Source organism: Silene latifolia, chromosome Y (genome assembly GCF_048544455.1).
Source record: "Silene latifolia isolate original U9 population chromosome Y, ASM4854445v1, whole genome shotgun sequence".
NCBI classification, from domain to species: Eukaryota; Viridiplantae; Streptophyta; class Magnoliopsida; order Caryophyllales; family Caryophyllaceae; genus Silene; species Silene latifolia.
This window is the reverse complement of record NC_133538.1, coordinates 402,216,305-402,288,393: the sequence shown is the minus strand read 5'-3', so window position 1 is coordinate 402,288,393 and position 72,089 is coordinate 402,216,305. Positions and strand designations below refer to the sequence as shown.

The following is a 72,089-nucleotide window of genomic DNA, read 5'->3' as shown; positions in this document are numbered from 1 at the left end:
GAAAGGTTTGTGTATAAATCCTTGGGAGAGATCCTACACTTGGGTCTTAGTTCATCCAAAAGGGAAAGCTCAAGAACAAGAGAGAAAGGTGATCTCTCTTGTGCCCATTAAACCAAAAATCACAATGTAAGTACAATGTTTCTTCCTTATTTTGTTTTAATGTTTGCATGCATAAGAACAATCATTAATTTTATGACAAATTAAATTATAACATATATGAATATGTAAGTATATAGATCTACTTTTCCTTCAATCGGTATCAGAGCCAAGGTTATTTGCATGCAAATCGGTTAAAAGTTTTTCCGAGTTATAAAGATTAACATATAAAAATTGTAAAATTTGTGTTATTATGATATATCACGAAATTAATTCTTGCATGTTAAAATTTCTGGTCCTAAAATGTTTTAGGATATTTTGGATAATTTACGGATTTTTATTGTTCATATTATACAATAATGGCATTTAAATATGATTTTATGAGTAAAAATGTCATTTTCGGTCTAAAATTAGCTATACTTCGGATTTTCCAGTGAGTTTTGGTTATGTTGTCACATATATTATTTTGAGATAACCTGTAAATTTTCATAATTTTTGGACTTGTTATGCTCGAAAAATGGATTTTTCATTATTAAATTCGGATTTAGGTGAAAAATAGGTTAATATGAGATAAATTTCGAATTTGGTCATAAAAATTTAGTATGTTGTCACATGCAATTTTACAAGATGTGTGTAAAATAATGGGCTATAGTGAAGTCTTTTTGCATGATTTATGGATTTTTGAAGAAAAATGGCATGAATAGTGACTTAATTAATGAAAAAAAAAATTAATAAAACATACTCTATTACTAAAGAAAAACATCATATGTTGCATTTTATTATCTTTTTCAGATCTAAAATTGAAAAGTTAATGTATATAATTTTTCACATGTTTTTATGATTATTTTGGTTAAAACCGATAAACCGCAACATTGTTTTTCCGGATAAATTTCGAAATTTTTAACCTAAGTTTTTTTTGACATTATGAGTGTCATGGTATTTTTTCAGAATGTTCATGAGTTTAAATTTCAAATTTCAAATTTATTTGAAATTTTGTGATTTATTTGAAGTTTATAGCATATTTTTGAAATTTTTAGTCCATTAATGAACAAATTTAGAAATATGAGTTAATTATGGTCAAATTATTAGCGAAGACTAAATTTTGAGTCCTAAGTGGTTAGGGTAATTAACTTATGCATAAATATGAATTTATGTAATTTTTGTGATTATAAAATGTTGAAATCACGCAAATCCGTAAAAACCGAGTAATATACGATATTGGCTAATTAAAGGCGATTTAGCATAAAATTGGGCATGTTCATACATATTATAATGCTTCATTTTTCCTTTATGATTGTCATAATTTTATTTATGTAATTTTGAATTATGTAATTTTACTTAGTATGGCCTTAGTTTTAATTGGTATTTCCCGAAATGTATGGGAATATCGATTCGGTTGTAATTTTATTGTGATCTCGTATCACCGTTTTGTAATTTAATAGATTTATTTTATTTATTTTAGTTACAAATGTATAATAGGAAATTATGTAATTTGTTATGTAATTTAATTTATCTCGGAGTTCCCAAAGACGGATTTCTTCAAGATGGCGATACATAAAGACGATGTTACCTCGAGATGCGTGCCACAACCGAAGTTCAAGGGACCAATGGAGTTGGTTTCCGAATATGTAATAGTTAAATAGTTTTTCTATTTTAGGAAAGGCCATACTAGGATTTATTTATTTTATGCTTGCATTTTATTTATATGTCACATGCATCGCTAAATCGCCATAACTAAAACATGCATCTTCTTTCATCGAGTTTAATCGACCGTGTCAATTAGAATTATCGTAGTTCACCGCTTTAGGTCACTTAAAACGTGATAGATAATAAATTGACATGACCTCTCGCTAAAACAATTAATTGAGACATAGCCTTACCAAATAGTAGAAACCATGAAAACCTATATCGCAAGGGAGTGCACTCGGCCCTACCGGGGTACAAAACTTGTTACGTAGGGGAAGTGGGTGATAAATGTCTATCCACCGAATTCATGTTGATAAGGGATGAATCGGCCCTACCGTGCCCGAGTTGATGTGGATTTGGATCATGGACACATTTATTCGAAATTTGGATTGAACTCAACAAAAGTTTTTCGATAAGGGTTTCATCGGCCATACCGTGCCCTTGTCGGATGTGTTTTGGGCTATAGATAATTATTAGAGTAATTTTATCGACCAAGAGTTCTAAAAGTAGAATCGATTAAACGTTAATCCACCGAGTTATATTGATAAAGGATGAATTGGCCCTACCGTGCCTAAGTCGATATGAATTTGGGTCTTGGAATCATTTATCTAGTTGGGTAGAGGTTACTAGAAAAATGCACAAAACTTGTTTAAATTAAAATTTTTACGAGTATTATTATTAAAACGACATTTGTTTTACTCCTTTGTTTTGTAGACCACTTTTTCCTCATAACAAATGGCAACACCAACCCCTATTGCAACGCCTCTCGCTAGTTCATCATGGCTCCGATCCTTCATGGATCGATGTAAACTTGAAAAGAATGGGTCAAATTTCTCCGATTGGGATGCCCAACTCAAACTAGCCGCCCAAGGTGACGACAAGCTTCGTTACCTTACCGAGGCATCTCCACCCGAACCTACTACTAGGTCGACCGCCGCCACTAGGGAAGCATATGAGGCTTACCAAAAGGAGTCCGCCGCAATGAAAAATGTCTTGATATTTGCGATGGAGGCGGACCTCCAAAGGAGAGCCTTTAAAATGGGCAATGCTAATGAGATTTACTCCAAGCTTGTGACAATGTTTTCACAACCTCCGCGGATCGTCCAATATGAGGCGGTCGCGGCATCCTTTGATCTCGACTTTAAAGAGGGCCAAAATTTTAGCCCTCATGTGCTCAAACTCATGGAGCTTGTCGAGACCTTGAAAATTCAAAAGGTTGAAATCCCCAAAGAACTCATTGTAGATAGGATTCTACACTCCTTGTCCAAAGTCAAAGCGTATGTTCAATTCCGGGTGAATTTTAACATGCAAGACAAGGATGTGTCTCTTGAAGAATTGCACAAGTTACTTGTGCAAGCCGAGATGGACATGGGGTTAAATGTGAATCCTCCAAAAGATGTGCTTAACATAAGCACTAAGAGTAAGGGGAAGTTCAAGAAGAATGGGAGGAAGGGTAAGAAGCAAACTCCCACATTCACCAAAGCTAAGACTTGTGAAGCTAGCACTTCAAAAATCAAGAAGGGTCCTCTTGATAAATGCCATTATTGTAATGGTATGGGACATTGGAAAAGAAATTGTTCCAAATACCTTGGTGATATTAAGGCTGGAAAGATTACTCCAGTAGGTAAATGACTATCCTTCTTTTATGTTTCTAATTCAACTATGGTATTATTATGCAAAGTTGTGATAATGTATCTCCCTTTTTATTGTAAATAGGGCCTCCACCAAGCAAAGACAAGGGAATGGAAAAGCAAGCATGAGAAACCATCAAGAAGCTAGGGATAGCTTTCATGGAGCTTTGCTTTTCATTGTCTTATTTTAAATTATGTTTTTGATTTTAGAACCTTAAGTTTCCGTGTTCGACATGGAAAGGTATTTTGGATAATGGGTTGTATTTTGGATAATGGTGACTTGGTTTGCAACCCAAGTCACCCGTTTTATCATTTTATCCTTTTGTTCTAAAATTCATGTTTAAATGCTTGTTCTTAGAAACATATAACTTAAAGTGATCTAATAGACAAATATAATGACGGGTTTCATTATATGTCCACATGCTTAAGGCTTGTGTATGATCATTTATAAAGCGATTTTGAGTCTATGAACTCTCTTAAAGGAATGTCAATCACCAAGTACACTTACGAAATCTATAACTATTAGTCAATCTATGAGATAGTTCTCCTTATACTTCAAATCATTATTTGTGTCTCATATGCTATCTTTGAATCTATAGTGTATTTATTCTAAAGATAGAGTGGGAGAAAAATGAGGACACAACACACGAGACAAGATAAAAAGTAGATCTATTGTGTAAATGAAGATCTACGCAATAAAGAATGATTTGAATGAAGGTATATCTATTTACATAGTATACCAAATAGATGAGATCTATGGTCTCAAGTAAGTTCTATATGACAAAAGAGACCAAGTGAAGTAATCGAAAGAACATATTCTTATGATAACTACACGAGGAGACCAAAAGAAAGTTTTGGAACAAAATGACTAATGTAAAGTCTTAACAAGTTTTTGACTAAGTTTATGATAAATTTTGACCAATAGTTTCAACCTTGAGATTTACTTAAGAGCCTAAATGAATCAATGTAACATCCTAGTAATAAGCGATATTTATCACTAGAAGTTACAAGGATTGATATACCGATATATCCAATAGCCAAAGTTTTAAACCACGCAGATGTCATTACTTAACCTCATTATGAAAATGGATTGGTTAAACATCCTTCTAAAAGGGATATTTTGAAGGATGTGTATTAGATATTACTTATATTTAATAAATGACATTGCCACACATCATTATGACATGAGTGTGTTAGAGATTTAAAATCTCTTTCCCGTAAGGTTAAAATGAGACCTCTTCGAAATAGGTATTTTGAAGGGATATGATGGGAACATATATGGTTTTATCTTAATAACTTGGCAATGCAATTTATACTTAAATTCTTGAAAACTTTCGATTGAGAAGTCAATTTCGAAATATGTGGAATTGAGTGGGAGTTAGGAAATTATCATGTGAAGACATGGAATTTAGTGGGAGCTATCATCCTTTGAATGTTTACAACTCACCACTCATTAAAGAATGACGAGCTAACACCTTCCTTCATAGAGGAAGTTTTGAGTTTTCAATTCTGGATGAAAATGGGCTATGATGAATCCAATTACATCAAGGGATGTTGGATAAGTATTGGGAGATACACATCGGATCAACAGAAACATAGGTTATTCATCTAAATGAAATGGAATTGCCATTAGCTTGATCATGGTCGTTCCTTGAACCTAAATATAGTTGATGACATGATTATAAGTTACTAATGTTTCCGCCATTAGAATGATCATGCACATGTCCAATGGTGAATCATATGCATAAGAGCATGATGATTCATTGGTAAGCCACAATAGAAACGTCATGAATTCTGAAGTAGAATCCGATGAGCGATTTCGGTGTTTGTCAGAATGCTCTTATATGTGTCAAAAGGTTGCGCATATTAATGAAAATCCGAGCACATGTAAGGATTTATGAGAATCCTAAATCTTTCAAGCCTAGAAAGAGAAATAAGAAGTTTTGGAAAGATACTTAGTTGAATAAGAAGTTACTCAAAACTAATCTTTCCTAACTATGCTAGGACTTGTGAGAAGTGCTAGGCTAATCATCTTGTCAAATTGTTGCAAGATTCTGCAAAACATATACCTAGTGTATTGTGTGTGGATGGAGTACTTAATCATTACAAGTTATATCATTCACCACAAATTCGTTCGTTATCTGATAATCGATAAGGAAGTTCTTTCAAGATAAAGAACCAAAACTGAGGTCGGGAACCTTGATGTGTACTTGGTAAGATTCGTGCTATGAGAGAGAACATGAATGTAAAGGAAAATGCGATTATAAGAAGTTTGAACACATGGACACATGGCATGTTAAACTTCTATTGCAATCAATAAGTGTTTAAACTTACGATTTGCATCACAAGGTTGTAATATGGTATTGACTACCCGAGTGTGATGTGGACATTTGTCGTTTGAGTTATTATTAACTCACCTTGTACATTGTTATATCGAAACAGGTTGTGGAGACAATTGAACCCCGTTAAAGTGAACATGGATTAACATTGTATTTGCCCATAGTTACTTACATGAGGTGACGTCTCGAAGTGACAAGAGTGTGATGCGATTGATGGCAAGTTCAAGTGCCATAGAGTCATGTAAGATGACTGGTCGATCACATAGGCAGACTGTTAGGAACATTTTGTCGGGCCTAATGACCGCTTATAGAGTTCTGGCAAATTTATATAGCCTGGTCGTGGCGAGAGCTACTATAGTATTCGAAAGAGTCGATTCTTTTGACTAAAGACTATTCGCCTAAGATGGCACAGTTTCAGATTAACTTTGATTTGTGTTACTACGACCTTCTTAAATGGGGTCAAATGGGCATATTTTGGGTTATGATGGCTGTGGCTAGTCGAAGGGAATTAGTGCGATAGGAATTGTCCATCCCTAGTCAGGGTTATAACAATATCTCAGGGCCACTCGAGGAGTAATGAATAGGAAATGCGTGGCCACTATTTGGGAAGGTATCTATGATAGATAAATCCGGTCAATCGGTTATTCTCCAGATCAAGGAAACCACTCTCGATATGATCACTTGCAAGTACGATAGGAAAGATACCTTGCATTGAGTGGGAGATAGTAATAGGACAAGAGAATTGGTGGCGCACACTTGTCAAGGACAAGTGGGAGATTGTTGGAGTAAGTGTCCCCGACAATAATGCGATCACGATCACATCGTTGATCATGATGATCATATGTTTAAGTCTCATTATAAAGAATACAATTGGGAAGTAATATTTTTCTTGTCAACGATCAACATATATTGGTAATGATTGGTGACTAGAGTTTGATATTACGTAGTGCGGCGGTGGTGATCGGTTGATCCCCTAGGTCATACCTATAGGGCAACACTCTTAATTGATCATTTAATTAATCGTATAACGTTACGAGTTAATTAAATTACTTGAAAATTGACGGACGATTTTGGAAGTAAAATTTACGTATCACATTGAAATTGATTAAAATGAGATACGGTCTGAGTATTTGAATTGTATCGTTACTCAGATGAAATTATTGTTTAAAGAAACAATTAAAATTGAATGAATTATTATAAATACAATTTATTGTGATTTGTAAATTGGTAAAATATTTTGGTACAAGTAATTATGAATTACTAAGTCGATTTTTGTATATGACGTATTTTTATTAATACGTTGATTTTTAATATGTTAAAAATATATAACTAATTTATGTAACATATGACATGTGACATAAGACAAAATTGATAAAAATAAAATGGATTCCATTTTATGTATGTACCGAAATTAAGGGGAGGTTTTGGCTAAAATTGTGTTGTTTAAATTACTAGAAAACATAATCATTCACTAATAGCCTAGCCATGCAACCCTAGTTTGCATTGTGAAGGCAAACAAGAGCATGCATTGGGTCTCCTTTCTTCCCTCCTCTTCCCTCCTACCCGGTTTTACCAAAGAAAAGGCAAAGGGTTTTTATCTTATATTTTTTTGATATACACTACATGCATGAGTGTGCATTATTCATTCATTCTAACTTATCAAAAATTAAGAATTTAGAAAGAGAAAATACTTCCTCTCCTATTCTCTCCCAACCGGTTTTTGGGAGATTAAAAACCACATTGTTTTGGGTCATTTTTCTACAAGATTAATATTGTACTAGTATCTATAATATTAATTTTAATTAAGAGAAAGCTTTGGGTATAAATCCTTGAGAGAGATCCTACACTTGGGTCTTAGTTCATCCAAAAGGGAAAGCTCAAGAACAAGAGAGAAAGGTGATCTCTCTTGTGCCCATTAAACCAAAAATCACAATGTAAGTACAATGTTTCTTCCTTATTTTGTTTTAATGTTTGCATGCATAAGATCAATCATTAATTTTATGACAAATTAAATTATAACATATATGAATATGTAAGTATATAGATCTACTTTTCCTTCAGCGAGCGGATCCTTAAGGCCCCTACAATTCCAAGCCAACCCTTTCACGAAGAACTAGAAGATTGAGACCACCGCATCCGGGCCAACCAACAACGTAGCCAGGCCCGACTTCACCCTACCAGGCACACCTCGTACAGAAAAGACCCCATCAACCATAGCCACCACCAGCAACCATCCAAGACACCACACACAGAGCAAGAACCACTACACCCAGCCACTCCAAATACAAAAGAAAGGGTCAGGACACGACACCACACACAGAGGACCAACATAGAACCCGACAACCATCAACAATCACTAATACCAAACCTGCCCAACAACAAAAAGCCACGAAGGCTTGAACCCCAACTGACTAAGAAATCACTGTAACACCCAAACACGCACTAAGGGTCAGAAAAAGGACCCAAACAAGACACCAAACGAGACACCCGTTTTAACAACTGATACCTCCCAGGACCACCGTCCTACAAACAACCAAAGCAAGCGAAGGGACAACACTAAAAGACACTATTGAGAGAGGAAATGGGACTGGTAGGTGGGGAAAATGGGGGGATCAGCATATCGGGCCCATACCGGAAGAGCTGTACTCATCGACACCGACGGACAACTGCAAAAACAGAAAAATCAAAACCCGGGCCGGTGAGGCAAAAGTCTTCACCGCCACCACCCAAAACTACGAAAAAGCCAACCAGAAATCGAGCAGCGACAATCACCATAAGTCAGGCGGAAGAAAAAGAAAAAACAGACAGATGAAACTCAGACGGACAGAACCGTCGACAAGACGGACAAAGGGGCCTCTAATCGGTCGGACCAAACAGAAGAACCCAATCAAAGAAGAGATGAGAAGCTGAGGTAACAAAATCCTTAAATCAGGTCACCACCGGAGGTCGGCCAGGACGGCCACAACCGCGGAAACAAAAAAGGCGACGAAAGAACAGTGGGTGGATGTGTAGATACCCAGTATCTGCACCTTCCAAAAACCACCCGATGATGATCGGACTGTAACGTGTTTTTGATATGCGTGCTTGGATTGGCTGTACATGAGACGGTTTAATGCACTACTCGAATATGAAAAATGATTTCAAAAAGTTTTCTAACTTCATTTGCATTAAAATAACACTATTTAGAATTAAAACCGTCTTCGGACCCAAAACCGACTCAGAAACCCTTAACTCGAGTCAACCTGAGTCAACCCGAGTTAACCCAAATCTCGAATGTCAAAAATAATGCCTTGAATGTTTTCATCATGTCATTTCCATTAAAATGACCCAAATTAGAGTCAAAACCGTCTTCGGACCCAAAACCGACTCAGAAACCCGCAACTCGAGTCAACCTGAGTCAACCCAAGTCAAGCCAAATCTCGAATGTCAAAAATAATGCCATGAATGTCTTCATCATGTCATTTCCATTAAAATGACCGTATTTAGAGTCTAAACCGACACCGAGCCAAAAAACGACTCGAAATTCAAATCCCGACTCACACGGGTCAAACCCGAGTCAAAGAAAAAAATACCTACCCCAAATATAACCCAAGAGGCAGCTTACACGGCTAAGAAAACCTCAAAGACCACAAATAACAACCAATAAAACATTGGTTAGAACAAATGCAAAATCCAAATTTGCGAAAGGGACAGCACACCCCATTGAGTCACGGGGTGGCTCGCGGCTCAATGGGGTGTCTCCTTAGCCTCCAAGCAAAATCGACCGACCTACCATCCCACATTTCTCTATAAATACCCACCATCACACACCATAATATTCACGCGAGCGTCCGCCCCCTCACATCTCCCTTAAACTTCTATACTTGACTTCCTAAGTCACAAAATCGACACGTGTCTACGACCTACCGATCGTGAACACAAGCCTTACACATATTGTTTGGTACCGGCGCCGTGCATTTGACCGACCCACTCGACCAACTCAACTAATCAATCAACATGTTTTAATTAACATATTTTCAAATCATTTTTAAAACAAAATCCTTTTTTATGGCACTCTTTTTAAACTTCTTGATCGTGAGTAGTCGCTACGAGAAAACTTGTCTGTAAAGTCGTCTATGTCGCAAACATCATACACGTAAGTTTGAGTGTGTAAACAACTCAGTTTATTTCATGTATTTACTTGTTTTATGAGTCTATAAGCATGAACAATGCATAACACGATTCAAATATAGGTTAGACGAGACAAAATCGAGTTTTGGACCGAGCTAGAAGCCCTTTGCTGTGCAAAGTGGCTCGCGCCTCTTATGGGTCTCGGGTCAGACTCATCCGTGATTGTTCTCGTCTTTCCTCCTTATTTCATTTCTTATTTGTACTAGGTTTTTACCATTTCACATGTTTCAAATCATTTTTATGATAAACCTTTTTAACCATAAATCAAAATCACCCTTGGTTCCATATACCATGACGGTTAAATCCGTGACTCGGTGATATTAATTGGTTAATTACATTTTAGAGGAATTTCTATTCTTTTATTTACCATTTTAATTCATTTTTATGATGAACATATTTTGACCATTATAAAAATCATCCTTGGTTCTTTATACCATGGCGGTTTATTCCGTGACTCGGTGATATATTTCGTTAATTACATTTTAATGGGTATTTTAACACCCTTTTATTTTATTTACCATTTTTCTCATTTATTTACATTTGTAGATATATTAGTCATAATTCATAATCATCGTTGGTTCTTTATACCATGTTGGTTTAATCCGAGTACGATGACAAACTTGACTAATTACAAATAATTCAACTTAACATAATTAGTTCAAATCAAACATTTTCCTTTTACACATTTTATTATGCTTTTCAAACATGCAAATCCGACAACGAATATTACTAACATAATAGTAATTATTCCGAGTCATGGAAATCATATTTGCAAATCTTTCATCATAAATACGGTTTTAAACAACCTTTTAAAAAACCAGGAGACGCCCCCTTGGGTCGGCTCATGGCTCGCGCCCAAGGGAGCGCCTGTTTTCACATTTCAAAACCAGGGCAGAGCCCCTTCAATCGCCAATAGGCTCGCGCCCCAATGGGGCTGCCTGGCGCTGTTCTGCCTCGTTGTTAGCACTTGTCTAGGACGATCCCGATTACGGTTAATCCGAATGCATGACGGATCAGATTGACGAGCTTACTTTTTTTACACTTTGTCGTTTGACATCCTTTTCCAAATAAATGGATCGTGTTAAGCATCATAATCCGAACTTGGTAAATGGATGCTTAATTTCCGTTTTCACCTGCAAATCAATCTAAATCCAACTTTAACATCTTATACTTGATACTTGGATAAACAGACCGACTTAGAAAGCTCACATGTTAGGTTAAACTCTTGGATGCGCATTCATGCATTTTAACCGTTCTATCAACTTTTGCACTTAAACAACCACGATCGATCAGTAGAGGCCGCTAACGCGGGCGGGATTGGGTGTCCGATTAAAGGGCTTCCCAATACGTACCCTCACCCCTTACTCAGAACCTTTGGATAGTGGATGGCCTAATCCAGGGCGCACGAGAGTCATTTTAGGCGTAGAATGCTAAAAGGGGGACGACTCCTTATCTTTAGTATCTATGTCAAACACCGCTTTTTGCCTTGGTTGACCTAGGTATAAAGTGGATTCGAACGGGTTCCAAGCATCCCACAAATGCTTGGTGGCGACTCCGAACATCTCTACATCGTTTCGTGGCCCTTGCCGAGAAGATACCGACCGATCTAAAGCGATCCGGTCGAAAGCATTTTTACACCGCCGAGCGTGGCTTTCAAAGAGACCTCTGCACGTCCACATATTGGCCTGGCGTGCAGGTGGCCCGCGACCGCGGACCGGCTTGCGGGTCAAATCCGCAGACCGAGACGTGGCCCATGTCCACAGTTTGGCGACTCCGCTGGAGATAACTGGGACACTTGTGTTTTTGTGATCCTTAGAGGTGAAACTCGAACGAGGTCGTGGTTAAAGTGCATTAATTGATATGACGGTCATAAGTCGGGTTCCTTGTCCGGGCCCTCAACCTAACCCTTTTCGACCAATTGGCTCGTCTCGTCGGCGTGAGTTTTACTCATCCCCGCGTTTCGAATCCCGATTGAGTCAAGCATACCATTGACGTTACACATTCCTGTTTCGTCAAAGAGCTTTCATCACTTTCGAGCACGAGGCTAGGGCACCCTCCTTACACATTTTGTTTGGATTGGTATACCTTTCGCAAATCGGGGTTTGATTGCTTGGTGTGTAACCCACCCTTCTAAGCCAAAACCCGTGTCAACATTATGCATAATATAATGAACTGTGAGTGCTTATGTGTTATGTGATCATAAGTCCTTCCGTGTCATTTTCAAACTTTCAAATACACATTTTGTGCCGTTATAATGGCCGTTTCAAACCTCGGTCTTTCGCCGACCGTTGCATTTTCAAAAACACCTTTTTTTGCGCCGTTATAATAACCATTTCGAACCTCGGTCTTTTGCCGACCGTTCCATTTCAACACGCCTTTCTAGGGCGTCGTAATGACGATTTTCAAAACTCGGTTTTCTACGACCATTTCAACACGCCTTTCTAGGCCGTCATAATGACGATTTTCAATCCCGGTTTTTATAACCATTTCAACACGCCTTTCTAGGCCGTCATAATGACGATTTTTAAACCCGATTTTTATAACCATTTCAACACGCCTTTCTAGGCCGTCGTAATGACGATTTTCAATCCCGGTTTTTATAACAATTTCAACACGCCTTTCTAGTCCGTCGTAATGACGATTTTCAAACCCAATTTTTATAACCATTTCAACACACCTTTCTAGGCCGTCGTAATGACGATTTTCAAACCCGGTTTTTATAACCATTTCAGCACACCTTTCTAGGCCGTCGTAATGACGATTTTCAAACCCGGTTTTCTACAACCGTTTCAAAGAACCTTTTCATGCCGTTATAATGGCCATTTCAAAACACGGTTTTAATAACCATTTCAAATGCACCTTTTTATGCTCTTATAATGGCCATTTCGAACCCGATTTTTATAACCATTTCAAAGCACCTTTTTATGACCGTTATAATGGCCATTTCAAAACCCGGTTTTTATAACCAATTTCAAATGCACCTTTTTATACCGTTTAATGACGATTTCAAAACTCGGTTTTCACAAACCATTTCAAAATACCCTTTTACGTCGTCATAATGGCCATTTCAAACATCGGTCTGTCACCGACCGTTGCATTCTCAAAGCGCCTTTTACGCCATCATAATGACGAGTTCTAGCCTCGAATTTTCAAAATTCAAAATCAATTTTTAAACAGAAACGTTTTTCAAACCGTCGTAATGACGATTTTAACTCGTGCAACTTTCCAAAATTTCAAATGTCGTAATGACGATTTCAATTCTCACAATTTTCGGTTTGCATACCGTCTTTCAAAGGTTAAAACGGTTTTCTAACCCGTCGTAATGACGAATTCAATCCTCACAACTTCCAATTTCAAATCTTTGAGAACAAATTTAACCGTTTTCAAATTTCAAATCCAATTTCAAATCATTTGAAAACAAATTTAACTGTTTTCAAATTTCAATTCAAAATCAAATATTTGAAAATTAATTTAACCGTTTTCAAATTTCAATTCAAAATCAAATCTTTGAAAACTAATTTAACTATTTTCAAATTTCAAATCCTATTTCAAATTTTTTGAAAACAAATTTAACCGTTTTCAAATTTTAATTCAAACTCAAATCTTTGAAAACAAATATGACCGTTTTCAAATTTCAAATCTAATTTCAAATCATTTGAAAACAAATTTAACCGTTTTCAAATTTTAATTCAAAATCAAATATTTCAAAACTAATTTAACCGTTTTCAAATTTCAATTCAAACTCAAATATTTGAAAACAAATCTGATCGTTTTCAAATTTCAAATCCAACTTCAAATCATTTGAAATCAAATTTAATGGTTTTCAAATTTTAAATCAAAGTCAAATCTTTGAAAATGAATTTGACCGTTTTCAAATTTCAAATCAAAACTCAATCTTTGAAAACAAATTTAACCGTTTTCAGATTTCAATCAAATTTCAAATATTTGAAAACAAATCTAATCGTTTTCAAATTTCAATTCAAAATCAAATCTTTGAAAACAAATCTAACCGTTTTCAAATTTCATTTCAAAATCAAATAGTGAAAACAACTTTAACCGTTTTCAAAATCCAAATCAAAATTCAAATATTTGAAAACAAATCTAACCGTTTTCAAATTTCAAATCCAACTTCAAATCTTTGAAAACAAATCTAACCGTTTTCTAATTTCAAATTCAAAATCAAATCTTTGAAAACAAATTTAACCGTTTTCAAATTTCAATCCGATTCCAAACTGTTTGAAAACAAATCTAACCGTTTTCAAATTTTCAACCCAATTTTAAATCCTTTGAAAACAAACTTAACCGTTTTCATGGCCATTGTGATGACGAGTCCAAATTCTTCAATTCTCGATTTTCTAATCCGTGATTCGGAATTTCAAAAACCTTATTCGGAAACAACACATTGTTTTCAGAGCCGTCAAAATTTCAACTCAAACCGTCTTTTGAAAACAAACTTAAGACAACTCTTCAACTGATCGACTTTCGTAGATCCCTATTCTTCGGAAGCCGTCCATAAAACGACAAATAAATCTTTTTGAAAATTTCTATTTTCGAAAATTTCAGTCCACCTTTCCGATTCAGCCTCGAGTCGATTTCAAGTCAAGTCGTCTAGATAACGTCGAATCTCCGCCGAAGTTAGTACCTACCTTCTGGTCTAGGTCGTGTCGCCTAACTGTCGAGACATCTTCAGTGGCGTTAGCTGAGTCAAAACCTCTTGGGTTTTAAACACGTCTTTCCCCTTCATTACGGGTCAAAGGTCAAGTTTGTGTACATGTCTTGTCCAGTGGTGTCACGCCATCGACAAACTTCCAAATCTCGTCAGAAGTCGTCCGTCTAGGCATCACTATGCCAAAGTTGACACTCGAGTCTAAGTTCAAAGTCTTGCACTCTGACTTGATACACAAGAGGTCATTCACGATCTTTATGAACTCGTAACCTAGTCACACCGTCACGTCTTCACGACAAAACTACCTTTTATACATTTGTGTCGCACTTGCCTTTGTTTGTGCAATACCTTGCCAAGACAGATTATAACGCCTATCGTTATGTCAATAGGAATCCCTTGGGTGCCATCGATCGTCGATAAGAAACTCAAGAAGCCGATCAATCTGCATCCGTCATGACTTCTGCTGAAACCAACAACGTGGTCCTTCGACTCCTAGCTACCGTGGAAAACTTGAGCACTCGTCTCTCCCAAGTTAAGGACAAAATGATAACCGGGAATTTTCCCTCTTCCGATATTGAACAAAGGGTTAAGCTCCTTGATAGCCGGCTACTGGCCAACGACCAAACCAAAACCAGACGACCTCATCGGTCCTTCCCTGATTTGGGTATGCCTTATGCCACAGCCTTGGAAAGGCTAACCTCCAAAGGAAAACTTCAACCAATTGGTCCAACTCCGGACCCTCAACCGAACAAGCGAGGTCGAAGATGGGATAGAAACCTGTTTTGTTAATAGCACCAAGGTCGCGGACACGATACAGAAATGTGTCTTCCCCTAAAAGGCGTTATCCTTGACAAGATTGAAAAGGGTGAGTTACCATTACCTCCCTCGGTAAATAACAAAAAAAACCCTCCAGAAAACCCTATTGGACACAGTCAGGAACCTTCCTTAGACTGCTCTCATTTCATCTCTCTTGACGATGAGAAAGTTCATGCAATTGACGAAGATGGCCTACAAAGCGCTATAATGATGCTCTCCGTCTCCATCAACAACATATTCTCAAAGCTTCAAGTTGCTATCGATGACTTGAATATCCGGGTAGCTAATTTGGAGAAAAGGTTGGGTAGTACTGAAAATGAACCTAACCACCAAAGAGAGAACCAACCCTGTATTCACCAACCAACAGCTATTGAAAACGAGGAGTCATCCTATGGTTCCCATATCCACGAACCTACCAACAAAGAACATGAAATTGCCTCACCAAAATACCCTTCAAAATATCAAGGGACATCCCAAAAACTCCCCATTGACAACAACCCAATCCTGCTTCCGCCCAGGATTGACAAAAATAAAAACAAAACTCACAAAAACATCCCAAAAAACACCAATGTTGGAACCACGGGAAAACATCAAAGGGTATTCACAGATCTGGGAATAACATTTGGCACCGCTCTGGAGATACTTGCTTCAGAAGGAATGCTCCAACCCATTGGTCCGACTCCGGGCAAAACCCGAACACAAAAGAGCCCGATCCTGGGATGGTAATGCCTATTGCCAATACCATCAAGGCAAAGGCCGTGACACTGAAACCTGTTTCAAACTCAAGCATGTCATTCAAGATATGATCGAGGCTGGCAAAATCATAATTGCACCTCTCAGTCAGAACGATCCTCCTGAATGTCTCATGTCAAACAGCAAGGTTGAACGTTCTCAAAGGACATTCACTAGACTCAACACAACCTATACCGTAACTCTTCAAAAGCTCATGGCTGAAGGGAAGCTCCAACCAATCGGGCCCACCCTGGACCCGTCTGAATGCAAGAAAAGCCGTTTCTGGGACGACAATTCCTATTGCTAATATCATCAATGAAAAGGTCATGATACTGAAACATGCTTCAAACTGAAACATGCTATTCAAAATATGGTCGACAACAATGAACTGGTAGCTTCATCCCTATGCCAACCAAGGGATGAAGACAACCCTAATGAACATCTCTTTCTGCAAGGAGATAAAAGCCTCATCGACTATTGTCCTCATATCATCCCCAACAACGAGAGTGAAGTACTCAAGTGAGTCAATGCTCAAGACCAGACATTCAAGCTGTCGGATGCTGCGAAGGAGACCTTCAAGGAGGAACATGATAATTAGGAGTTCGTATCTACGATTGAGTTTGAGTCCGAGTCCGAGTCTTAGGCTTTCTCATATCTATCCTAGCGTCTGTCCTTTTATTCCTTAGTGGCAAACTGGGGGCTGTCCCCATAAGTCACAGGTATTCATCGAGTCTGTGCTAACCTCTTATTTATCTAAATAAAAGCACAATTTCCAGCTATCATATATTCTCCTCTTTACCATTTCCCGTTGACAACGAGAATTGATTTGAGAATTGATTTAAAACGAACAATATGTTCCAATTCAATGTGAGTACACTCGAGTGACGTTCCGTACCGAGTAAGCAGAGGACTCAAAACTGCGTGTCCATTTCTTTACCTATTCCATGTCTGGCAATAGAAACCTTTCATTAGCACCCAATTTAGAACGAGCTTCTATCAAGGGGATCCTACGACGAACCCAGATAACAAACCAGAACATCTCCTTGTTCATGATTAATGACGGAAGGCAAGCCCATTCCCCACAAAAACGTCCCATTGCCAAATTTCAACCTCCCACCAACAGGTACATCCCCGTCTGCCCCTTTACCTGCCTCGAACGAAGGATGGCAAAGAACCAATAATTCAAAAGCCAAAGCGAAAGGCCAACATCAAAAGCCCTAGCCCATAAGCCATTCAGCCAAAAACAATTCACCCAAAGCCAAAGCTCAAGGCCAAAGCAAAAACCAAAGGCAAAAACAATTCAACCAAAGCCAAAGCAAAAGCCAAGGCTAAAGTCAAATCACAAACACAAATAGTGAAATTCGAAATCGCTATTTTCACGAATTTCAAACGACGGAATCAAACACCGTCATTCTCAAACCACAAAAAAAAAAACAGAATAGTGAAATTCAAATTCGCTATCTCTCACAAATTTCAAACGATGGAATCAAAACTGTCTTTTCCCAAACAAAAAAAGAAATGGCGAAATTCAAATTCGTTATTTTCTCTCAATTCCAAACGACGGAAATTAAAGCCGTCATTTTCAAATCAAAAAACAAAATAGTGGAATTCAAATTCGCTATTTTCACAAATTTCAAGCGACGGAAATAAAACCGTCAATTTCAAATCAAAAACAAGATAGTGAAATTCAAATTCACTATTTTCATAATTCCAAACAACGGAATTAAAAACCATCCCATTCAAAAACGAAATAGTGAAATTCAAATTCACTATTTTCCCACAATTTCAACTGACGAAGTTCAAAACCATCACTTTTCAAAAAAATGAAATAGCGAAATTCAAATTCGTTATTTTCCCACAATTTCAAATAACGAAATTAAACCGTCACTTTTCAAACTTCGGACCAACAAGTCCGACACAAACATCTAAAGTCCAAGACCAACAAGTCCAAAGCCTAAGACCCATGAGTCCAAAACACCCAGTCCAGGACCAACAAGTCCAAAGCCCAGGAACCATGAGTCCAAAATAGCAAGTCCAGGAGAAACAAGTCCAAAGCCTAGCACCCCTAAGTCCTTCTGCAGACTACTACAAGGAAACCTAACTAGGATCCTGGGGATTCCCCTCAAGGTCATAACCAAAACTGTTTCACCCCTAAGTTCTTCTAGAGACTATTGCAGGGAGACCTATCTAGGCTTCTGAGGATTCCCCATCAAGCTCGTAATATCACACCTTAACCTTTAAGGTCCCGATATGGAAATCTGATCCCATGTTATTTACCAATCATTTTGTGCTCAGGCCACATCAAGCCGGAGACCCCATTCCACACCACACTACAAGTTGTTACCCTTCGGCCTAAACACCACAAAATTCTTGCTCCAGATTTTTATCTGTTAAGCAAACCCATTATTACCAAGCTCCACATTCCCTAATGTTGAAGCCATTTTTCAGCACAATCCCCACGGAGTCCTCGAATTCTTTGCTATCGAGAACGGGACATACCTAATCTACCCTTAGAGTCCACTTTTTAGTGTGCTCAACTGATAAGGAACATTTTCACAAATTACACCTCTTCGATTCATGATCAAGAGGTATTTATCTCCAATCAACCTTCGAATCACCAAACGGAATTTTCCGTCGTGACGCTCAACTCCAGATTTTTATCTGTCAAACAAACCATTATTACCAAGCTCCGCATTCCATAATGTCGAAGCCATTTTCACCACAATCCCCACGGAGTCCTCGAATGCTTTGCTACCGAGAAACGGGACATACTCAATCTACCCTTAGGGTCCACTTTTTAGTGTGCTCACATGAAAAGGAATATTTTCAAAAATTACACCTCTTCGATTCATGATCAAGGAGGAATTATCTCAAACGAATTTTTCGAGTCACCAAACGGCCTTTACCGTCGTGACCCACACACTTAAAGGTCCTAACATCTCGCTTAGGCACACAAACATATTCAGAACTACGATCTGGTTTGATTTCACATCACGTGAATACGTAGGCAGTCCTTCAAGGACACAACCATACACCTCAAAATCACTTCAAGGTCCTAACAACTCGCTTACGCACACACAGTCAGAACTACGATCTGGTTTGATTTCGCAAACACGCGAATACGTAGGCAATCGTATTACGAGGACACAACGACACTCCCACACACATTCAATTTTCAAACCTTCAATCTGCAATCCATTGCACACACAGCTCAGAACTACGATCTGGTTTGATTTCGCAAACACGCGAATATGTAGGCAGTCCTATTACAAGGGCACAACCGCATGCTACTTTCACAACATTTCCAATTTTCAATCCTCAAAAGCAACCCACCCAACTGCCAAAATTAATCTTATACCTCTTTACTGGGGGCTTCTTCCTTAAGACGTCACCCATTCCTTACTTTGTCAAAATCCCACCTTCTCACTCGGGGGCTTCTCTTTCAAGATGCCACCCATCCTTTATCCTCAAACATCTTTTGAGTCTTAACTACAGTCCAAAATAAAACCGCCCATAGCCTAATGCTCGGTTTGGACGATGACAAGGTCTTGGTTCCGCTCTCCGAATCATCATACCTCGAGAAGGGATCTCAAACAAGCAAACAGAGGCAAAGGTGTCTGGCGAAGATAATCAATTCTTATTCCCCAGCCGAGCGGATCTTCTACTCCGATGATCTGATGCGCATTGACACCCTTTCTTGGCTAGGAGTTGCACTTACATGTGCAAGGTCTCTCAGAGTTACCCCCGCGTCGTGTCAATACTGAGTTAGCATCACGTTCACGACTGCCCATTTGTCAGTCTGTCAGTATGCATCTGTGTGAGTACGTGTCCCAACGGCCACGTGTCTCCAATCTATTAAATCACAGATCTATGAGTAACAAGACTTGTCTTTAAGCTTCACAACTTTCAAAACTCATATCTCCTCTCACACGAGATATTACGTGCTAATTGCTTACATGCTTATGTGATCATATGCTTATATTCTTACATGATAGTTGCTTATATGCTAAATGCTCACATGCTTACACGCTTATGTGCTTATATGCTTGCATTCAACGTGCTTGTCTATGCGACTGCGGATTTGTGTGGTCACTAACCATACAGATAATCTTGAGAAGACAAACTCACTCCAATTGAGTGCTGGGTTCTTCCCAAAAAACGGTGACCCATCAAGTCCAAGAGCTTTAACCCCGTCGATTACATGGCATACGCTACCTCCCAGTGACAAAGAACTCATATCCGGCGAGTCCCGAGAAGTTTCTAACTCCCGGTGAGTGCCGATTTTCAAATGGATGTCACACATGCTATTTCCCACAGTCGATCTTTCGACCACCTTGGCTGGCGAGCCTTTGTTCGCAAAAAAGATACAACTCAAGGACGTATCCCGAAGATGCCTCGAGTACGACTCATTTTCATAAGATGGCAAGCCTTTGTCCGCAAACAAGATACAAGTCAAGTACGTATCCCGAAGATGCCTCAGGTACGACTCCTTTTCACAAGCTGGCGAGCCTTTGTCCACAAACAAGATGCAACTCAAGGACGTATCCCGAAGATGCCTCGGGTACGACTCCTTATCACAGCTGGCGAGCCTTTGCACGCACACAAGATACGACTCAATGACATATCCCAAAGATGCCTCAGGTATGACTCCTTCCTATGGCTGGCGAGCCTCAAAACGCACCACCTTCAACACCGGCTGGCGAGCCTTTGTCCCCAAATACTCAAGGACACATCCCGAAGATGCCTCAGGTATGATTCCTTCCTATGGCTGGCGAGCCTTTATACGTAGTCTAATGGACTTTAAACGACCCGAATCGGAAGTCGACAGACTCTAAAATGTTCCCGACGGCAGGTCCTTGACTCGAATCCTCGAGTCGCCTCGACGACGCCCTTCCCGACGGCAGGTCCTTGGCTCAAACCTTTTTGAGTCGCCTCGACATCGCAATGGTCTTCAGGTTGTAATCTTCGATTGACCTGGAGATCATACTTTGACTTTCGCCCTGTCCAAGCCTCAGTCAAAGTGGGGGCTCAGTAGATACCCGATGATCGCACCTTCCAAAAACCACCCGATGATGATCGGACTGTAACGTGTTTTTGATATGCGTGCTTGGATTGGCTATACATGAGACGGTTTAATGCACTACTCGAATATGAAAAATGATTTCGAAAAGTTTTCTAACTTCATTTGCATTAAAATAACACTATTTAGAGTTAAAACCGTCTTCGGACCCAAAACCGACTTAGAAACCCACAACTCGAGTCAACCTGAGTCAGCCTGAGTCAACCCGAGTCAACCCAAATCTCGAATATCAAAAATAATGCCATGAATGTTTTCATCATGCCATTTCCATTAAAATGACCCTAATTAGAGTCAAAACCGTTTTCGGACCCAAAACCGACTCAGAAACCCGCAACTCGAGTCAACCTGAGTTAACCCGAGTCAACCCAAATCTCGAATTTCAAAAATAATGCCATGAATGTCTTCATCATGTCATTTCCATTAAAATGACCCTATTTAGAGTCTAAACCGACACCGAGCCAAAAACCGACTCGAAATTCAAATCCCGACTCACACTGGTCAAACCCGAGTCAAAGACACAAAATACCTACCCCAAATATCACCCAAGAGGAAGCTTCAACGGCTAAGCAACCCTCAAAGACCACAAATCATAACCAACAAAACATTGGTTAGAATAAATGCAAAATCCAAATTTGCGAAAGGGACAGCACATCCCATTGAGTCACGGGGTGGCTCGCGCCTCAATGGGGTGTCTCCTTAGCCTCCATGGAAAATCGACCGACCTACCATCCCACATTTCTCTATAAATACCCACTATCACACACCATAATATTCACGCGAGCGTCCGCCCCCTCACATCTCCCTTAAACTTCTATACTCGACTTCCTAAGTCACAAAATCGACACGTGTCTACGACCTACCGATCGTGAACACAAGCCTTACACATATTGTTTGGTACCGTCGTCGTGCATTCGACCGACCCACTCGACCAACTCAACTAATCAATCATCATGTTTTAATTAACATATTTTCAACTCATTTTTAAAACAAAATCCTTTTTTAAGGCACTCTTTTTAAATTTCTTGATCGTGAATAATCGCTACGAGAAAACTTGTCTCTAAAGTCGTCTATGTCGCAAACATCATACACGTAAGTTTGAGGGTGTAAACAACTCACTTTATTTCATGTATTTACTGTTTTTATGAGTCTATAAGCATGAACAATGCATAACACGATTCAAATATAGGTTAGACGAGCCAAAATAGAGTTTTGGACCGAGACAGAAGCCCTTTGCTGTGCAAAGTGGCTCGCGCCTCTTGTGGGTCTCGGGTCAGACTCATCCGTGATTGTTCTCAACTTTCCTCTTTATTTCATTTCTTATTTGTATTCGGTTTTTACCATTTCACATGTTTCAAATCATTTTTATGATAAACCTTTTTAACCATAAATCATAATCACCCTTGGTTCCATAAACCATGACGGTTAAATCCGTGACTCGGTGATAATAATTGGTTAATTACATTTTAAAGGAATTTCTATTGTTTTATTTACCATTTTAATTCATTTTTATGATGAACATATTTTGACCATTATAAAAATCATCCTTCGTTCTTTATACCATGGCGGTTTATTCCGTGACTCGGTGATATATTTGGTTAATTACATTTTAATGGGTATTTTAACACCCTTTTATTTTATTTACCATTTTTCTCATTTATTAACATTTGTAGATATATTAGTCATAATTCATAATCATCCTTGGTTCTTTATACCATGTCGGTTTAATCCGTGTACGATGACAAACTTGACTAATTACAAATAATTCAACTTAACATAATTAGTTCAAATCAAACATTTTCCTTTTACACATTTTATTATGCTTTTCAAACATGCAAATCCGACAACGAATATTACTAACATAATAGTAATTATTCTGAGTCATGGAAATCATATTTGCAAATCTTTCATCATAAATACGGTTTTAAACAACCTTTTCAAAAACTAGGAGACGGCCCATTGGGTCGGCTCATGGCTCGCGCCCATGGGACCGCCTGTTTTCACATTTCAAAACCAGGGCAGAGCCCCTTCCATCGCCAATAGGCTCGCGCCCCAATGGGGCTTCCTGGCGCTGTTCTGCCTCGTTGTTAGCACTTGTCTAGGACGATCCCGATTACGGTTAATCCGAATGCATGACGGATCAGATTGACGAGCTTACGTTTTTTTTACACTTTGTCGTTTGACATCCTTTTCCAAATAAATGGATCGTGTTAAGCATCATAACCCAAACTTGGTAAATGGATGCTTAATTTCCGTTTTCACATGCAAATCAATCTAAATCCAACTTTAACATCTTATACTTGATACTTGGATAAACAAACCAACTTAGAAAGCTCACATGTTAGGTTAAACTCTTGGATGCGCATTCATGCATTTTAACCGTTCTGTCAACTTTTGCACTTAAACAACCACGATCGATCAGTAGAGGCCGCTAACGCGGGCTGGATTGGGTGTCCGATTAAAGGGCTTCCCAATACGTACCCTCACCCCTTACTCAGAACCTTTGGATAGTGGATGGCCTTATCCAGGGCGCACGAGAGTCATTTTAGGCGTAGAATGCTAAAAGGAGGACGACTCCTTATCTTTAGTATCTATGTCAAACACCGCTTTTTGCCTTGGTTGACCTAGGTATAAAGTGGATTCGAACGGGTTCCAAGCATCCCACAAATGCTTGGTGGCGACTCCGAACATCTCTACATCGTTTCTCGGCCCTTTCCGAGACGATACCGACCGATCTAAAGCGATCCGGTCGAAAGCATTTTTACGCCGCCGAGCGTGGCTTTCAAAGAGACCTATGCGCGTCCACCGATTGGCCTGGCATGCAGGTGGCCATGACCGCGGACCGGCTTGCGGCCCAAATCCGCAGACCGAGACGTGGCCCATATCCACAGGATGGGAAGCGCGACGGAATTCGGTTGATTTTTGGGGGAAAAAACTAAAAATGAGGTATGTCGAATCGCCGGAGACAAGACAAGGGAGTGACCCATCTCGGGCGATTAGGTAGGGTGAGAAGAAGGGGGGCTAGTGTGGAGGACGGAGACGGCGGAGCAGGGGATCAGTGGTTGGTGGTTTTCCGATTTATAATTGGGGATTTACGATTATCGCTGCTTTCTCTCACTTGGTTTCAACTTTTTTTTTTTTTTTAGATTTAGAAGATCTAGTGCATGCAATGTATAAATAAATGAAATAAGGAGAAAACAGATTTATCCTTACTAAATGGTAGACCAATTTATTTGGGCACAAGATAGGACACCTTTTTAACCTTGTTCTTGAGCTTAATAACATTGGGATGATCCTCCAAGATCTTCAAGTTTCAAGTATAGAAACACTCCTCTTAGTTGTACCCAAGAATTACCCTTAACACTAATAATATTATTAACTAGATAATATTACTAGTAACCTTAAATTTATTCTAATAAAATTATTATTACTACACTAGTAATGTTTTTGAGATATTAGAATTTTTAGAACAAATTCAAGTATAAAACTATTTTATGTGAGAAGGTCCGTTTTTAGAGAGAGAAGCATAAAAGAGATAAGAGTAATAAAATGAGAACATCACATTCTCATAAAAGGGTATGGGAGACCGGTTTTTCATGCCTTGGTTAGGATGGGTGGTTTGCTTTTTGTCTTACCCAAGAACTAGGGTAGCTTTTTAGGTCATAGGTCTTATGATTTTGTTTTTACAATTTAAAACAATCAACCACCAAAAACCCTACCAAAAACCGGTTTCCTACACTAAAATGGATCTCCATTTTATCTTTATAATTTGTCATTTGTAATATGTTGTGACATGTGACATATAACATGTCATTAGACATATTAATACATATTTAGCAAATTAAATATCATTTTGGAACAAATAAATTACATTTAACATATTAACAAGTAATTCACAATTACATGTATATAAAATGGGTCACATTAAGTTTAGCTCATATAATCTACAACATTTGTAATTATGATTAAATAATTATTCTTATCCCAATTGTTTCATAAACATTAATCAATTTTAGTAATATAACATATTAATTACTAAATTGAATCTTATTTAATCACATTAAAATAAGATATATAATTCTCACTCACAAATGAAATTTGTTCAATTTAAGGAATTAATTAATCTGTATCGTCATACAATCAATTAACTTATCAGTTAAGGGAATTGTCCTATAGGTGTGACCTTAAGGGATCAACTGATCACCACCTTCAAATGACAATAACGTCAAACTCTAGTCAGCCAATCGTTACCGATTAATGTTGATCAGTTGACTACATATTGAATCATTCCTTGTGTATTCTTAATATGAGATTTAAAAATGTGATCGCACTATTGTTGAGGACACATACTCCAACAGAAGCTTCCCCCAAGCTATCTTGAAAACGGGGGCAAGGTCCAATTTATGCACCAAGATACCTGCAAAGAACAAGCTACTACAAGACTTAACATAGCTAAAAGTTTTATAGTCTAAGCTATTACATCAAAACCATATTTTCCAAAAACGGTAAATTGTTTCAATAGCAATATATTATTCAAAAGCTACAATTAAAACACGGGTTGCCTCTCGAGAAGCACAAGTTAAAGTCTTGCTAGACATCCACTTCTTCAATGATCAACCTTTGTCCTTGAGCTCATTATCATCTCATCTCTTCTTCATAGCATCTCTCACATTCTCCATCAACTTCAAGCTTTTCCAAGAATATCCCCTCCTAGAAGTTTTAGCATTTGTCCCATTAGCATTCTCATCTGCAAAACAATCAAAACCACATTCTGCCTCCAGCAGATTCATCAGTAAGGATCGAGGTATAGAAGAAGCAATAAAAGAATCCACATTCTTAAGTAAATAACAAGACTCTTGTAACATTGGGCTCCTAATGGTATTTTTTTCTAAAGGTAACCCGGTCATTGCCCACCTCTAAGGTCAACTTCCCATTATTTAGATCAATTACTGCACCTGCGGTGTGCAAAAATGGCCTACCTAAAATAATTGGGATTTGAGAGTCCTCGCCATATCAAGAATAAAGAAGTCAACGGGTATGAAAAACTTACCAACTTTAACGGGCACATCTTCTAAAACACCTAAAGGTTGATTTATAGAATGGTCCACTATTTGCAAAGTAATATTAGTGCATTTCAAAGCACCCATGTTAAGTTATTCACAAATAGAAAGACGCATGACACTTACACTAGCACCTAGGTCGCAAAGGGCCTTATCAATGGTATATGTGCCTATAGTTCAAGGTATAGAATACCTACCGAGGTCCGTACGTTTTGGAGGAGACTTATTTTGCAAGATTTCACTACAATCTTCGGTGGAAGCTACGGTCTTAACCTCATTGACGGATCGCTTCTTGGCGAGGATTTTTTTCAGAAATTTTGAGTAAGAAGGGACTTGGGAAAGCAGTTCAAAGAATTTCACAATAACTTGTAAATTCTTAAAAACATCCAAGAACTTACCAAACTTACTCTCATCCTTATTCTTTGCTAGGCGGTGGGGAAAGGGCACTTGAATCTTAAAGGGAGTCTTGAGCTCCTTCACCTTTAGAATGGGGATTTCCTCTTCAATATCTTTTACAATAGTCTCTTCACTAGCCTTCTTCTTGGCACCTCCCCGAAGCTTAAAATCTTTCTGTACCACCTCATCGTCCAAAGTCATGGATGGGTAATCATAGCTCTTCCCACTCCTCAAATGAATGGCATTAAGGGTGCCATTAAGAAGCTTCGCACCTTTGGGTGGTTGTTGGCCTTGATGTCTCTGACCACTAGAAGTTGCAAGTTGAGCCAATTCAGTCTCCTAAATCTGGATAGCGGCATCTTTGGCTTGATCACTCTTTTGCATTTGGATTTGCATTTGCTTGAACATGATCTCTTGTGCCGTAACCATTTGCATCACTATAGCCTCGAGTTTACCCACACCTTGGTTATTTTGTTAGTAAATGGAAGATTGACCCTGGAATTGTTGTTGGAATTGGGGTTGGAGAACTTGTTGTTGGATAATTGGAGCCTTTGTGCTTGGAAACCCGGTGTGTTTATAGGTATTTGGTGAGGCCAAACTGTTGATGATGAGGAGGAGCAAGCACATTTGAGTTCTTGTATAAGATGAAATTTAGAGCTTGGAAAACATTAGCTTGTTGTAAAGCATTTCCATAATATTGGGCAGCATGCCCCACACATCTCCAAACCTCACAAGAAGAGCTAAATTGGCTTAAAATATCATTCACATGGTGAGTGGAACTAGAGCCTTGAGGGCTCTCAAGTTGTCGGGTAAGGAAAGTCACTTGAGCTTGTAATAGTGCCACATTTGGATCCTCTTGCTTAGCCTTCAATGGATTTGCACTTCGGCAATTGACATATTAGGAATCATGGATAGCCATAGACTCAATGGTAGCATGTGCAGTATCCGTATCGATTTGATCAAATCTCCCATTGTTGGCGGAGTCAAGGATGCGGCGAGACTTAGAATAATATGTAGAAGGTGATAGCCAAAAACCAAGGGTCCAACCCATGATGAAGGCACTCTCTTTGCAATTCCTTATAACTCTCCCATGGTTCAAATACACTCATCACCCACTTGTCGGAAACCGGTGATTTGGCATCTCAAAAGGGCGGTCTTTTATGTAGAAAAGTACTTTTGGTATAATGCAAGAGCCAAGCTACTCTAATAGGTGATGCTTATGGAAACCTTTGTCAAGGCTATTGATCTATAGCTTAGCCTTGTCCCTGAAAGAGAACGGGAATAGCATCTCCTGTATTTGATCTTGTATGACACCCGATTGCCTTATCATGGAGCAATAATCACAAAAGTTTTGGATGTGCATGTTGGGATCTTCAAGAGGGCCTCCACCAAATTGGCGCTTCTAAACTAGGCTAATAAAAGCCGGTTTGATTTAAGAATTTGCCGCTTCAATATTGGTGGTAGCAATTCCTCTAGGAAGCATAACCGCGGTGGGCTTAGAATGGTCGGACAAGCGCACCATTTTATTTAGAATTGGTGGTGGAGATTGATACCGTCGTTTTAGTATCAAAAATAATATTTATAATTCCGAGCTAAACTAACAGAAGCTAGTGGTAGCACGAGTCGAACCACAGGGAGGAAGGGAATTTCAGTTGTCTAAATCTGGTCTAAGGTAACAGTGGTGGGGGTTTAATTGATTTGTTCTATAGCTAAGAGTAATAAAATACAATAAAATAAATAACGGATTAAACAGATAAAGAAAGGTACTAGGAGGGTCGGTTCACTATAGTTTCGGCGGCAGCATACTAAACAGGTCTAAATCAAAACACATGAGGCGGGAAATAAAGAGGTCCTCTCGGTCCACTCTTAACAAATAGCATCTTTCGATCTCGCTATAAGTCCCTAATATCACTAATACGACTCTCGTCCTGAAAAGTGACTAATCATCTAAACTTTACCTATCTTTCGATCTCAGCATAGTTTAGTCATTTTAATTGGTGATCTAACAACTGTCCCTATCTCTCGATCTAATGGGTCAGTCAAATCCTAAACATTCAACTAGTCGTGTGCACTCGATTCGTCGAATTAAGAATTAAAACAATTAAAACGAAGGTAAACCTCACGTGGTCAGTCGATCGACCATGTATGGCGGTCGATCGACTGACATGCGAATTCAGTCCGTGTTCATTATTTTGCCGCCTACACTATAATTCCCCTACCTCCTAGCACAATTAATTTAGCTACTCATAACGGGAATGATAACAACAATAATATTAAGGAAATAAACAGAAGAATTCATGCTTGGATTAATGGAATAAACAATTAACATAAATGAGAATTGCGGTTTCGGGAAAACTAACTAGCAATTTCTATACTATTAATGCAATAAAGATGAACTGAAATAAGAATAAGGGAATACCGAATTTGCAGAAGAATTGTAACGGAATGATTAAAGACCATAAACGAAAATCCAATGCGAAACAATATCCCGAACCCTAATTATTTGATATTCTAAACTGAATGAAAACTAGATGTAAAAACTTGATAAATTTCTGAATGTTCATGCTGCGTTTTATAGGAAAAGTACGCAGCTATTATTCCTAAACCTAATAACTCATGGGCTTGATAAATCTCGATCTTTTAATTCTCGTATCAGCTCGTGGAGTGGTCGATCGACCATGTGGCTCAGTCGATCGACCAACCTATACTGAACAGTAGCTTCTGATCCCGTGCTCTGGTCGATCGACCACAAGCATCAGTCGATCGACCAAGGTTTTGTCAAAGAGTGCATTCGACGAATTCTGCAGCGCGCACCGATCTTAAAACAGCTGCCATTTCTTCGTTCCTTGGTCAAATCAGGCGTTCTACACGGCGTTGGAAAGCTAAGAGGATAATGTTTCACCTCCAATTGGAATCACTCGATTAGCAGCTCTAGAACTCGAGATATTGCCATCTGAAGCAGGCTGCAATATTGTGAAGTGCTTCTTCGCTTGTTAAACTCGTACGCACCCATGCTTTTGCTATCTTTAGGCCTTTAAACGCGCACCAAGCTCATTCCTCGAGTCAATACTTCATGTCAAATGCAATGTTAATTACTTAGGGACGGATTTGGCTCGATTTCCGCTCAATTCTTCATATTTCTGCAATAATAGACAAAAACACAAAAGTAGAGGAAAATAGGGAAATAACGGCATATATTGCACATTTGAGCTCTGAAATGCGTGTAGAATAAAGTGTGAAACATCATATTTTAGACACGCATCAAATCTCCCCAAACCAAACCTTGCTTGTCCCCAAGCAAGAACTAGACTCGATCTAAAGGAACGAGTTCAAACTCAGAGCGAAATGCAATATGTAAAGCCTAAACCAATTTAATGCACAACCAACAATCAATTAGTAATGTGAATCATGCAAACGAATTATGAAGCCGTTAAAAGCTCTTTGAACCGTCAACCATAGAGACTTATCAAATTGGACTCTCACGGGTCGCTCAAATCACTCAAATAAGAACAAGGTGAATATATAAGAGGATAGAAAGAATTTATTTTGTAAAGACTCTCACCTAACTACGACCTATGAAGACATGCCAGCAATAAAATATGAAAATGATCTCTATGACCGTACATATGCATTCCAACCAACAAATGACCATGACACATGCCGAGGTATATATGGATATGTGAGGTAAAGGGTAAGAAGGGGCTAAAATGAATTTGGATATGAGGAGTAATAAGCCAAGCTAGTACTACAATCCAAACTATAAACGAATCCCAACTTCAAGCTCAATGTAAATGATACAATACGGTGCCAATTCAAGGCACAAAACTCACAATCTCCACAAAATTTGACTCCCCAAAGAATACAAATGATAATATGGGAGTGGAAATCACCAAATCATAACAATTGCAACATGTGATTTTTTCGAACTTTTCTTTCTCTCGGGATGCAGTCGATCGACCAATATGGTCAGTCGATCGACCGGATTCTACAGCACTCGTCTCTTTTTTCTCTTCTTTTTCGAGTCATTTTTCTTCCTTTTTTTTTCTTTTCAATTCTATTCTTTTCTTTTTTTCTTTCCTTCCACCATTTCACCCAACATCTCGAAATGAGCATATAACCAAACCGCAAATAAACACATTCCCAAAACTAATACTACTAGCTTGACAAAGGCAGGCTAAATATAGGATGTAGTTAAGGGACAAAAAGGCTATTTTTGGCTATGAGGGGTTCATGGGTAAAATGAATAAAGGGAAACCTCTACCACATGTGTCAACAAACCACAAACCGAATGCATACAGGTATTAAGTAGATCAAGTTCATAATTATGCAGATTAAGGAAACATGTCTCATAGGGAGTACTACTCACATTCCTAGATGAAATCGGTCATGAATGTCACCGATTTATAAGGCTCTAATTTCTTAGAAAGATTTTGTAGTTTGCCAAAATTTTCAAGTCAAGCCTCAAGTTCAGCAAGAATGTAACGAAAACTCGTAGATATGCATTTATGATTCTACTAATAACATGTAAGTCAAGCAAGGCTCAGGCAAAACAGATGCAATTGCAAAATCATCCTTGAAATACTCTTGTTCGACTGGACCTAAATAAATGCTAAAATAAACGTGCATTTTATGGAAATTTTTGAAAGTTTTATAATTTTTTTTTTTTTTTTGAATTTTGTATATATATGAAATGAAATAAACAATGCAAAACAAAAGTAAACGTGAATGCAAAACAATGATATGCGACGCAAAACCCTTCCCCAAACCAAATCGCACAATGTCCCCATTGTGCAAAATCATGTAATGAAGAAAAGAGAAATGGGAATTTGCGATAAAAGAGAAATAAAAACACAATGACATAAAGTAAAGACTTGGGAACTCACAAGACTTTAAGCGCAGCAAAGGAAACCTCCCCAAACCAGCGTGAGCTAGGAGGTTTCAGTAGCCAGCAGTGCTACCAGCAAGAGTGCCTGAAAGATAGAAAATACCACGCATAAGACCGAAGAAAACAATTTTAAAGCGGAAAAATTGTGCACAGGTGAGACAATAGAAGAAATAGAGAATTCGACGAAAAAATAAAGTGAAGTAGAAGACTCCCTTAAGTCCGCATATCAACCAAACACAGCAGGGGAGAGGTCGTGAACGAATATAGCAGCAGCAGTGGTCGATCGACCTAAAGAGGCAGTCGATCGACCAGGTGTGGCATGAATAGTAGCTCAGTAAACCGCAATTGATCGATCGACCATGATGGCGGTCGATCGATCGAATTCATCAACTGCAGAGTCTTATTTCTTCGTAATTGCTCAATGATTTGAGCTAACAAGCTCGAAATACCTGCAAATGCACAATAATACGCGCCCAAAATTGCGCAAAACCCAGAACGAAGTCTAAAGTACTTAAAACCCTAAGCAAATAAAGTAAAAGCGAAGTTTTCGCGCACACAAAAGCAATAGAAAATAGTTCGAAAGCAATAAAATGAAGTTTATAACGAACTTGATCAACTAATAGTTGATCAAGAAGGACCACGGTATGGCCCACTTCGTCGCTTCCGGCTACATGAGGTAGCCTCGGCAGTGCTCATCTTCTCATTTGCACTCTTCTCATTGACATCCGTAAAACTCAATGGATCAACTTGGTCATCTCCCCAATCAAGGATTTCCTTGGACTCGTCAGAATCCAAATCAGACTTCGTTGCTTTGACCGGCTCGTCATCCACTTCCTCATCAGTCCCATAGCTTAGGCACCCAAGACCTCCTCTTTGAATGATAGGCTTCTTTACAGCTGGCACAACTTGTAGCACTTCCTTCCCCAAACCAGCTCCTGCATTATCTAAGACAACAAATTCTTCCTCCTTCTTGCTCCCAATCTGGGGCGGAGGGGTTAACACAGGAGTAGAAATAGAGACGGGTAATTCGGGAAGCACAAAGTACGATTTCTTTTCGTAAACCGTATTGCAAGTGACCGGCCACACGGGGTCTTTCTTCTTAGCGGTGAGTAAAAACGATGGTGTTTCCCTACTTTAAAGGTCAACGTCCACGAGCCTACATCTACAACTGCACCGGTGTGCAGAAATGGTCTACCCAAAATAATAGGAATATGAGCATCCTCGGGTATATCAAGTACAACGAAGTCAACAGGGAAGAAAAACTTCCCTATTTGGACAGGAATGTCCTCTAGGACTCTATTGTTTGGACCGCATGAACGATCGACCATCTGTCTTTGTCATGCTAGTAATCGCAAACCTGGTCAATTTCAATTTCCTAGCTAGACTCAAGGGCATGACACTTATATCGGCTCCTAAGTCACACAATGCCCTCTCAATTGAGAAGGTACCTATGTTGCAAGGAGCAGAGCCTGGGTCCTTTAACTTAAGGGGCACAGTGTGAGACAGATAGGAGCAAGACTCCTCGATAAGTGCGACAGTGTGCACTTGTTTCAAGTGACCGCTTTTTGGACAACAATTGTTTCATAAATTTAGTATAAGCGGGTACTTGGTTAACTAACTCGAGAAAAGGAACCCGTACATTCGGACTACGAATAACATTTTCAAACTTATTAAATGATACTGTTCCTTTGTCGGCACTAGTCTCTCCGGATATGGGGCTGAAAGAAGTAATTTAGCCCTCTCCTCTAAGTCTCTCAAGACCGGCATTAGTGGATTTAGGTGAAAATCCACTACCTCTCTCTTTGTTGCACTCAACCCTTCTTGAGACCGTCTCAAATGTGAGCCATTAACCGACATGGGGTCATACCTTGGAACGGGGTGACCCATCAGACTCGGGTCTTGCCTCAACATTTTCGGAGTTGTCGTGCCCGAAACAAATGGTCTCTCAAGTCATTAGGCATTGTGGGACGGGCCCGAGCACCTTCAGCGACTTCCTCGGTCGATCGACTAGATTGGTCGGTCGATCGACCGAGGTTTTCAGTCTGAGCACTGGAAAGTCGGGACTGGTCGATCGACCATGATGGTCGATCGATCGATGGTCCTCTTGTTGTTTGAAGTTTCGCGCCGTTAATCTTCTGCCACTGTTCTTTCAAGGCGGTCGATCGACCATGATAGGCAGTCGATCGACTGCCTATGCTGCTAGTCGTCTTTATTTTGCCATTATTAACAGACGCCCTTTCTTTCTTCTTTTCAGACCCCTCTTTCGCCACAGCGGACCCGGCAATAGTAGACCCGCTCCTCAGGGTTATGGCATTCAGAGTCTCTTTTTGCTCGGTCTCATCTTTATCAACAATACCAGCAGTAGGCGATGTCGATTGACTTTCAAATGCAGCAATTCTACTCCTAACGCTATTCTTCTGCTCCGAGAGTTCAGCCTCTTCTCTTCCCAATTCATCTTTATTAATTTCCGGGCTTACCCTTTCCATAGCAGGCCTTTCAGGGGTCGACCCATTATGACCGCGTATAGCATGCACGGTCTCCAGGTGTTGAAGAGAAGAAAGGTCGGCCATTCGGGAGTGAGTTGATTTAAACCATCTTTGCATTTTGGCCGAAATCTCTTGTATCATAGCTTTGAGATCCGCTATCTCGTTAGAGGGAAGAGGGATTTGTGGAGGTGGCGCAAAAGAATATGAAGGCTCTTGAAAGCCTTGATGATAGTACGGATGGGGCGGCGTATAATTGTAACACCCCGTATTTTATTAAGTTGAATAAAGTTCTTTTAATTGCTATTTTGAATTTAATTACATCATTTAACGATTTATATATATATGCTTAGCTAATTAATTAATTTAATCATAATTCGATACGTTAATTTTAATAATCATTAATAAGTTTATTGAAAGTTAGTTCAAGTTTATTGAAGTTAGTTCAAGTTTGTTTATTTAATAATTTCCGTTTCTTTACGAGTCCTTATGAAAGTTGTTTTAAGTGAACCCGAGATGGATTTTGGGAACAAAACCGTCTAATTAGCTATTTTGAGCTTATTTCACTAAATTAGCAATTTTTATTAATATCCGTTAGTTTCGTAAAAATCGCTAATAATTCCGATTCAAGCTGATATTGTATTATTTCCGTTAACTAGCTGAGTTTATTTTATTTTCTCTCATTAAATTTATTTATTATTAATTCCGTTTTATTACTGAAACTTTTACTAAAAACCGATTTTTATTAACTCGAAACGGTTTTAATAACTATCGAAGTTTCTTAACGACGAAGAAACGTACGTATAATACATAGCAGGCAAGCAAGCTCGTCACTCATTCTTTAATTATTATTATTATTATTTTTTTTGTTGTTGTGGACCGTGTAAATGCACACAGACATACTCCCTCTTTTCTTCTTTTCCTTCATTTCGAATAAACAACAGCAGTAAGAACAACATAGCACCGTCACCATTTCCGATCATTCAAACCTCAGATCCCGCCTCCATTCTCAACCAAATTCGATAATTTTTGTACCTTTAGCTTCCTCGTCCTTTCCTCGTACTTTTAAGGTAAGAAAGTCTTCTTTTTGTAGTGGTTTCGTCTTTCGCCGTCTTATAAAAGTGTCGTCTTTTAGCTTCTTTATTCCGTTTTCTTGCCCTTTTATGAAGGATTCGAAGACCCGGGGTGAGGCTCGTGCCTTGTGGACCATTTATTCGAAGAATAAGGGGCGTTTAAGGTAACACGATTCTACCGATCCTAATATTATTACTATTATTTGGGGTCGTATGATTATGTGCCAATTGAGATGCTTTTATGTACTTTTGTGATTTATTTATATGGTTAATTGTTTATTTATACCAAGAAATTGTTGTACTATTATCACGATTTATATATAGTAGGTATATAATGTCAATTTTGTTGATTATGAGGGTTGAGAGGAATTGGGCAATATGTGTGAATGTCGAACGCTTTGGCACTTCGTTTGTTGGTAGATGATGCAGATGAGATGCTTTCTTTATTGGTTTGTTTAATATGTGAGTACTTGAGGAAGGTGAGTTTGTAAGGTGCGTAAGTCTTTGGGATGTGGAATGACTTTAATTAATTTTAGGACTTGTGCTATACAATAGAATTGTTTACGTTCGGATGTTTTATTCATTGTGATTTGATGATATAATATATGGACTAATATTGGTTATTGGGTAAATTTGAAAGAATAGTATTGTGTTTAATTTGTCGATTTCTTTGACCTTGACTCGTGGGTAAGAAGCTTAAAGTTTTACTCTAAGTGTTGAGCATGGTTCATTATTGAACTTTTGACAATATCAATATTGAAATTGAGATGGAAATCTGGTTATTATGGAGTATTATTTTATAGGACGGAGTAATGAGAGAGATGGGGTAGAGAGTTGAGATTGAATTAATTTTTGGGACGAGAGTGACTTTTATAAGGTTGGCTGTTGTAGCCTAGCAAAGACGGTGGCCGTGGCCTAAGCGATGGCTTTGGCTAAGTCGCGAGTTTGGGCCGTATCTATAAATTGTTTTGACGCTAGTTTGGTTTATTTAAAATATAATTAAATTAATTTCCGTCTCATATTTTATATAACGATAATTCGTTAATATCGTCCTTTCACATAATTATTTTTAGGTGACTCATACGTGGTTGAAGATGAAGAGTAATTTTGGGTTTTAGAAGCTTTCTCAAGTTTTTACTTGTCTCTTTGCTAGCGTAAGGTAACTATTCCGAGTTACTCGACGAATTAATGTCACATTAGTAGTTAATGTGTACTGTTGTTTGATAAGTGTTTAGGTGAATGAATAATGTTAGTAGTAAAGATAATAAGGATGGTAAAATTGTGCTCATATTAATAGTTATCACATGTTAGGATAGTTTACAAAATGAAATTGTAATTAATAGGCTCAAATGAATTTTATAGCTATAATTGTAATGTTTTGTTGATTGTGCCGAAAACTGAGCCTTAGTCCCTTTGACTGATGCGATGTCAGTTAATTGAGTGATTGGTCAGCCGCAATTTGACCCGTACCTGTCGCAGGGCTGGGGTTGCGGGTAAAAATTCGGTTGAATGAATTAGATAATCGGCCTTTTTCTTGTTTTAGGCCATTTATTATATCTCTATTTCACATGTGTAATTAGTTGAATTTAAATAGCTTCTTATTTTGTAGTAATGGCCCTAGTTTTCCCTAAAGCCTTTTATATTGTTATAATTGCTAGGATTGGAAATTAGTATTGAATTCTTATTGAGGAACTGTTGGGATTGTATCTTTGTAAATAGACATTTATATAGCTTTCACATGATAGAATGTTAGAATTTATGTTGGTAAGTAGGACTTTTTGCCCTCTTAAGGTTAAGTGGGTGTCTTACTTGACTTATGTGGTGAATTTTGGGTGGTGTGGGCTAAAATATTCAGGCCTGGGACTAGTTTGTGACTAGGTCCTAGGTGAGTATTTCGGTCTTCATCATAGATAGGTCTTTATAGTCTCTGACGAGTATATGTTCTTTGCTTGATAGCCTTTGTGTTCGACTAGTGGATGTTTATCCAAGTTGGGGCATGACCTCGGGTACTAATTTTGATAGTATGGGGTCAGCTTAAGTACTAGCCGACCCTTCGGTGGTGTCCTTAGGGTACTCACTTCACTTTGTTTTAAAAAAAGTTGTGAGTCTTGGGTGCGGTGGTGTGTATCCGCATGTCTAGGTCTCTGGCAGATTTTAGGCTAGGGTTGTGTTGTCTCTTGGCCATGTTTTCTTAATAGTAATTAGGTGAGCCAAGATACCGGTTCGATTACCTTCCCTACCTCGTGGTATAGACTTGAGTTACAAAGTGACTATTGACGGGACTAAGAACTTATGCCTGTCTTTGATATATTGCCCTTTCTTGTATGGTGATTCTATGAATCATAGAAGGTGAGATGCAAGCCGGCTATGGTTGATAGAGTTTGGATTCCTGGATGTTATGTGATTCACATGATAGTGTAGTATGAGTCGGTCTAGTTTTCACATGCTAGGACTATGTGTTGTTATATTGTTGTTCACATGATAAGCACGATTGTCTAGCATCTATATGCTAAGGCATTGTGTGATTCGTATTCATATTCTTATGTTTACATGTTATATTAATTATGACATTTCGTACATTTGGGAGAACTCGGAGTTACTCCCCACGACCGTGGCTTTCGTATTTGTATAAAATGCGAATGACAGGTAGGTGATGCATATATGGGGTACATGGACGAGCTAGCGAGCAAAGTAACCTTGGGACCTAGACTGGTTTTATTTCATTGTGACCTTAAACCCTTTTTATGTCACATACATTTTAGGGACATATGTCTCCCTTTTCTATTTTGGGTTTGTATCATTACATTTTCTTATCGTTAGCTATGGCATGTAAAGTAGTTCGTTAGCATTGCAGGTTTTGGCACCCGCCTCTTGGGAATGTTGGAAATGTTGTGATTGGTTTAGAAAATTTTTGAAATTACAGGTTTTGGCTAATTGAACCAATTACAAACATATCCTACCAGTTTTTCCGTAGAATTACGTGTTTACTTTTCCATGATAAATGAGGGTGTCACGGTTGGTATCGAGCATATTTGCTCCCGACGCACGTTTGTGCACCCCACTATAAATAACTTGACCTTAAAATAATAAACTTGAGAGACGGGTAAGATGGGTAGATTTAGGATCTTATGTTGTAGTCTCTTTGTGTTTGCTCTTTGTTAGGTACTAACATGTTTGTTGATTGTCATTTAATAATTGTTGCGTTCTTAGATCAATGACCGTGAACTTATTTATATTTAATGGAGTTATTGCCCTTATTAAAAAAAAAAAGAAATTTGAACTAAAGGTTTTGAAAATATTTTAATGTTTTTCACTGGTTTTAACGTCAATTAGTGTTAAAGCTTGTTATTGGAGACGTCTGATAATTAGTGTTATCATTTGTTGGTGTAAAAATGTATTTTTATGTCTTTGAATTGGAATATTGATGTTCTTGAGTGATCGCCAAGAGTATCTCCGTTCCATTGAAAGGACACTTATATTTTACGAAGATCAAGATTTAGTGCCTATTCTTTGAGGATTGAAGATTTGTTCAACCTTTGAAGAATGCTTCTACTTCCTTGAAGACGTTTCTCGTTCTTTTTGTATCTCGCCTTATTCTTAATCTCTTGGTGCTTATCCTCCTTTTAAACTCCCTTCTGTTTTACTTTAAAAGCTACGCTTGTACTCCTAACTTGTCCTTTGTTCTTTGCTTATCCTCCCTTAACGCCATTAGATAATACTCTTTCTTTTGAGGAATGTTGACCTTGGTTGGAAAATTCGACTTTTGAGGAGATTGTTTGTGTCTGACCCTTAACCCTGGTTTTGAGAGGATGTGATGTTAGAAAGACTTAGGTAAGGTGATGAGACATACTTAGTGATTCTTATACCTAGTTCCTTGACAAAGTGAGTATAATTGATTGGTAGATTCTTTGTGTTAGGAATGAGTTGCCTAGGTGATTAAAGTTATAGAACTTGGCTTTGTTGTTTATGTTTGGGATACTAGTGCTTAGTACTTGACCTAAGGTGGATAAAATTGAATGGTGAAATTGAGGATATAGGATCGACTAAGTCAAGTTTGGGATTAACTTTGGTAGTTGCCTTGGATATGAGGGTTTAATGTTTGTGTCCCCATGTGAGAAATGTTAAATGTGGGATTATTGGTTGGTTTAAGTGAGTGATATTGATTACTACTTGAAGAATGGTATGAGAGTGAGAGTAAGCTACATTGTTGGGAAGTCTTAGCACTTGTTTTGGTAACTAGAAAGGATAGAAGGGCTCGAGATTCTATTGATTTTTCAGACTTTGGGTTGGCATGCTACTACCTTATTTTGAAATGAGAACTTTGTGGAATATTTGAGGAACCTTTTTCGGGAATTTAGAGCCTGGTGTTGGGATTTTTGATTGAGGGTTTTACTTTTTGAGAAACCCATAGTTGACACTAGTTGGATATGAGTATAGCTTTGTTGGAAACCTTGACCAGTTGACCTTGATCTTGTGGAAGATGTTGGTGGATGTTTGGGGATTTGGAGTGATGAAGTCACACTTATAGTGGAGTACCATGTTTTAGGGGATAAATTAGGATGAAGTAACATAAATGATTTGAGGAAATCCTTGGAAGTGTTTTGGTCATAAGTTTTGTCGTTGGGAAGTTTTCGAAACCGTTTAGGCTGATGTTGTTATTTGAGATTCGAGTACTTGGCGTTTCCTTCTTGTCTAATTTTCTTTTCTCCTTGATCATGAGCGTTACCGTTCATACCTTCTTTCCTCGCTTCATCTTGCTCCTCCTTTAAGTTTGACACTCGTCTCGGTGAAACTCTATCTTTGACATCCTTGTAAATTTGACTTCAATTCTTATCCCTAGGAAGTTCATCATACCTCTTTTGTTGGTTAAGCTTGAACCCTCTTAGCATACTTGTATCTATGATGTCTAACTTACTTTTCATTTCACACAATTTCTAAATATTTCAAACTACTATTTTTGGTTCGTTGTTAAAAATTTATGTTACCCTCACAAAATTTTCCCTACTTGTAAAGATTTGGAAAATGAAAATTCGATTTGATTCTCTAATTGTTCTTTGAGTATAGACTTCCTTATCATGGTTTTGAGTTGCTAAACCTGAGATTTTTGTAAATTTTATCCAATTTCTATTAACCTTGATCTATTTATGACTTCTTTGTCAAAGTTTAATATTATATTTCCGGAATTTAACTCCCCTTTTAGTTTAAAGGTGAAACCTTTATTTCTACTTTGGCTTTTTGCAAAAGAACATTTGAGAAGATTACCTTTCTCTTATTTTGATTTTAACGTTGATCGGATGTTAGAACTAGTTATTGGAAACGTTTGATAACTTGTTCTACGATTGTCGGCGAATAGTTTTTGTTTTAAATTTGTCTCTGACTTGGAAAGTTAGCGTTCTTGTGTGCACGACAAGAGCAATTCCGTTCCATGAATGAGACTTATATTTTTGAAAACTCTTCATTAATGTTTTTGAAGGTATTTTGATTTTTGATTTATACAAATGATTTGCCTTTTGACTTTATCTTTGATTTGGTTTGTGATGTTCTTGAATACGTAACGAGAACACTTTCGTTCCCTTGATGAGAATCTGGTTCTGTCGGAAAATTTTATTTGAAACTTTTGAAAGAATTTTGATTCTTACGATAAATAACCTTTAAAATGTTTTGGTTACCGATTCCAATTTCAGTTTTATTTTCATAACCTTCCATTTATACTTTCAAGTTTCGAGGACGAAACTTTTTAAAAGATGGGGTGATTGTAACACCCCGTATTTTATAAAGTTGAATAAAGTTCTTTTAATTGCTATTTTGAATTTAATTACATCATTTAACGATTTATATATATATGCTTAGCTAATTAATTAATTTAATCATAATTCGATACGTTAATTTTAATAATCATTAATAAGTTTATTGAAAGTTAGTTCAAGTTTATTGAAGTTAGTTCAAGTTTGTTTATTTAATAATTTCCGTTTCTTTACGAGTCCTTATGAAAGTTGTTTTAAGTGAACCCGAGATGGATTTTGGGAACAAAACCGTCTAATTAGCTATTTTGAGCTTATTTCACTAAATTAGCAATTTTTATTAATATCCGTTAGTTTCGTAAAAATCGCTAATAATTCGATTCAAGCGATATCGTATTATTTCCGTTAACTAGCTGAGTTTATTTTATTTTCTCTCATTAAATTTATTTATTATTAATTCCGTTTTATTACTGAAACTTTTACTAAAAACCGATTTTTATTAACTCAAAAACGGTTTTAATAACTATCGAAGTTTCTTAACGACGAAGAAACGTACGTATAATACATAGCGAGCAAGCAAGCTCGTCACTCATTCTTTAATTATTATTATTATTATTTTTTTTGTTGTTGTGGACCGTGTAAATGCACTGGACATACTCCCTCTTTTCTTCTTTTCCTTCATTTCGAATAAACAACAGGAGTAAGAACAACATAGCACCGTCACCATTTCCGATCATTCAAACCTCAGATCCCGCCTCCATTCTCAACCAAATTCGATAATTTTTGTACCTTTAGCTTCCTCGTCCTTTCCTCGTACTTTTAAGGTAAGAAAGTCTTCTTTTTGTAGTGGTTTCGTCTTTCGCCGTCTTATAAAAGTGTCGTCTTTTAGCTTCTTTATTCCGTTTTCTTGCCCTTTTATGAAGGATTCGAAGACCCGGGGTGAGGCTCGTGCCTTGTGGACCATTTATTCGAAGAATAAGGGGCGTTTAAGGTAACACGATTCTACCGATCCTAATATTATTACTATTATTTGGGGTCGTATGATTATGTGCCAATTGAGATGCTTTTATGTACTTTTGTGATTTATTTATATGGTTAATTGTTTATTTATACCAAGAAATTGTTGTACTATTATCACGATTTATATATAGTAGGTATATAATGTCAATTTTGTTGATTATGAGGGTTGAGAGGAATTGGGCAATATGTGTGAATGTCGAACGCTTTGGCACTTCGTTTGTTGGTAGATGATGCAGATGAGATGCTTTCTTTATTGGTTTGTTTAATATGTGAGTACTTGAGGAAGGTGAGTTTGTAAGGTGCGTAAGTCTTTGGGATGTGGAATGACTTTAATTAATTTTAGGACTTGTGCTATACAATAGAATTGTTTACGTTCGGATGTTTTATTCATTGTGATTTGATGATATAATATATGGACTAATATTGGTTATTGGGTAAATTTGAAAGAATAGTATTGTGTTTAATTTGTCGATTTCTTTGACCTTGACTCGTGGGTAAGAAGCTTAAAGTTTTACTCTAAGTGTTGAGCATGGTTCATTATTGAACTTTTGACAATATCAATATTGAAATTGAGATGGAAATCTGGTTATTATGGAGTATTATTTTATAGGACGGAGTAATGAGAGAGATGGGGTAGAGAGTTGAGATTGAATTAATTTTTGGGACGAGAGTGACTTTTATAAGGTTGGCTGTTGTAGCCTAGCAAAGCACTGGCCGTGGCCTAGGCGATGCTTGGCCTGGCTAAGTCGCGAGTTTGGGCCGTATCTATAAATTGTTTTGACGCTAGTTTGGTTTATTTAAAATATAATTAAATTAATTTCCGTCTCATATTTTATATAACGATAATTCGTTAATATCGTCCTTTCACATAATTATTTTTAGGTGACTCATACGTGGTTGAAGATGAAGAGTAATTTTGGGTTTTAGAAGCTTTCTCAAGTTTTTACTTGTCTCTTTGCTAGCGTAAGGTAACTATTCCGAGTTACTCGACGAATTAATGTCACATTAGTAGTTAATGTGTGCCTGTTGTTTGATAAGTGTTTAGGTGAATGAATAATGTTAGTAGTAAAGATAATAAGGATGGTAAAATTGTGCTCATATTAATAGTTATCACATGTTAGGATAGTTTACAAAATGAAATTGTAATTAATAGGCTCAAATGAATTTTATAGCTATAATTGTAATGTTTTGTTGATTGTGCAAAAACCGAGCCTTAGTCCCTTTGACCGATGCGATGTCGATTAATTGAGTGATTGGTCGGCCGCAATTTGACCGTACTGTCGCAGGGCTGGGGTTGCGGGTAAAAATTCGGTTGAATGAATTAGATAATCGGCCTTTTTCTTGTTTTAGGCCATTTATTATATCTCTATTTCACATGTGTAATTAGTTGAATTTAAATAGCTTCTTATTTTGTAGTAATGGCCCTAGTTTTCCCTAAAGCCTTTTATATTGTTATAATTGCTAGGATTGGAAATTAGTATTGAATTCTTATTGAGGAACTGTTGGGATTGTATCTTTGTAAATAGACATTTATATAGCTTTCACATGATAGAATGTTAGAATTTATGTTGGTAAGTAGGACTTTTTGCCCTCTTAAGGTTAAGTGGGTGTCTTACTTGACTTATGTGGTGAATTTTGGGTGGTGTGGGCTAAAATATTCAAGCTGGGACTAGCTGTGACTAGGTCCTAGGTGAGTATTTCGGTCTTCATCATAGATAGGTCTTTATAGTCTCTGACGAGTATATGTTCACTGCTTGATAGCCTTTGTGTTCTTGACTAGTGGATGTTTATCCAAGTTGGGGCATGACCTCAGGTACTAATTTTGATAGTATGGGGTCAGCTTAAGTACTAGCCGACCCTTCGGTGGTGTCCTTAGGGTACTCACTTCACTTTGTTTTAAAAAAAGTTGTGAGTCTTGGGTGCGGTGGTGTGTATCCGCATGTCTAGGTCTGCGCAGATTTTAGGCTAGGGTTGTGTTGTCTCTTGGCCATGTTTTCTTAATAGTAACCGCTGAGCCAAGATACCGGTTCGATTACCTTCCCTACCTCGTGGTATAGACTTGAGTTACAAAGTGACTATTGACGGGACTAAGAACTTATGCCTGTCTTTGATATATTGCCCTTTCTTGTATGGTGATTCTATGAATCATAGAAGGTGAGATGCAAGCCGGCTATGGTTGATAGAGTTTGGATTCTGGATGTTATGTGATTCACATGATAGTGTAGTATGAGTCGGTCTAGTTTTCACATGCTAGGACTATGTGTTGTTATATTGTTGTTCACATGATAAGCACGATTGTCTAGCATCTATATGCTAAGGCATTGTGTGATTCGTATTCATATTCTTATGTTTACATGTTATATTAATTATGACATTTCGTAAAATTTGGGAGAACTCGGAGTTACTCCCCACGACCGTGGCTTTCGTATTTGTATAAAATGCGAATGACAGGTAGGTGATGCATATATGGGGTACATGGACGAGCTAGCGAGCAAAGTAACCTTGGGACCTAGACTGGTTTTATTTCATTGTGACCTTAAACCCTTTTTATGTCACATACATTTTAGGGACATATGTCTCCCTTTTCTATTTTGGGTTTGTATCATTACATTTTCTTATCGTTAGCTATGGCATGTAAAGTAGTTCGTTAGCATTGCAGGTTTTGGCACCCGCCTCTTGGGAATGTTGGAAATGTTGTGATTGGTTTAGAAAATTTTTGAAATTACAGGTTTTTGGCTAGTTGAACCAATTACAAACATATCCTACCAGTTTTTCTGTAGAATTACGTGTTTACTTTTCCGCAATAAATGAGGGTGTCACAATAATGACCTTGTTTATATTGCCTGTAAGCATAAACTTGGTCCATAGTTGCTCGGCATACAGCAGAATCATGCCCCTCAGCACCACATCTCTCACAAAATTCCACCTGCTGCTCCCAAGAACGGAACATGGTGAATCCTCCTGAAGTACTGCTAATAGGACCTATAGGACCTATCGAAACAACACTAAATAGGAAGGTAAGAACTGCCTCAAGGTACTCAGTCTTCCCTTGAGGCTAAAGACAGACCAAAATATAAACAACTAAAACTAGCGCTACCTCCCCGGCAACGGCGCCAAAATTTGATACCGTCGTTTTAGTATCAAAAATAATATTTATAATTCCGAGCTAAACTAACAGAAGCTAGTGGTAGCACGAGTCGAACCACAGGGAGGAAGGGAATTTCGAGTTGTCTAAATCTGGTCTAAGGTAATGTGTGGTGGGGGTTTAATTGATTTGTTCTATAGCTAAGAGTAATAAAAGACAATAAAATAAATAACGGATTAAACAGATAAAGAAAGGTACTAGGAGGGTCGGTTCACTATAGTTTCGGCGGCAGCATACTAAACAGGTCTAAATCAAAACACATGAGGCGGGAAATAAAGAGGTCCTCTCGGTCCACTCTTAACAAATAGCATCTTTCGATCTCGCTATAAGTCCCTAATATCACTAATACGACTCTCGTCCTGAAAAGTGACTAATCATCTAAACTTTACCTATCTTTCGATCTCAGTATAGTTTAGTCATTTTAATTGGTGATCTAACAACTGTCCCTATCTCTCGATCTAATGGGTCAGTCAAATCCTAAACATTCAACTAGTCGTGTGCACTCGATTCGTCGAATTAAGAATTAAAACAATTAAAACGAAGGTAAACCTCACGTGGTCAGTCGATCGACCATGTATGGCGGTCGATCGACTGACATGCGAATTCAGTCCGTGTTCATTATTTTGCCGCCTACACTATAATTCCCCTACCTCCTAGCACAATTAATTTAGCTACTCATAACGGGAATGATAACAACAATAATATTAAGGAAATAAACAGAAGAATTCATGCTTGGATTAATGGAATAAACAATTAACATAAATGAGAATTGCGGTTTCGGGAAAACTAACTAGCAATTTCTATACTATTAATGCAATAAAGATGAACTGAAATAAGAATAAGGGAATACCGAATTTGCAGAAGAATTGTAACGGAATGATTAAAGACCATAAACGAAAATCCAATGCGAAACAATATCCCGAACCCTAATTATTTGATATTCTAAACTGAATGAAAACTAGATGTAAAAACTTGATAAATTTCTGAATGTTCATGCTGCGTTTTATAGGAAAAGTACGCAGCTATTATTCCTAAACCTAATAACTCATGGGCTTGATAAATCTCGATCTTTTAATTCTCGTATCAGCTCGTGGAGTGGTCGATCGACCATGTGGCTCAGTCGATCGACCAACCTATACTGAACAGTAGCTTCGATCCGTGCTCGGTCGATCGACCACAAGCATCGATCGATCGACCAAGGTTTGTCTGAAGAGTGCATTTACGACGAATTCTGCAGCGCGCACCGATCTTAAAACAGCTGCCATTTCTTCGTTCCTTGGTCAAATCAGGCGTTCTATGCGGCGTTGGAAAGCTAAGAGGATAATGTTTCACCTCCAATTAGAATCACTCGATTATCAGCTCTAGAACTCGAGATATTGCCATCTGAAGCAGGCTGCAATATTGTGAAGTGCTTCTTCGCTTGTTAAACTCGTACGCACCCATGCTTTTGCTATCTTTAGGCCTTTAAACGCGCACCAAGCTCATTCCTCGAGTCAATACTTCATGTCAAATGCAATGTTAATTACTTAGGGACGGATTTGGCTCGATTTCCGCTCAATTCTTCATATTTCTGCAATAATAGACAAAAACACAAAAGTAGAGGAAAATAGGGAAATAACGGCATATATTGCACATTTGAGCTCTGAAATGCGTGTAGAATAAAGTGTGAAACATCATATTTTAGACACGCATCAGAGATGATGGTGGGGAAGGAGTAGAGGATTCCTTTTCTTCAAGAGCATGATAATTGGCACGGATGTGAGCTAAACTATCGGATCTAGAAGAATTTGCTAGCTCTTTCAAATAGTTTAGTCAAAAGTGGAAGGTTCTCTCGGGCTCCGGACCAATAGGAATTGGCTCACCCAAACGAGAAGACCTGCCCATAATACTAAAAACTACAAGAAGATGGTAAGAACGGTCCCAAGGAACAAGTGTTCTCCGAGACAAATAAAAATAAGATAAAACTCAAATCAAAGATAAATATCCTATGCAAGGCTAACAAAAAATAAATGTAGTTAGGGAAGTAGGGGTCAAATAACAGGGAGATGGGAGTTGCTAAACAAGTTGTCATGGAGCGAATTTTATCATCAATTACGATTTGGATGGATGTTTGGTTTGTAAAATTAAGCGATAACCAAGCTGAAATTATAAAAATATAAAGAGGAATCTAGGGATACGGGTTTCACATGTAAACTAGCATAATTATATTGTCTAATGCGGGCATTGTCAAGTCGGTAATTGTCTAAGTCAATGGCACATGCATAAAGATTTATTGATGACTATAAGACGGGTCTTAGAGGCTTTTGATCTTACTAGGTCGCCTTACAACTCAATACTTTGTCTAACATCCTTCCCGGATTTCGGTCTTAAGTCGGAAATTAACAAATATAAACACATAACTTTGGCCACAAATCATAGTTTATCACGGGAAAACAAGCATAAGAGTAGAGATAATAGGATGACAAAACAAACTCAATTCAACAATAAGACATATGCTAATTGTACATGCTACATCCCTTTCCCTAAATATGTAAACTACTGACTCATTATAACAAATAAACTAACTACTAACAAATATATAAAGGGTTGCATAATAACAATATGATAAGCAAGAAATGAAATTGACAAAAGGGAATAGGGAAAAACGAAATACCAATTGCAAAACTTGAATAAAAGAACAAGGAAATGGATGAACAATCTTCTAATACAAACCCAAATCAAATGTAAACTTATTAATCTAAATGTTTATGAGAGAATTATTGTAAAGGAAAGCAAGTTTCTAAACCCTAAAACAAAGTAGAAATGACATAAATAGGATAGGTTTGCGAAATAACAAGCTAGGATTATATAGAGGAGGCAAGAATATAAAGAGGCACTGAGATGTCACTCACCCCAGGTGCCAGGGATCACTGATCTTGATAGGGGTCGTAGCAAAATGGCTTTTGAGCTTTATTTTTGCACTTTTATCACATGCACTTGCAAACCCTATGGCCAGGGGTCATCAACCCCGATAGGGGTCGTGAATATATACTTTTTATCTTATTTTCTTCTCCTTGTTGAGCATAAACATGACCCCAAGGAGTAGGGGTCGAGGCTTGGGGTCGTGGTGTTAGAAATATCGGTATATTTCATCAAGGAAAATTCGGATTATAACGAAATTATGAAATATGAAATTACGAGTCATAATAGAAATTCATAAACAAAAGAATGGAGATTAGAATTAACCTCCGGTCGTAGCACTTTGGCCTAAGAACAAATATCGAGATCGATATTCTCCTAATCGTTGCACCCAAGATGCTCCGAGAAATGCCTTTTTCTTGCTAGAAAGAGAACCCTAATTCCTAATACTTTTTTGGGTTTTGTGATGAGAGTATGGAGTAAAAATCAAGAGAGAAAAATGATCCTCCCTCTTTCCTATTATAACCGTGCAAAAGGAGGAAAAAGGGGAAGATATTTTTTTCTTATTTTTCTCCCTTTTATTTCGTGTAACAACCAAACAAATAAGGAGAAAATCTTCTTATTTTAGGTTTTTATCATATTGTATAAAATGTGTATCATTATCAATTGTCATTTATGTCGTCACGTATTAATAAGTCCACACACAACAGTTTGTAGTCGATTTATTAATACCGGTCTGTCATCATTTATTATGACCATTTCGTATAATATATACATTAACTATAAATATCACATATTTATAAATTGCTAATTAAATATAACCGTTTATGTTTAATTATGAATTAACATCTTAATTCGTTTAAGCTAACATTATATACATTAACTAAATATAACGTTTATATTCAATTTACGAATTAACAATTAATTCGTCTCAGCTGATATTATTTAATTGTATTAAATAATCGACTCATCATCACATTGACTAACCTTTCAGTCAAATTCATGGACTAACCTTTTAGTCATATAAGGAATCAATGTGATTATTTTTTCATATAATCACATCTCTCAAACACATCCTTTAGGTGTGACTTTTAGGGACCAGTTGATCACCACCATCAGTATGATAATAACGCCAAACTTCTAGCAAGCCAACCGTTATTAATAAACGTTAATCAACTGTTAAAATACTAAGTATACCATGTGAACCTATAAGAGATTTATACACGTTATCACACTAACTGTGGAGGACACTAGCTCCAAAAATTTCCCACTTGTCCTCACAAGTGTATGTGCGATAACCGATTCTCATATCCTTAATTTCTCCCATTCAATGTAAAACAATTTGCAAAATCCGTATTCACAAAGGTCGTATTTTACAACTGATCAATATCAAGAGTGGTTTTCCCGACTAGAGAGTAACTTAACTGATAAACGAATCATCATTCGAGCATGGCGATGCATTTCAGTTAGAACTCCTCGAGTGGCCCTGAGAAATGACTAAACCTGATAAAGGATGGATATTTTCTTCAACTCGAATCCTGCAGATACAAGCACAGTATGAAATGACACAGTCAAAACCTGCTTAGCCTCTTGTTACGGTCGACCATGAGAAAGAAACCAAAGTCACCCAAAAACTACCTTAATCTCAAGAGACAGTCGATAGTCAAAAGAATCAACTCTAGGAACACAATGGACGTCCAAACCACGACCTGGCACCGAATGTTTTAAACATTTAGGACTCCATTACATTGTCACAATGTCCTACGAGGTATCGTTATAACTCGCATCTGTGATCTATCAGCCAACCGTTTGACTTATGGCTCGTTGAACCCACCATCAATCAACTTCACAATATAATAGCCAGAGTTATCAGCTCATGTAGGCGATTACGGACAAAAACAAATATAATGTAATTCAGTTCACTTTGTGGCGTTCAATGTTGTCGTACAATCCACATGAAAAACAAAATATGAAATAATACGATGAAGTTATAAATAACATATGAAAAAAAATGTATCGAATCCATAAGCAACTACTACAACTCAGGAACACGTTTAATTCCCATGGAAATAACGTGCCCTTCATGCTTATCATATTTCAATGGTTTAGTGAGAGGATCCGCGATGTTGTCATCCAAAGCAATCTTGTCAATCACTATCTCCTCTTGCTCCACGTAATCACGGATCAAGTGAGCCTTGCGTTCTACATGTCTAGACTTGTTGCTAGGCATAGGCTCCTTAGCCTGGAAGACGGCACCTCTATTGTCACAATAGATGGTGATTGGGTCATTCGAACAAGGAACTATGGTTAGTCCTTGTAAGAATTGACGCATCCATATAGCTTCCTTTGCTGCTTCTGAAGCGGCGTAGTACTCGGATTTAGTAGTAGAATCTGCTACAACTTCCTGTTTGGAACTTTTCCAGCTGACCGCAGCACTATTAAGAGTAAAGACAAATCCAGGCAGAGATTTTGAATCATCTCGATCCGTTTGGAAACTAGCATCTGCGTAACCGATTGCACATAGCTTAGTATCTCCTCCATAAGTCAATGCCCAATCCTTAGTTCTCCGTAGGTACTTAAGGACATTTTTAACAGCCATCCAGTGTGTTTCACCTGGATTGTTTTGGTACCGACTCATCATACTTAATGCATATGCGACGTCTGGACGTGTGCATATCATGGCATACATGATTGATCCTATGGCTGATGCATAAAGAACGCGACTCATGCGTTCAACCCCTTATGGTGTCTTGGGTGACTGAGACTTGCTCAAATGCATCCCAGAAGTCATTGGAAGGTCCCCCTTCTTGGAGTTGGTCATGCTGAACCTTTCAAGAATCTTATCTAAATAAGACTCCTGACTCAGTGATAACATCCGTCGTGATCTATCTCGATATATACGGATTCCCAATATGCGTTGTGCCTCACCCAGATCTTTCATCTGGAAATGGTTCTTCAACCATCCTTTTACCGAAGATAAGAGAGGAATGTCATTCCCGATCAAGAGTATGTCATCGACATACAATATCAAGAAAACAATCTTCCTCCCACTCGACTTGACATATAAGCATGGTTCCTCGACCGATCGAGTGAAACCATACTCTTTTATCACCTGGTCAAAACGATGATTCCAACTCCGAGAAGCTTGCTTAAGTCCATAAATGGAACATTTAAGCTTGCACACTTTCTTAGGATTTTCAGGCTCTATGAAACCTTCGGGTTGTACCATGTACAATTCCTCCTCCAAATAACCGTTTAATAAGGCGGTTTTCACATCCATCTGCCAAATTTCATAGTCATGAAAAGCGGCCATCGCTAAGATTATCCGAATGGAACGCAGCATAACTACGGCTGCAAAAATTTAATCATAATGTAATCCGTGCACTTGAGTGAAACCTTTTGCCACTAGTGGTGCCTTATAGGTATCTGGTTGCCCTTCTACAGAATGCTTTATTTTGTAAAGCCATTTGCACTGAAGAGGACGTACCTTGTTAGGTAAATCAACAAGATCTCATACGTCATTCTCATACATGGAGTCTATCTCGGATCGCATGGCTTTAAGCCATAGCTTAGAGTCGGAACAGGTCATGGCACCTTTATAGGGTGCGGGTTCATTACTCTCTAGGAGCAAAACGTCATTTTCCTCGACCATACCAATGTATCTGTCTAGAGGATTAGAGACTCAACCCGACCTCCTAGGTTCCTGAGGAATATTAACCGTATCATAAGTTGAAGGATCATCTTCTTCCATCTGTTCCTCGGTTGTTGGTTCTTGAATCTCCGACAGCTCGAAGGTTCTATTAATTGACTTGTTCTCGAGAAACTCTCTCTCTAAGAACTTTGCACTAGCCGCAACAAAAACTCGATGTTCGGTAGGCGAATAGTAGTAATGACAAAACATTCCTTTTGGATAACCAATAAAGTATGTCTTGTCCGATCGCGGGCCAAGCTTATCTTCGTGTCTCCACTTGACATAAGCCTCGCAACCCCAAACCCGAATAAAGGACAAGTTAGGGACCGTTCCCTTCCATATCTCATACGGAGTCTTGTCGACAGCTTTAGACGGACTTCGGTTAAGTATAAGAGCAGCTGACAAAAGAGCAAAACCCCATAATGAATCAGGTACTACCGTGTGACTCATCATGGATCGAACCATATCAAGTAGTGTTCGATTTCTCCATTTGGACACACCATTTAATTGAGGTGTTCCAGGTGGAGTTAATTGTAAAACTATTCCACAGCCTTTAAGGTGTTGATCAAACTCATTTGAAAGATATTCGCCACCACGATCTGAACGGAGTGCTTTAACCTTTCTTCCCAGTCGGTTCTCAACCTTATTCTGGTATTCCTTGAATTTTTTAAAAGACTCACTTTTATGCTTCATTAAGTAGACATATCCGTATCTACTTAAATCATCCGTGAAAGTGATAAAATATCTATAGCCGTCTCTTGCAGTGATTGACATAGGTCCATATACATCAGTATGTATGAGTCATAATATATCATTAGCGCAGTTCCAACACCTTTGAAGGAAATTCGAGTCATTTTGCCGATAAGACGTAATTCACACGTGCCAAATGATGAGAAATCAAATGTGGAGATAGTCCCATTCTCAATGAGTTTCTTTACACGTTTTTCATTTATGTGTCCCATTCGACAATGCCATAGATAAGTTTGATCTTTGTCACCAACCTTTAATTTCTTATTATTCACATGTAATATATCTGTGGTATGATCTAAGATATAAATTCCATTCATGGAAACTGCTTTGCCATAAACCATTTCATTAAAAGAGAAAATACAGCTATTGTCCTTTATAGAAAATGAAAAACCGTCTTTATCAACTATGGAATCATAAATAATATTCTTATATAAACTGGGTACATAGTAACAGTTATATAAATATAACTCAAAACCACTCGGGAGCTGGATTACGTATGTTCCCATTGAGACTGCAACAACTCTTGCTTCATTCCCTACTCGTAGGTCCACATCACCCTTTGCGAGGGGTGTGATGTTTTTTAGGCCCTGGAAATGATTATACATATGAAAACCACAACCAGTATCAAGTACCCAAGTTCCGAAACTTGCATGGTTTATCTCAATCATATGAATATAAGATGACATACCAACAAGAGTGACGCGGCATGCTTTTATGTCCTCACGGTACACGGGACAGTTCCTCCTCCAATGCCCAGTCTTGTGACAATGGTGGCACTCAACGTTACCGCCCTTGCACTTTGCCTTGCCTTGTGAGCCACTAGTCTCACCAGGCCCACTCTTACCGTTTCCTGACTTCTTAAACTTTGGCTTTCCTACAGTTAGGTCGCCGTGAGCTTTGCCCTTACTCTTATTTTTATTGGAAATCATGAGAACATCTTGCTTCATGCTCCCACTCAATTTCATATCCTTCTTGGTCTATACGAGAAGTGAGTGTAGGTCATGAGGACTTTTCTTCATGTCATTCATGTAGTAATTAGCCCTGAAAAGGGCAAAACCATCATGAAGTGAATGAAGCATACAGTCAATGACTATGCTCTCACTGATTTTGCAATCAAGTGCCTCCAGTTTCTCGACATTCTCAATCATGTCAAGAATGTGTGGGGTAACCGGTTGGCCCTTCTGGAGTTTCGCCTCAAAGAAGCGACAGGTATGCTCATAAGTAACGATTCTCGGTGCTTTTGAGAACTCATTAGTGAGCGTGGTGAAAATCTTGTTTGCACCTTGGGCAATGAAGCGTCTTTGCAAATTGGTTTCCATTGCAAAAATGAGTACGTTCTTTATCGCACCCGCTTCCATGACGAAGTCACTATAAGCAAGTGACTCGTTAGCTCTTGCATTGGGGCCTGGGTTTGGCGGTTTTGGCTCAGTCAAGTACTTGAGCTTACCGTCAGCAATGGCAACATTCCGTAATGATGTCTCCCAGTCCGAAAAGTTGGACCCGTCATTCTTTAGTCGTGGGGACTGATTCATGTGGTCCATGAAAGTTTTGAGCCTGGACTCGCGTGCAAGTGTGGCACTTGGCATAGGGATATCATTTTTTCCAGCAATTTGTTGTAAGCAGATTATCAATAAAATACGAATTCTACACTGCGAAAAGAAGAAGAAACACATAATAAGCATACTCATCGTTATGATTTAAGTCTAATGCAAAACTGCTATCATGCGAAGACTCAAGCATCTATACAATTGACCTCCCTCAAGAATTATATAAATGATCCCAAGACTCAATTATCTGTAAATTGATAACCCAACCTCTTGGCTAATTCTATTTTTAGAATTCTTGGTTGATAAATTTCTGTAAATTCTATCTATAGTCCATCATAATATCAAGAAACTCTTCGGATTATAATGTTGAGGTAAATAAGTCAACACAAACTACTTACCCAACGTAGAAGGGGTCATATGGAAAGTAAGGTCATATATGCCTACCGACGAAGAAGGGATTCACAGTTGTTTGGCCTATAAAGACTAGTCTCAATTTTAGTTTTAGAGGAAGATCCCGTCAACTTTATTTTAATACATTTTAAGTGAACTAATATCTAGCATGCGAGAATGAATAAACTAAGATGATGGCTTAAAATAGTGTGACATATTTATGTCCATGATAACTAACATCCAAACTATATGAGTTAATTTTCATGCATATAAGTAGGTGGTTTGGTTTAGGCGGAATATGATGCACTAATTATCATGCGAAGAAAAACAACAAGAATGGAAAAACGTAAAACAAAACCAAAGTCCTAGTGTGGCCTATCTACCAAAATGAACATAAATACAACTTTGTAATCCTTCCTATGACCCGAGAAGCTTGTCTTGATGTTCTATATTGGTCCATGTAGCGGGAGTGAGCAATCCAATCTCCATCTTTAGTCTTCTCAAAATTATAATAAATAAATTACAAAATAAACCTATTTACATTGTAATTTCAAAAACATAATACTAAAGAAAACCAAAGGAGATTCGAGATCACAAAATTACATCAAGATTATGTTTCCATCATTACGAAAACATAATCAACTAAGGCCACACTAGGTAATACCAAATTACAACCGATTACAAAAATACGTAAATAAACCATTCAACAATTCATACAACTAAATAAAATGCATCAACAATAAATTAACGGTTTTTTCCCATGGTACCCTCGAATTTTGACGGATTACACATGGTACCCCTCCTTTTAGATTTCTACATATGGTACCCTTGTGTTTACCTTTTTCCTTCCCAGAATGCCCTTTGCCAAAGTTCCGTCATCACTCCGTTACTTATTTGACAAATGACCTTTTTTTTTTGTTATTTAATACACTAATCCCTCATATTATACCCTAAACTAACTTTAATATCTAAATCCTCAAACCACCCATTATCATCATTTTCTTCTTAACTGCCGCCACCTGCCCTGCCCGCGTTGACCACCATGTCGGCGCCACCATGCCGACATCGTTGAACCAGTCCACAACCCACCACTGCCGCCTCTCTCCTCTTTCCCTCCCACCAATCCGTTAAAACAAATAAAATCAGCTACCATTAAAACCACCACCATTTCCACCCTTATCAACCCTAAATCCCCAAATCGATTACAATCATCTTCAATCAGCATTCATCTTCTTCTTAAATGCCGCCATCTGCCCCTCCCTCGTTGACCACCACACCACCAGCACGCCGACGCCACCACACCGCCACCACCTTGCCGACGTCGTCAAACCAATCCAAGGCCCACCAGTGCCGCCTCTCTCCTATTTCCCTCCTCTCTCATTACGCACTTCATCCACATGACAACATCGTGACCACCATGTCGTGACCACCAAAATCGAAACCCACCGCACCACCGCACCACCTCCTCCTCCTTTTCGCATTTCTTCTTCCTTTTATCCTTTCTTCTTCCACCTGCCGTCGACTCTCCTTTTTTCAAATCTGGTGGTTGATGTTGTGTGAGTTGGTGTTGTTGTTGTTATTATTGTTGGCGGTTGGTGGTGGTTGTTGTTGGCCGGTGTGGGCAGTGGTGATCGAAGATGATGATGATGGTGGTTGATATGGTGGTAGGTTAAAGTGAAGGTAATTTTATAGAAGATGATGGTAATGGATTAACAAGGATTGTATGTATTATTAATTAGTGTATTAAATAACAAAATAAAAGGGTCATTAGTCAAAAGACTAACGGAGTGATGACGGAAGTTTGATAATGGGCATTCTGGGAAAGAAAAAGGTAAACATAGGGGTACCATATGTAGAAACTGAAAATGAGGGGTACCATGTGTAATCCGCCAAAGTTCGAGGGTACCATGGGAAAAAACCGATAAATTAATCATTCAAGACATAATTCCTTAATTATGTAGAGTAATTTATCCAAACCACCAATTATAAAATGATCAAAATTATGTGACAATTCCTCAATTACTCACAATAATTCCAATCTTAATACACATTAACTTGTAATATGAATTAATCTAACATCATTTTAAACCACTTTAAAATAATTGGGTATCTAAAATCTGTGAACCTTTTCACAACAACCAATCATACATTTTAGATATAATGTATAATAATTATTGGCCAATACACAACACAAAAAAAAAAAAAACCAAATTTTTTTTTTAATTGCTCTCGGCATTCTGCCAAAAAAATTAGAAAAACAGTTTTTTTTTTTCTCGAAAACAACCCCTTTTATGTGAACAAATTTTTTTAATGTTGCTACTATAACAAGATTGGCATAATCATCAACGTTTAATTTAAACATAGATCCAAACTAGATGATTCAATATAACCTCTTAAAATGAATAACTAAATTATGATTAAATCGATTATATGAATATTTGATTCATCACAATTGATTTGAACATTATTAAATTAATGAATCATGATTCTTAAACAACAATTTAAAAACCATGTATGCCAAAACTATATAGCAAAAACAAATGAACATCATCAATAAAAACAATTTCCATTTACATTTCAATTTAATTCTTATTAAAACAAAACATCTACAAATTTATCATATTATCATCTTAACATATTAAAACAACAATATCAATAAATCAAAATGGAAACAAGGCATCAAAAACAAAAAAAAACATCTCGGCAAAAAAAAAATTGATACGGCCGAAATTTTTTTTAAAATTTTTTTTTTTTCTTTTAATCCATTTATGAAAATCATATAAAATAATTTCGTGGCCTACGCTCTGTTACCACTTGTTAGAAATATTGGTATATTTCATCAAGGAAAATTCGGATTATAACGAAATTATGAAATATGAAATTACGAGTCATAAACGAAATTCATAAACAAAAGAATAGAGATTAGAATTAACCTCTAGTCCTAGCAATTTGGCCTAAGAACAAATATCGAGATCGATATTCTCCTAATCGTTGCACCCAAGATGCTCCGAGAAATGCCTTTTTCTTGCTAGAAAGAGAACCCTAATTCCTAATATTTTTTAGGGTTTGTGATGAGAATATGGAGTAAAAATCAAGAGAGAAAAATGATCCTCCCTCTTTCCTATTATAACCGTGCAAAAGGAGGAAAAAGGGGAAGATATTTCTTTCTTATTTTTCTCCCCTTTATTTCGTGTAACAAGCAAACAAATAAGGAGAAAATCTTCTTATTTTAGGTTGTTATCATATTGTATAAAATGTATATCATTATCAATTGTCATTTATGTCGTCACGTATTAATAAGTCCACACACAACAGTTTGTAGTCGATTTATTAATACCGGTATGTCATCATTTATTATGACAATTTCGTATAATATATACATTAACTATAAATATCGCATATTTATAATTTGCTAATTAAATATAACCGTTTATGTTTAATTACGAATTAACATCTTAATTCGTTTAAGCTAACATTATATAAATTAATTAAATATAACAGTTTATATTCAATTTACGAATTAACAATTAATTCGTCTCAGCTGATATTATATAATTGTATTAAATAATCGACTCATCATCACATTGACTAACCTTTTAGTCAAATTCATGGACTAACCTTTTAGTCATATAAGGCGTCAATGTGATTATATTTTCATATAATCACATCTCTCAAACACAACCTTTAGGTGTGACTTTTAGGGACCAGTTGATCACCGCCATCAGTATGATAATAACGTCAAACTTCTAGCAAGTCAACCGTTATTAATAAACGTTAATCAACTGATAAAATACTAAGTATACCCTGTGAACCTATAAGAGATTTATACATGTTATCACACTAACTGTAGAGGACACTAGCTCCAACACGGGGACGGTTTTGACAACGAATAGCAAAATTGTCGTAACTTATGCATACGAGCTCAGAATGCCTTGAAACTTGTTCCTCTTGACTCGTAACTCTCTTAGGACCTTGGCACGCCATCCTAGGCCTCAATACTCATCACACTTAGCTTTCCCTTGCTCAGGATTCCTCCAAGTGATGGGATTTAACGTAGAAACAACTCAAATCCTACAATTGACATTAAAACACGAGAAATACTACAAAGGCGACATTAACTCATAAACCACTCTAAAGAGTGAATAATGAACATTAAATTGAGCTAAATGTGGGAGGAAAAGTATATATAAAATGGACCTATCAGAGTGTTTAGTCCCTACCTTGATCAGTTTGTAGTCGTCTTTATTGATGACATTTCGGTGTATTTTAAGACGGAAGATGAACATGAGAAACACCCGAGGATTGTTTTGCAAACCTTAAGGGATAATAATTTATATGCTAAGTTGAGCAAGTGTGAATTTTAGTTGCAAAAATTTGCTTTTCAAGGACATGTTGTGACTAAGGAGGGAGTAGCTGTAGATCCGAGTAAGATTGAGACAGTGTCTAAGTAGGAGAGTCCGAAAAGAGTAGTTGATATTAGGAGGTTTCTTGGTTTGGTTGGTTACTATAGGAGATTTGTAAAAGATCTCTCTAAGGGAGCTAAGACCTTTACTGCTTTGATGAGGAAGGAGAATAGGTTTAAATGGGATGAGAGTTGTGAGACGGCTTTTCTAACCTTAAAGGAGAGCTTGACCACAGCTCATATCCCACCTTTACCTGAAGGGAGTGAAAATTTTTAGGTGTATACCGATGCTTTGAAGAATGGGTTAGGTTGTGTGTTAATGCAAAGGGGAAAGGTAATAGCTTATGCTTCAAGGCAACTGAAACCATATGAAGAAAATTACCCTACTCATGATCTGAAACTGGGAGCTGTTGTTTTTGCCTTAAAGGTCAGGAGACATTCTTTTTATGGAGCTACTTTCAAGGTATTTTCGGATCACAAGAGTCTTAAATATATTTACACCTAGAAAGAGTTGAATATGAGACAGAGGAGTTGGATTAAGTTGATTAGGGAATATGATATAGAAATTGTCTATCATGAAGGAACGGCAAATGTGGTAACAGATGCACTGAGTAGGAAGTCAATACACACTTTGTGCACTGTTATGTCACGTGTGAAATTGCAGGAGGATATGGTAAAAATGGGCATTTATGTAATCAAGAAGGGCGATTCAGTGGTGGATTTGACTGTGGAGCCGGAGTTGTATACAGAAATCAGGGAGAAGCAAGATGAGGATGCGAGGTTTGCCAGATGGCAGACAACAGTGGATAGTGGGGCGACGTCACGGTTTTCCGTGCATTCCGACAGGAGTTTGAGGTTTGATGGGAGGTGGTGTGTGATAGATGATGAGGATCTTAAAAGGTAAATTTTGTCTGAGGCGCATAATACACCATACTCTGTGCATCCTTGAGTGGATAAGTTATATAAAGACTTAAAGTAGACTTTCTGGTTGCCAGGGATGAAAGAAGTTGTTGAATCTGACTTGTCAGAGGGTGAAACATGAGCATAAGAGGGCGCAGGGTAAAGTGCAGTCATTGGAAGTGCCAGAATAGAAGTGGGAAAACATTTCCATGGATTTTATTATTCGGTTGCCTAGAACTCAAAAAGGCAATAATATGATTTAGGTGATTGTGGACCATTTGACTAAGTCAGATCACTTTATTCCAATGAAAGATACTTTTGGTATGGCGGAGTTGGCTAAGGCTTATAGAAAGAATGTGGTAAAACTTCATGGTGTACTAAAATATATTATTTTTTACCGTGATTCGAGGTTTTTTTTTTTTAATTATGGCAGGAGTTTCAAGCTTCATTGGGGACGTAGTTGAAGATGAGCACAACATTTCATCCAGCTACTGATGGGCACACGGAGAACACTATTTAAACACTAGAGGATAAGCTGAGAGCTTGTGTGATGGAGTTCAGTGGATCATGGGAGGTGAGGTTCGGTTTAATTGAGTTCTCATATAATAATAGCTACCATGCTAGCATTGTCATGACACCTTTTGAGGCACTATATGGAAGGAAGTACAGGAGTCCTGTGTGTTGGGATGATAAATCTGATGCGATTGTGTTGGGACCTGATGAGATGATTCAGGAAATGGTGGAGCAAGTTCAATTAATTCTGTAGAAGATGAGAGCTGCGCAGGATAGGCAAAAGAGTTATGCTGATTTGAGAAGAAGTGGCATTGAGTTTGCTGTAGGGGACAAGATGTTGTTGAAAGTGTCTCCTATGAAGGGAGTGATGAGTTATGGGAAGAGAGGGAACCTCAGTCAGATGTTTAATGGGCCTTATGAGATTCTAGACATAGTTGGAGAGATAGCATACCGTCTTACACTACCTCCAGCTTTGGACATAGTCCATAATGTGTTCCATGTTTCTCAGTTGAGGAAGTATGTGAGTGATCCTACTCATGTGTTAGAGCCTAAAACTGTCGTAATAGATGAACAATTATCGTATGTGGAGAAGCATATTCAGATTTTGGATAGGAAGGTGAGGAAGACTGGAAATGGTGAGACTGTTTTGGTTAAGGTGATATGGTCTAACCACAATGTGGAGGAAGCTACTTGGGAGGCTGAAGCTATTATAAAAGAGAAGTATCCTCATCTTTTTATCTAGGTATGTTGGTTACGGGAACGTAACCCTTTCTTTTAGGGGGTAGAATATAATACCGTAATATTTTTGAAACATCTGACCTTTTATTCGATATTTTAGTTGGTTATTTTGGCATTCGGATTGAGTAGTGTGATGAACTTCGTGACGAAGTTCTTTTTAAGAAGAGAAGACTGTAATAACCCCTATTTTTTGTCATGGTCAAAGGGTAAGTCAACGGTAAGATATGTTTTATTAAATTATAATTACAATATTTATATTCACGGAGTTAAATTATAAGACGGAATGAATAAAAAAAAAATTATGGGAGACGGAGGTTGGGATGTGTGGAGTGTAGTATATGGGGTGGTAGGTGTTTTCTAATGAATGCATTATCACATAAATAAAAAAAAATAAAAATAATATAAGAAGGGACCTTCCTAGAACCTTCCTACCTACTGCCTTTACTATTATAAATACTAACCCATCTCTACATCTTATATCTAATTGTCATATAAAACCTCACACATAAATTGAGAGAGAATTTAAGTGAGAAAAAGAGAGTTAAGGAGGATTGTGTTCATCTTACAACCATCTAAAGATCTAAAGGTAAGAATTTATGAAACCGTCTTATAAACTAATTCCTTGTATTTTAATCACCGTTGACCACCACATTTACCCGTGACCACCGTTGACCTCGACGCATTGCTGCCGTTGACGTGACCACCATCGTTGACCGCTGGTTTAACCAAGCCTTGACTGTCGTGTGGGAGCTGTTGACCACCATGTGGTGGTGGTGGTTGGGACACGGTTTGGAGGAGTTTGGCCGTGAATGATGGTGTTTGTGAGTAATTCATGTTGGGTAGTTTACATCTTATAATTATAATTAAGATCCTTTAGTAATTATTGGTAATTTTTGATTAATTTAGGTGGAGGATTTGTGGAAGAGCCTCATTGAATTCTTAATTTCTTGGTTTGTGAGATTGCTTAAAAGGTAGGATAACTACTCAATCTTAATCCTTTTGATTGTTAATTACTTGATTTACTATAATTGGATATATACTCGTCATCTTAGGATGAATTGTGTTATAACTGAGACAGTGTTATAAGATGGGTTATGTGTTATGTAATCTTATGACGGAGTTGCATATTTTATTACTGTTGGGATATTAATTGTTGGAACTGGTATATTGCTAGATTTATTTGTGGATACCTCAGTCTCGTACTAGGATGAGTTTTGGATACTCAGCCTTGTGTTGGGACGATGGATACCTCGACTAGGAATTGGCGGGATGACAGAGTACGGCTTGCCTCAGTCGTGGACTGAGATGGTTTACAGTTATTATTATTGCAGTTATTATTCTTCTGTTGTTAATATTCTATTGCAAGAGTACCTTTTTCATTGTTGGTTTTATTGTTTAGTTATTCTACTCAACCATTAGTTTACGTGTTTGTCTTTCTGTCAAAATAAAATTGATGCTTGCTTTAATTGATGGCGTCCTGTAATGAGCCATTTCATATTTCTGGTTAAATGGGGAGCAGATTAATTTATAGGTCGGATTTTTAGTAAATTGTTGATAGCTGGATGCTTGGGTTTTGGGACGCGAGATGGCTTATCACCTGGAGTCTAGTTTATCACATTTACCACTTAATTATAATTGAACTTTATTTATTCTTTCCGCTGTGTTGTAATAAACTATTTACTCGGTTTTGATTCAGTTGTAATAAGACCAGTTAAGATAGTTTAAGACAGTTTATCGTATTTATTAAAGTACGTGTGACATTGTTCGTCTTTTATAGTTACTACCTCAGGCAACTGAGATGGTAGCAGTTCTATTTATCTGAGAATGTCTTGATAAAGGCTCTTAGATAAATGGGGGTGTTATAGGATATCCGGTTTTACTCAGTCCTAACCATTGGTGATGCCCATGGTTCTTTTTTTTTTCCATTTTCCCATACTTAGCCAATTTTTCTCACTTTTCATGCTTCATTTCTTCACTTCATCACCTTGAGTTGGTAACCTACACACTAACACACACATTAATCTATCTTAACATGACATTAATGATAAATTGCTAGTTATGCCATTTAATAAAAAATGCAATTAACTAAAATGTGATTTAATTTAAAATGCAAATACGATAATTAAAATGCAATAATTAAAAAGCGATAATTAAATTGCAATTACACTACAGGCAAGGAATTAAAATGCAAAGGGATAGTCTGTACAAGTGTGCGGTTTATTTAACATCGATGGCTCAACATAGTGATGATTTTTTATTAATTGTCATAAACGAGATCGATAAGGTGTAATGTTTCCACCTCACCAACTTCAACTCCTACATGATAAAGTTTGAGTCTTTGTCCATTCACTTTGAGAACTTTCCCAATATTGAGACACTTGATATCAATTGCTCCATAAGTAAACACCTTGACCACTTCATAAGGTCTCATCCACCTGGATCGTAATTTACCGGAAAAGTGGCGATGTCGGTTTTGAAAAGGCAAGACTTTTTGTCCCACTTCAAATGTCTTGCGAGAAATCATGTTATCATGCCAAGCTTGAGTCTTTGCCTTGTAAATTGCTGCATTCTTATAGGCATTATTGAGGATCTCATCATTGCAAACCTGCTTCATCTATTTTTGCAAATTAAACATATGCCCTATGCTCTACTTCCACGGGAAAATGACAAGGGTTCCCAATATCAAGCGATAAAGAGACATACAAATCGGGGTTTTGTATGCCGTCCTATACGCCCACAAGGCATCTTCCAACCTACCGCTCCAATCCTTTCTATCGGGATTGACGGTGTTCTCCAGTATGGCTTTGATCTCCAATGACATTGTTGCAAAAATGCGTGCCTCAGTCATATATCAATGCCTTGGGAAATCTAAAGCGGGAAATGATGTTAGACTTGATGAACTCACTAGCTACTTTTGCATCATCGGTCTTGGTGATTTTGGCCTCCACCCACTTAGAGACATAATCCACCACTAAAAGGTTGTAAGTATACCCACAAGACATTAGAAACGGTCCCATGAAGTCGATGCCCCAATCATCAAATATTTCACAATAAAGCATCGGGTTTTGTGGTATTTATCTTCTCTTTGAAATATTGCCAACTCGTTGGCATCTATCACAAGCTTTCACTAGGGTGTGTGGATCTCTAAAAAGTGTTGGCCAAAACAAACCACACTCCAACACTTTCTTAGCCGTTTTCTTGGCTCCATAGTGGTCCCTACATGCATATTTGTGACAAAACCGAAGAATAGACATGTTTTCAGTATCCGACACAGACTTTCTTAATACTTAATCGGCACAATACTTCCACAAAATAGGAATCATTGCACACATAACACTTGGAATTACTCTTGATCTTTTCCTTTTGAGAGCGAGAAAAACCCGTAAGAAGATTGTGTAAGACCTATAGTTAACTATATAGGCGAACCAAGGTTCAATTTTTGACAAGGTAAGAAGTGTTTAATCCGGAAAGGTCTCCTTGATTGGCACTTGATATGCCAATTGGGAGCCTTTTAGGTAGATCTTACTTAGAGGATCTGCCACCGTGTTGGTGGAGCCCTTCTTGTCCTTAATTTCAATGTCAAACTTACTCAAGAGTATGACCCGTCAGAATTCCTTCTTGAATACTAGATGCCTCAATACCATGCTGCTACTAAAAAATAGGTATTTAACGGCGCTTAAAATGTATTTTTTACGGCGCTAAATAGCGTCGTAAGGGGTTATACCGACGCTATCAAAAACGTTGGTTTTGCCTGTGCTGCTAATACCTATTGCGATGCTTATTGCTTGCGTCGGTATAGTAAGCAAATAGTGTCGGTACTTTGTTGCACTCAAATACCAGCTCTTTTATGCAATATACAATTAATAACGCTTATAAAAGTGCCTTGATCTGTGTGCTCGTATTCTTCTGATTGAAAACATTTGTGCATTATTACAAAAATATATAATACTCCTGAAATTCAATATAAACACCTTTCTTATTAACATATTTGTTGTCAAATACAAGCAATTAATAATGCTTATGTACAATTCTTGGATATATATATATATATATATATATATATATATATATATATATATATATATATATATATATATATAGAATCAGGATCTGTACGAACCAAATTATGGTGCGAATCGTATTTAACCGACTTAAAAACCAAAAGAAACACACGCGCTATTTATCACTCACGCACTCCACTATTTTTATCATGTACTTTCTTACACTCGACAACCACAAAACACTCGCCTCTCTCTTTCCTCTCTACAGATCCACACAACACACTAATCCTTGATCTTCCTTTATTCATCTAATACCGCCTGCCTGACGCCATCACCGGCCAACCTGACGTCGACCACCTTACAAGGTCGGCGATCTCCAGCGACCTCCGACGTATTCTTGTTTCCCAGCAACCCATTTTACAACGTCTCTTTTCTAAATTGTATTTTTTTAGGTAAATTTATGGAAAAAAATTATTAGAAATGCTAGATCTGTTAATTTATCAGCGGAATTTCGAAATATTAAGAGCATTTTTTGGAATTTCAGGAGGTATTTTTTGGAATGCAGGAGGTGGTCATGGTTGGCGATTGGTGCAGGTCTGGTGATGGGGAAAAAAGGTTGTTCATAATCAACTCGATTTGTTTCGACATGATCATTATTGCGTTTGAATTTATTATTTCTCCTTATTTTTTTGGTAGATCTATGATTTTAAACCCAAAGTTTTAACAAAAATGAGTAGATCTGAGATGATTATGGGCGAAAAAAGGTTGTGCTTATGGAGGTGGTCGACTGATTTGGTTATGGGCCAAAGAAAAGTTGGAGGTGGTTCCGTTACTGCTAATTTTCAGCATTCTTCATTTTTCTGTATCAATTTTTCAGAGAAAAAGGAAGCAATTTTTACGGTAAAAAAACAGTGAATTTCGTAGATTTTTTACTTCTTTTTATCATCAATGAGTTTACTCAGTTGGGTTTTTCTGTCAAGTGATAATTTCTTAGATTAAAGCAGCAATTTTTCATCTGGGTATTTGATTTAGAGTAGGTGGTTTAATTTTCATGTTTTTTTTTGGATTATATTTGCTTTATTATGCGTACCAATTTTGGAATTTTGGTTTATAGTTGATTGTTTTGCTTGATTATGAGTTTTCTTGAGTTAGTTTGACCGTTTTATGGTGTTCATTGGTTCAATATATAAGTCTCTGACACGTTTTTGTGATATATTTAGTGAGAGACCGTCTCTCACGAGTTTTTGTGACTGTATCGAGGTTCAATTGTCTAGTTGTGGATCTTTTCTTGTATTATGAACTGGGTAATGCTTGCTTGATATTATCTAATGTTGGGATAATGATTGTTTTCTTGTTTTTGTTTTGTGAATTGTCATAGTTTGATTTTGTAAGTGTATATAGCTATTCTTTGAAGAGGATTAGTGGATCGGGACGGAAAAATGTTGTCCAAATCGTATTCGAATTTGCTAGATTTACTATAAGGTGATTTTCGAACTATGAAATTGGAGAACAAGGGGCTCTCTAGATTAATGAAGGTGGGGAATGTTAATGAACTTGAGACCGAGAGACCCAAAGTCTATCGAAGTGTTCCAAGGAGGATCGAGTTCGTATCGCACGTAAGAGGAATGATGATGAGGATGCCAAGGAGGAGCTTTACTCTCTTGTTACCGTTCTTTGAGGTCCCCCCGGTGATGGCTTGAAGGGTTTGGGTACCAAGGTTATTGATGACGATGAATGAGTGCAGATTTTATTGGTGGCGCGGCAGTGGTGGTGGTGGTAGTTATGGTGGTGGAAGTTGTGGTGGCAGCGGTGTCGTTATCAGTGCTAGTGGCGGTGGTTGGGGCATGGTGGTGGCATTGGATACATAAAATACCACCCCAGATACACACCGTATTAATACCGGATACATGTGTATCCGGCAGTATAACCATGTGTATCTGGTATTAATACGATGTGTATCCGGAAGTATGAACGTGTGTATCCAGAAGTATTATAATGTGTATCTGGCATTAATGTCATGTGTATCCGCAAAAATTATAAATGTATCCGTAAAAAATAAAAAACGTATCCGAGAGTTAGTGTTAAAACTTGTAACAATTTACACAAAGTGTATCCGCTAATAATATAAAATGTATCCGGAAATAGTACAAAATGTATCTAGGAGTTAGTCTTAAACCTTCCAAAAAAAATAGTGTTAAAAAAAGTGTAAAAGTGCATCTAGAATTGTAGTGTAGAAAAAGTGTATCTAGATATGTTATAAGATGCATCTGAATGAGAGGTGTATATGGTAAGTAGATAAAGTGTACCTGAAAAAAAAAAAAAAAAAAAAAAAAAAAAAAAAAAAACAACTGCCTAGTTAAGGTAGTTCGTACGGTTCGTACGTTAAGGCAGTTCGTACCTTAACCCGCCCCTATATATATATATATACATATATATATAATTAGGATCACATGAGTCCACCCTATCTTTTTGAGTCCGTGAGTCCAGCGAAACAATATGACAAGTTATACTAAACAATATCACGCGTCATATTAAACAATATCACTCTTGCTGAACCAGATTCGCCCTCTGTTATTAACTTCTTTTCTCATACTTTTTCTTACACCCATCAGTGCTAGGTCGGAGCTCCAACAAATACCATCATCCTCACGCACTTTCCCGCCGGTGAGTCGATTTTGGCGGCGTGTTTACCGGAGTTATTGCATATTACTTCTTTTATATTTTTTCCTCTCTTGTTCTCTTCTTTATATTTGCCTATTTCCTTCATCGTCGGCGATGAGACCACTAATTTAACAGCGGCGGCGTTGTTCTTTTATGAAGGTTAATGGAAGAAGGATCGTTGATTGTATGTTAGTGAGGTGTGGTAGCGATGGTCGTGAGACGGACTTGTGCGCCGTGATGGTGGTTGTTGTGGAGGTGAACGTGTGGTGGTGGGTCGTGGGTGGTGGTTGTTGGGGAGGTGAAGGGGTGGTGGTGGGCCGTGGGTGGTTGGTGTCGATAATTAGTGTCACTGACTATAGTTTTAAGCCTTCTTTTTACTGTTTTCGTTGTATATTTTGCGTGATATTGTTCAGTATAAGCAGTGATATTGTTTCGTGTAGTGTTTGATATTCTTGTGTATAGGCTGTGATACATAAGTGGACTCACGGGACTCAAATATTTAGGTGGACTCACCGGATCTTGCCTCTATATATATATTTATATTGTTCTTCGATATATCTATACACTTCTAATTACAAACCCTAATCAAAGGATAAGGCATATCATAACATGAATGATTGTTTAACATCTTTTACTGCATAGCCCGGACTTGTGCATTTGCAATACTGTACTTGTTTATCTCACGAGCCAAATCTGCAATATGAAGTAAAGGAAAAAAGTTAGTACAACTACTGATGAAGGTTACCAATCACTCGTATATCAGTTTTCCAAAGAACGGAAGAAGGCTATACAATTCATTGAAAGAATTACAGCAGCGACATTTTTTAACAATTAACATTCTACAAAAATCAAAACATGGAGAAATATAGCACAAACAACATCAAAAACATAGACAAGATTCGTTTTTCTATCCTAAAAAGGATAAACGCAAAGAGCTGGGAGATCAACTTATGAATAACACACATTTACAAGAATTAACTCAAGAAGCCATGTAGCTATACCTGTGCTTCATTGTAGTCAAGGAGGTATGAACATAAACTAGTTGGGTAGCATGAACTCATAAGCCATAGCTAAAGTTTCTCCTACAGCTGCCCATCAACATCTTCATCGACACTTTCACGATCTGTCAAACTTCATAGATAGTTTAACATAATATATTAAAGTATAAAAAGAGTAAATGGCTAATAAACATAAATTTAAACAGATCTTTATAAATAATGACAAGAGCAAACAACCTACCTTTCAAAAGACGAAATCATTGTATATGCAAATATCTCTTCATTAATTTCCTCTGCCCATGGTTCTATCAGTTGGGTTTGAAAACATACATACAGTATGGTTCCTGTTTATCAACACAAACATATCATCACAATTACCATAATTCACATATAATCAATGTCAGTAGCGATGTATCATGCCATCTTTAAGTGGAATTGCATAATAAGAAATATACTCCCTCCGTCCCGGTCAACTATTATCCTTTGGTTTTGGCACAAAGACCAAGAAAAGAGGGGGCCTATTATAAGATGACAAATGGACCAAATTTAGTGTGAAAGATCAAATTGATCATCAAATGCAATCTTAAAATAAAAAGAACAACAATTGACTAAGACACTAAATAACCGGGATAGATGGAGTATTCATTTACTTTTTACATTTAAATATGTATACCCAAATCAAGTAAAATTAAAAAGCAATTATGATGATAAATGCAAACTCTCATGAACTCGTATAATCAAAATGATAATTACAGAAGAAAAAAGCAATGGAGATACCAATATATGCTTCTTCATTCATGTCACTACCCAAGTCAGCAAAAATTGAGGTGTTGAAACAGATCTACAAAAGTTTATTCTCATATTATACTAAAGTAGTCTACTTCACCCAATCAAAATTTACATCTCAATTAATAGAAAATGCCTAAACAATGTCAAAGTAGTGGAATTAATTCAATTAATTGCATAATGAAAACCTAAAGTTTGAATCTTTGTTTAAGACTAGTATTTATATTCAATTTGAAACATAGAAGAGGAATGAAATTTGTAAATAATTTCCAGGAAAAATAAACCATAATTTTCAATTTTCAATGAGAAAACTAAGAAACATTAAGAATTCAATAGATCTAGATCATACCTTGTTCACTGTGGAGTTTTGATTGATTCCAATCGTGCGTTTTCTAAGGATGAAGAACACATGAAGGGTTTTTTTAGGGTGGGTATGGGTAGACTGGTAGAGAGACATAAGCGGGGAGTGAATTTATCAATTTATGCTAGAGTTTCGGTGGAGACGCTATTTGAGAGCGCCTTATTTTTGGTGGTTTTTTTTTATTTTTCAGCACTTTTATTAAACAATAGGTCTTGGTATATACGGGTGGGGCGAACAGACGGGTAAAGACCTCTAATAAAATGGGTAGAGGAGACAAGGTGGGGCACCCCCCATGTGCTTCCCACTTTATGGCAAATGGGTATTTTGTGAGGGAAAGTGGTATCTGTCTATACGCATAGACGGATAGTGTCCGTCTATAATGAAAATTTGTGTTTTTTAATAGCTTCGTTAGAGGAGCATCTGTAATACTCCGTATTTATGAGTCTCGGTGTACTCTATCGAGTAGGCCTTACTCTGTCGAGTAAGGGTAAGTTGCGTTTTAAAATAGTTTCTGACCTGTTGGGTACTCGATCGAGTAACTAAGATACTCGATCGAATAAGGGGGCACTCGATCGAGTACCTTAGCTACTCGATCGAGTAGCCGGTTTACGGGGAGTTATTTCTCGGGTTTTGTTAATTATACGATAAAGTATATAAGCTTTCCGTCATTGTTCTTAAACACTTTTCAAAACCTAAATTACTGTCAAGAGAGAAAGCAAAGTACGTTCTTCACTTTAATCGCATTGTTAGCAAATCCCAGAGTTTGGAAGGTCGGATTTCACCGTTCGTTATACCGTTGAGATCCTTGCGTCGAGGGTAAGACCTATGTATCGCTTTTACAGTATTTCCTTTAAGTTAGTTAAACCCTAATATGGGGATTTGGGTGTTTTATGTAGATTGTGATTTGGTAGTGTTTATATGTTTGTATGTTAGGAGGAGGTTTTGTAGAAGAGGCGTTTTGATACAGCTGTTGAGATCGTCTGATAGTTATGCTTTCCAGGTAGGATTTCCTACTCAGTATTAGTCCCATAATGGGATGATTGTTGATGTGTTAAGATTGATTGTTTAATATCGTAATTGTATTGTGACGACTGTGATTGTGATTGTGATTGTTTGTCTCTGGTTCTTGAGTGCGTTCTCGGCTGAGTGGAGTCACTTGCGGCGGGAGTGGCTTCACGCCCTAGTTTCGCCTCCTGTGGAACCCGCCACAGGAGGGATGTGCACATTAATGGATAGGGTTATCGCTCAGTATGATGAGCGGTGCTTAGGTGGGAACGGCTGCGGTCCCCCACTGGCAGGGCTGGTCCAGTGGACAGTCGGTGATTAAGATTGATGGGACTGGTGTGTGATTGTGTGTGTGTGTGACGGTGTAAGCTGTCTGTTGGTCTTATTGTTGATATATATATATATAAGTTGTGTGATTAGTACTGACCCCGGTTGTTGTTTTGTAAAACCTGCGGTGATCCATTCGGGGATGGTGAGCAGTAATTGAGCAGGTTTGAGTTGAGTCACATGGGATTGCTGGGATGTGCCACTGTCTGAGGATAGAATTCTTCCGCTGTATCTTAGTAGTTTTATAAACTTTACTTTTAGTTGATTAGACAGTTGGTTGAGAACTTGTACCCGTATTTTGGGATTTGGCTTCAGTTGTACTTTTCACTAAAGTTATACCATTTAAAGTTGTTTCGTTATTGTCTTATGAATATCATGCCTCAGGTAGCCGAGATGGTGGCATCCTTGTACCTGAGTGGTCCTGGTAAGGCACTTGGAGTATGGGGGTGTTACAAATGGTATCAGAGCGACGGTCCTGAAACCTGTAACCAATGAATTTAATGAATATAGGGAGTCAATTAAAATGAACCTGGGGTAAAGGTTGTAGGAGCTAATGCAAAGGCTTGGGAGACATCCTATAGTCACGAACTCGCCCTACAATTTCGTACCGGTCACCATGGGATATGAGTCGGGATCTCTATGTGGTTATCTTGTGAATTGTGTACCTATATGGTGATGTGTGGCATGAATCAGTGGATGTATGTATGTGGAGAATGGGGAACGTGTAGAAAAGATGGTGATGATGTGATTTCGTAAGCTATTGATTGAAAGCATGATAGTTGGGTTACAATGTTGTTTTGAATCGTAGGAAAAGTATATGAGAATGATGAATGATGTGGTAGAAAAAGGAAGTAGTTCATATGTGATGATATGTGATGAATAATGATGTTGCAGGATGGATGATTCATAATGTGAGATAATAATATGTGAATAAAATGTTGTGTTGTATACGTATATTTTGTTTGCATAGAGTTGTATGATAAGTTTACGTACTTGTCCACGATTGTTCATGTGTATATGTAGTAAGAAGTGTGTAGCTGTATTGGATGAATTGGTTGGAAGAGATTAAGTAAGTAATTGCATAAGAATAGGAAATTCATGTGTG

The 72,089-nt window shown here is 37.7% G+C and overlaps 2 protein-coding genes, 4 long non-coding RNA genes and 1 other non-coding gene across 7 annotated transcripts; 5 read left to right on the top strand and 2 right to left on the bottom strand.

Moving 5' to 3' along the window:
* The first annotated feature begins 27,713 nt into the window (after positions 1-27,713).
* On the top strand, positions 27,714-27,821 carry LOC141636268 (small nucleolar RNA R71). The gene has a single exon (XR_012540890.1). It is a non-coding gene; the product is annotated as a small nucleolar RNA R71 (small nucleolar RNA).
* A 7,145-nt stretch (positions 27,822-34,966) lies between these two features.
* Positions 34,967-38,027, top strand: LOC141626253 (uncharacterized). The gene is made up of 4 exons (XR_012535863.1): positions 34,967-35,107; positions 35,207-35,274; positions 36,184-36,269; positions 37,757-38,027. It is a non-coding gene; the product is annotated as an uncharacterized LOC141626253 (long non-coding RNA).
* A 3,528-nt stretch (positions 38,028-41,555) lies between these two features.
* On the top strand, positions 41,556-44,631 carry LOC141626251 (uncharacterized). Its single transcript, XR_012535862.1, has 4 exons — positions 41,556-41,675; positions 41,775-41,842; positions 42,754-42,839; positions 44,323-44,631. It is a non-coding gene; the product is annotated as an uncharacterized LOC141626251 (long non-coding RNA).
* Positions 44,632-60,363: 15,732 nt separating this feature from the next.
* Positions 60,364-60,849, top strand: LOC141632213 (uncharacterized). The gene has a single exon (XM_074444777.1). The coding sequence runs from the start codon at positions 60,364-60,366 to the stop codon at positions 60,847-60,849; it is 486 nt and encodes a 161-aa protein (XP_074300878.1).
* A 489-nt stretch (positions 60,850-61,338) lies between these two features.
* LOC141626250 (uncharacterized) lies at positions 61,339-62,373 on the top strand. The gene is made up of 2 exons (XR_012535861.1): positions 61,339-61,431; positions 61,752-62,373. It is a non-coding gene; the product is annotated as an uncharacterized LOC141626250 (long non-coding RNA).
* Positions 62,374-63,102: 729 nt separating this feature from the next.
* Positions 63,103-63,666, bottom strand: LOC141632211 (uncharacterized). Its single transcript, XM_074444776.1, has 2 exons — positions 63,568-63,666; positions 63,103-63,459 (listed from the first exon to the last, which is right to left on the bottom strand). Exons 1-2 carry the CDS (start codon positions 63,664-63,666, stop codon positions 63,103-63,105), a joined length of 456 nt encoding a protein of 151 aa, XP_074300877.1.
* A 4,314-nt stretch (positions 63,667-67,980) lies between these two features.
* On the bottom strand, positions 67,981-69,833 carry LOC141626249 (uncharacterized). The gene is made up of 4 exons (XR_012535860.1): positions 69,641-69,833; positions 68,747-68,849; positions 68,509-68,638; positions 67,981-68,200 (listed from the first exon to the last, which is right to left on the bottom strand). It is a non-coding gene; the product is annotated as an uncharacterized LOC141626249 (long non-coding RNA).
* Positions 69,834-72,089: the final 2,256 nt, after the last annotated feature.

Bases quoted from the DNA above. Each gene is read 5' to 3' on its own strand.
- LOC141632213 (XM_074444777.1), top strand. From the start codon at position 60,364: ATGAGAGCTGCGCAGGATAGGCAAAAGAGTTATGCTGATTTGAGAAGA.
- LOC141632211 (XM_074444776.1), bottom strand. From the start codon at position 63,666: ATGTCATTGGAGATCAAAGCCATACTGGAGAACACCGTCAATCCCGAT. The intron at 63,460-63,567 runs GCATACAAAACC...TTGCAAAAATAG, and splicing joins CCTTGTGGGCGTATAGGACG to ATGAAGCAGGTTTGCAATGA.